The sequence below is a fragment of the Aspergillus brasiliensis genome (genome assembly GCF_001889945.1).
Source record: "Aspergillus brasiliensis CBS 101740 unplaced genomic scaffold ASPBRscaffold_25, whole genome shotgun sequence".
Taxonomy (NCBI): domain Eukaryota; kingdom Fungi; phylum Ascomycota; class Eurotiomycetes; order Eurotiales; family Aspergillaceae; genus Aspergillus; species Aspergillus brasiliensis.
Genome location: NW_027137466.1, coordinates 1 through 55,635, shown reverse-complemented (window position 1 = coordinate 55,635; position 55,635 = coordinate 1). Strand labels below are relative to the sequence as shown.

Below are 55,635 nucleotides of genomic sequence, written 5' to 3'. Positions count from 1 at the left end.
CTTAATTGCTCTCTTTGATGGAGTGCAGTTATCCCTCAAATATAGCAAGTAGTGTGGAAGTTCTTCCTATCTATGGTTGAGGATGTTTGATAGGGTGCGGATTAGTAGGTAAGTGGATTTTTATTTCATTGACTGATAGGAAGTGAACTACATAATGTAGTTCGATGGGATATATGATGAGTTGTATGGAAAGATCTTCGGGGTGGTACCATAATGTACACTAATTCATTTGAATATTCATCTGTTGGGTGTTGAATCATCATATGTCTCATTGGGTCATCAGGAGTCAATGCTACCTCGCGTGGGTGATATCTGGAGTAATAAAAAAAATAAGATGCAGGAAATTAAAGCCGTCGTTACAGCCACATCGCAGAACGCCCTCAGGCAAATGAAACCCAAAACCAAACAAGAACTACGCCAAAACATGGTCCGGAGATTCCGGCTTCCTCCAGGCACATACAGCCCCGCGGAAGGTGGAAGAAAGAAATGAACAGTCCCTCCTTTAACCCCTTTTATCCTCGACCAGCAGCCAGCAACATTGATTGGTGAAAGCTCAGAACGCCACAACCTGTCTTCCTGGTCGTTTATTGTATGAGAAAAATGCATGAGAAGTTGATGGTTAGTAAATTAAGTGCGTTAAAGTCGTAAAGCCCGCTCTGCGACCTGGTGGAGGCTCCAAGGAGAGGTAATCACCGCCGCCAGCCGACGTTCCATATCACATGCGCAATATCCTTGGCCGTGTTTACGGTGTCCGCCACACGGTCAAAGATGCTTGCACTCAAGGGTTCGTCTTCTTCAGTGGGTGTCGTTCCTCCCGGAGACATCGAATGGAAGTAGTAATCGAGCTCTTCATCATCTTCCGGGTTCACAAACCAAGGACGGCTTAGACTTCCTAAGCCATATGAGTTGCGGCTCGGTTCCCAGTCAAATTCCACGTCATTCTCTTCTTCATCAAGGAGGAAATTAGCAGATGGCGCAGTGTCCCTGCGAGATCGCCCATTGGTCGGCGTCGACTTCTCGGCTCCGGACGAAGTAGGCGGCGTGGAGTTTGAGAAATAGCTGGACCACCGGCCCATTATCGAGGATGCTGGCGAGTCTGACGTGACTTGTCTGTTCCCATGAGCATCGCCGTGGGAGTCTTGCACATCATCTGGATGGTCTGACGCATCCCATCGGTACTTGAGTGTGGTAGAAGGTAGCGGAGCAATGGTTTTGTTTTCGCCAGCAAGGCTCGCACGAGGGGTGCCTTTGTCGCTAAGCGACGAGTCGGAATGGATATGTTTCATCATGACGAGACCGTCCTCTGACGAGTCGTCACCAAGATTGACAGGCCATCCATCCTCCTCCTCTTTTACCTCGACGGCAATACACTGCACCACCTCGTTGTTGAAGTGAATGTGTCGTCTTTCGCTAGGTGTGACCGACGTTGACGTGTTGGTAGCGGTGCCCTTGGTAGAGCCCCCCACGGGAGTAGTGGACGACTTGCTAAGCATATGTCCAAACTCCGAGGGGCCCCGCTGTAATGGGGGGCGGTTACGGTTGATTTCAGCCTCCTGTGCTTTTAAGATAGCTCCCGCATGTTGCAGGAGCGTATGCTGGGACAGAGAACGCTGCAAGATGGTCTCGGATGCCGTCCTCTTTTTCAAGATCGGTTTCCTATCCGGATATAAGGTAGGTGTCTCCAGACGGCTGGGAGGTGGGGAACCATTGAATGCCTTCTCCCGCTTAGTGCATGTTTTTAAGGGTCCATACAACCACGTCACATCACAGTCCTTCAGCCTGTAAGGTTTTGTGTGTGTTAGCAAAGAACCGATCCTTGAGGGACTCTGTCCAAGAACTGACCAGTTGAGAGCTTCTGGTGACACTGTACCCAGATTGAGTTTAAGCTTGGCCCATGTCCTCCACGAGGCATTCTCTAACCTTATCCCATTTTCATAAACATTTCTCCGAGCGACGACATAACGCCACGATGCCCAGATATCCTCCTGTCTCCATTCATGAGAAAGATAATCCACGTGCCTCGATGGCTCATACTCGATTGTACTATCATCAGCGGCTGGTGCCTGTGTCAAGCGTGAAAAGTCCGCCGAGGAGTCCACAGACACATCACTGAGGGCTTCAGGCTCCTTCTGAGCGAATTGACTGGAATCGTACGACGGCAAGACCAACTCATCATCATCAGGTTCATCGCTCATAAGAGATAAACTGCTCAGAGTCGCCGGCGTGGGAGGTAAATTGTCCCCGGCTGTAATGGTGAAATCTGGGGATGGAGACGCAGACCGCGGCGGGGAGGACACCACGGCATCAGGACGATCCTTGCGATGATATGCGGGCAGATTGAACTTGGCCGTAGCAACATTGGGCTCTTCGAGAAAGTAGGTTTGAGCGATTGGACTTCGCAGAGGGTCCGGAGAGAAGCGTGCGCGCCCCTCGTTCGAGGCGGGAAGTATGGCCGTCATCCTAGCAGCTCAATAAGGTACATAAGGGCAAGCTGCGAAGGGGATGGTTGTTGCAAAAGGCTGGCGTTGAAGAAGATGAAGTGGTGAGAGATTGATTGGGATAGGATGTTTTTTTCGTGTTCCAATAGAAAGGCAAGAGAGGCGTCGAGGAAGTGCCCGCTATCTAAGAATGGCGACAAAGTACTGAGGTCATGGTACAAGATGGAGAAGGCTTGAGTAGGATCTGGTCTTGATGGGAAGCATATATGAAGGGGCAGCTAAGGCACCTCGGAGCTGTTATAGGACAAAAGAGCTAGCACGATGTATCTTGCGGAGCCATCAAGTGTCAGGAAGTCAGTGATATGCAAGAGTGATTAACGGCCCCAGGCAAGCCCCTCGGAGGGGGGTGGAGAAGGCCTTTTGCTCGGTCGCACGAAAGGATCGGAAACTTGGACGGGGTCGAAGCTAGATTAAGATGAAAGGTCGGGAATAGCCCAGCGTGTATGAAAGTCGCAGGGTGAAAGGCAAGAGACGTAAAGTAACGTTGACGGGAAGCGGCGGGAAACCGGAAATACCTGTGTCTGTGTCTGTGTGTCTCTCTCTTTTCTGTCCTCTCTTCTCGAGCTCGAGTTTAGTGATAGTGGCGAGTGGAGATGCGATAATGCGTGGGGGGGGGCTCGACCGTTGTTTCTGCCTTTTTATTTTTTTCTTAATATTATTTTTATCTTTATTTGTGATTTAACAATGAAAAATAAATCTTCAAATCATCCCAGGCACTAGACTAGGATTAGGATGTTGGAGGTTCTAGAGAGAGTCTAGATACCCGACGATAGGGGGGGCGAAGGGGGGGAAAAGAAGCGTTGATGTCGCGCGGATCAAGTGAGGTTTGGTAGATAAACCAACGAGAGGAATTAGAGACGCAGGGTACCGCGTCGATGGCTTGGCGAAGGAGGATTGTTGGAGAGTTGATTACGATTGACGTACGCGTGGGTTAAGAAAGAAGTACGAGGATATCCCCCTTCTTTCTCTCCCACCCCCCCTCCTTCGTTCTTCGTATCAAGCAGCGCACCGTACCTAGGAACCAGTACCTCTCAAGGAGGGCATCAAACCAGGTTGAACCAACACAGAATCTGTTCGGTGCTTTTGCTTTTTTTTTTTTTTCGATCTGGTTTGCCACCAGAGAACCAAAACCTCACAAGGTGATCATGACGACGGTACCTCGAATGGAAAACCGGCCGGGTGGGGATGGAGCAGTTGCGCTAAGACGTGTCGGACTAGTCTCCAGCTGGATTTTACTCTTTCCTGCCTAGTGCAAATAGCCTGGCTCATTGGTGATTGGCTGGCACTGGAATGGTGTAACTCTCGTGGTGCATAACAGTGGGCCCAATCCAGCAATTCACAAACGGTCATTGGCTGCAGTCAAAGTGGGGTCAGACCAGTCTTGACACCCGAACTTCGACGATCCAGATGCCAGCCTCATGAAGCAATGTCCCTCGGGCTGTACTTACTGAAGGTTTGACCTATCGGCCATACACACCTCCCTCGTATCTACTACTACACTAGCTAATTACTACCTTACTATCAGGAACCAAGCTATCTGTTTGGATACAACCTCCAATCTATATCTAGCTGCATACCAATTAAACATTGATGGACATTTACGTACAGAGTACTGCGACCGGAGTCTAGAAGGACTCCGAAAACCTTTACAAGACACGCTAGTTATGCACTGTAGAGACTAGGGAGGGTCTCTTCCTAACATCCGGTTTGAAGCTGTCCAGGAGGGACGTGCGATAATTACTACCAGCCTACCATATCCACTAGTAGACTAGACTGGACTAAACTAGATGAGACCTGACAGCTAAGGTGAACATCATCATAATCTCATTCCCATGCCGTACACGGAGCAGAGTTGTGCATTATCAGACCCACTCGGCTTTTCATTCCCGCAGCATCCCTTGGGAAAAGGGATGATGTGATATTGATAAGAAGAAGCAGAACAAAGAACCCGAAACTTTGTCGGTCACTCTCCTCCTGCCTGTTTGGATTTCTGGGGAAACCTCCGCACGGTCTGTTGAAGTCCAGATCCCAGATCCTCGGCAAGCCAATGCGCGACCGTTGCTCGTCCGTCCATTCCGGGGCACCCGCAAAACATGAGAGCAGATCGATTTCCCCTTCCCAATGACCGATCCACCTGGCATTGTTATCTCCTATCATCTAATTAGTATCGACTGTACATACTAATCATAGCATATCTTTACATTAAGAACTAATTAGTCTTTAGCTGTGCCTCCTCTTGACTAAGCATCGATGAATGTATATAACTACACTTCAGTTTGCAAGTCGAGATCCTCCGGGATGTAATCTAGTAGTCGTCGAATGTTTTAAGTTCCCAGCCGACAACATGTTCTCGGGATAACACGGGATCCTGGAAGCTTCCGGTTATTCGTGGCATGTTGCCAATTACTACCTTCCTCCCATGTCTTAACGGAATGCACGGATGTTTTGGTGCGGTTGCGTTGCATACGCTTTGAACCAAGACTGCGCACCTACCACGCTGACAGTAATGTTTGTTCTCAGGAATATGGCTCTGTCTTCTGTTCCAAGCTAGTCCTCCGTCTACAGAATAGTGCCACCATCTTTGTCTCTTTAAAAGACAAATTGCATGCCCCATAGCTCTCTAGTCTCTAGATAGCCATCTCGACGACTTGAGCCAAATTCGTTAGTTCCCCCCTCTGTCATTTGTTTGTTTGCTCTTCAAGTACCAGTAGGGCACGGACTGATGTGTAGACCAAACTAGATAGCTATTAGCTAGACTGCTAAGAAGAGGGCTGGACAGAACACTAAGCACGCAGGTCTCTCCTGTCTGCGGCGGAGCACGTGGATCCGAGCGTCTGGCATAAACGCTCACCGGAGCTACTTTGTACAGTAATACGAGTTTGTTTCTAGCAATCTATGCCTTCTTCAGTTCCTCATCGTGGATCGAAATTCTCTTGAGGGAATAGGAATATTCTAGATCCAGTGAATCATATTGTCATGATGTTGCTCTCCTGAAAGGCCCTTTCTAAAACAAATCTACGAGAAGCTTCAGATCTATGTACTAGTTAATGCTGAATGCTGATGCTGACGGATGAAACTCCGGAACTAATTAACTAGTAAATTGTTGGCCAAAGTACTTACTGCCTTCTGGGGGCCAATCCTTCTGGACAACACCCACTTGGATCCGTTGATCCGCGCTTAGTGCCCGTTTCCGGACACTCGAATGAGCGCTAGGTAAGTAGTCATATCTACAACATCTATCGAGCTACCGTCTCAATTCCAGACGCCCGTCCGCATCCTTCTCCTGACTAGCGTCCCAGCCATGTCCGTCCCTATCGGTGCATCTCCCCTGTGGCGTGCTCAACATGCAACCGAGCAGCCCCTCATCTCCCTCGAAAACAAGTGGGGTGGTGAAACAATCTTGTAATTAAGATTGGCGTCAAAAAGAAACCAAGAAACCCGTAAGGCGGCTCGATGCATGTCAGACAACTGATGGCAAGGATGACAGATCGTGATACGTACGCCGTGAACGCAAGGACCTTCCCACGAGGGGTGTTCTGGCGATGCTCTTTGGTCAACCGCCGCATGCGGTACTCAGCGATCAAGCAACAACCAGCCACGCTTGCATATGGGACCGTGTTGGACCCCCTACTAGGTACTAGTCCTGCGTAAACTGTCCCCCATTGTCCGCATCCCATCATCTACCTCCATTACGATTGGTTAGATATCCTTGTCCTACTCATCATGGACCTCTGTGTACCATCTTCCCCTTATCAATACTTACGTCGCTTAAGAACCTAAAGAGCTGACAGGCCCAATCTAGATGATCACGATTGGCTTGGACCCAGGGAACCGAACCAGAGGTATGAAATCGCCTATCAGGACCTATCACGGCCTATCAGAGCAGCTATATTTAGGCCCATACTCGCAGAAGGCGCCACGGACAACCCCGACTAGACTATCCAACACCAACCGGAAAGAAACGTTCAGGCCAGGCCACCGTCGATCAGTCTAGCCCGCTTTCAAACGCGGGGTGCTATAGAGAGGCGAAACCCAGCGATCCCTCTCTCCCTCCCTCCTGGCCTTTCCCCCGGGTCCCCTTACCGTATGTCTTCGCTACCTTTTGCTTTAACAGTCATTGTCAACTTTGCAGCAGGGATGTTCTAACGTGGCATTTAGCTCGTACGGTACGCTTCGCCAGGACTCGCTCGGACGCGAGCTTGCCGTAAACGAAGCAATATACCTGTTCTGCCAAAGTGCCAACAAAATTTGTGCGAGGCAATTTCACTGACGTGTCTCTTAAGCAGCCCGCGCCCGTGCACTCGCATGGCCTTGTTATGACCGTCGGGTCTTTCGTAGGCTCCGAGGCTACTGGAATGGACGCAACTGCTCATTGGAAGAGGATATGAGATGCGGCGGGTCAAACCGATTGGGCCCGTTAGCTCATTACTGACAGACGGTCTGATCTAGTCCTGCGCAAAACCTCACTAAGTCTTCTCCAGGTCGCAGAGACAGCGACTACGGATGGAGTGACTTTTACTCGTGCGGACTTCATCCTGCTGGGTGGATAGTCAACCACGCTAGTGACTGTCAGGTTTAGGTTCAAATAAGTGTGGCTTCCCAGTGGTCTAGAACGGGGAGCAACGGAGCAAATGAATGATCATACTAACGAGCACGACACGCCCACGCTAACCTTCGCTCAGTGTGCGCGCACAATAGCTACTGCGCACTGTATGTAGGCTGTCACCGTTATCAGCTTTCGACACTGCTTCTTCCTGGGACGCTACCCACCAATGCCATGCAGTCGCTCATTGCTGATATGCCGTTCCCTCTCTCGGTCTCGCATCTAGAATACCTGACTCAAATACATCCTGCCTCGCACATATGCTTCTCTGTCCCTCCCCTTCTTTGCTACTTCAGTTCAGGCTGCCATGCTGAAAAGATGTTTGAGGTGGCGCCTGCAATTACATGTTCATCATATTAAAATGGGCTTGCCGCGGAAAAAGCGTAAACACTACTACGGGTTTGCTCACGGCTAGCTTGCCAGATTTGCCTTTCGAAGCCTGGTCTATGCAGGCCCACACTATAAGACGCGGCAGACGCAGCCACTCTAATCGCCCATTCCAACAACTGACGGAGATGCGGCCATGCCAAGTCACTCATGCATAAACTATACTGGCCAGTCCGGGCTCACGGAGCTCTTCGATCACCAATCGCCGTCCAGACATACGGGCATGTCTTCAGATCCAGACCCTGCTTTGTTATCTGCATGCGTATGCGTCAACAATGCATTTCTTTTGCCCTCGAGGTATTCCGAATACACATTGTTTGCCTCTCTCTCTTTGAGGATATTTGCGTCGGGCCTCGCATGGTCGAAGGCTGAAATAAATCGTTCTCGAACGTCCATTCTGTTTTCGACTGCCAAACTGCTGTATGCAGCTACTTCAGTGGCGTCAACATCGAGCGTCATGACAGGGGGACATGTTTGCTTGACGGCTCTTGATCGCCACTGTCAGTTCCCAATCCGTAACGAATTGGTGCACGATAGAGTGCGCGGGACGGACAACTTCAGTCCGTGTGGCAATCCAAGATGCAGAGAATGCCAGGTTCAACTGATTGCAGCTTCTAGACTGGTTCAACATGAGCAAGCTCAAGAGGTATTCCAACCTAGACCTACCCTCTGCTACAGCGCGTGAACTTGAATACCTGAAGAATAGCTTGTCAGCCGATCCTTCCTACAGTCTTTCAAATAAGCCTGGCAACCTATGGACAGTTACATCAGACATGACCACAAGCTTCAAACCAAGCGGATAATGCATCATATTCAAGCTTCTATCGGAGCACAGCATACTGTCGCCCCACCTATCCATGACACCCAATTCTACCCACAACCCAATTCTGTCTCCTAATAAACAAAGCAAGATCCTATTTTTCCATGATCAATCCTACCAGAAACAAAGCATCTCCCTTCCCCATCATAATCTACAGCAGCGTAGTATCGATAAATCAAATGTAAGATAGATAAAAGGTACCTACCCAAAACAGCCTAGCCCCAAAAGCCAAGCCGCAACCCACCAGGAAATACGTACATCCAGACCCGACCCCGCGCTCATTCCGAGGCGGTCGAAACAGCGGCGGGAGGGGCCCTACCTGAGATTTTGTGTCCAAGCTTGATCGATTCCCTAATATCTTGAATCTCTACAAACTTCATACCTTTCATACTCGAAACGAAACTACAAAAGAGGGTCAACTTTTATATATTTTTCTTTGGGATATCATCACAATGGCCGACGTCGCCCAACCGGTTCCTGCTGAGTCGCAGGCTAAGCATGTTGTTTACTGTGGAGGTATGTTCGTCTCTGCTATCGCTTTAAAGGAATAATGTTTTGGGTATTGTTAGCTAACTGAATTCTTTACTATGGATAGTTTGCACATTGCCGCCGGAGGTACGCATACATACATACATACACCCTACAAGACTCAATCCCATCTCTGAGAATGAAACCCCTTCTGCTCGTTTCAGCAATATATCTACTATTCACGAACAGGGCGCCGGTGGTAGAGCTACCGCGAGGGATGTGTGTCAGTAAGCTAACAATGAATTCGATAGTACTGTGAATTCGGCGGCACGGCCAAGAAATGCGAGGACTGGTTGAAGGACGCTCATCCGGACATGTACCAGTCGCTATATTCAGAGGGTTCGTTCTCATCTTTCCTTATCCTCTCCCTTCACGTTTCAGAATGAATGAAATTGGTGTTCAGTTCAGCTCGCTAACTTCCCATCTATTTGTTCAATGCAGAGGCCCTCAACTCTAATCTCGCCACATTGTCGGTATCGGCTCGGGAGCGCGCAGCTAAGGATGCCGCGAAGAAGGAAGCCAAGGCTGCTGCGGCCGAGGCGCGCGATGCTGAGCGGAAGGCGGCGTCCAAGGTACAGATTAAGCGGGTTGAGCGGAACAAGCGGAAACATGTTACTGTGATCACGGGGTTGGATATATATGGGCTGGAGAATAAGAAGATCGCTAAGGATCTGGGCAAGAAGTTTGCTACTGGCTCTTCGATGACTAGGTCTGCGGGTGGCACTGAGGAGATTACCGTGCAGGGTGATGTGAGTGATGATGTCAAGGAATGGCTGCTCGAGGTGTACGGGAAGGAGATCCCGGAGGCCAATATTGAGCTCATCGAGGATAAGAAGAAGAAGAAGGCGGCTGAAGCGCCCTGAGGTATTATTGAGGGGCTGATGGATGCATAATGTACAAAAAAAAATGCTATGCTTGGGGGACACTCTGGGTATCATGACATTATTTATGGTTCACATATTAGATTAACAGAGACACGACAGTCTCAAGGCTGGCCTTGAAAGTTGTCCTGGGTCTCACAGATAGGAAGTCCAGCGCGCTCATAGCTCATCGAATATTGTCAGTGGGTCTGAATCAGTAGTCCTGACGTTAGTATCACCTCTGGTAGCCGTGGCTACGACGGGTACTGAAACCCCAGAGGGCCGTTTATTATGACGATAAGGGAGATTCCGCAGAGATCGTGACCATGCTTCCCTCGGGCTATCTGAGACTGCCTCGCGGTCATTCTCCGGAGGTAGAGCATGGGACGAGTTTGTCAGGGACAACGCTTGCGAAGATAATCCGGAAGAATCTGGACCCGTAACAGTCGGCCAATTTTGAACCGCAGTGGCGAGCAGAACTGCGAGCATGCCAGCTACCACCACAGTCCAGAAGATCCGAAGACGCCGATTAACTCGTGACTGCCATTCTTGTTCTTTCTTATCCCAGCGATCGATTTCATGGCGCATTGCCTCGAGCCGGTTGTTGAGACCCTCGGCCCTCTGTCGCCCCGTCTTCATGCGATCTTCCAACGTCTTAATCCTCTCTAACTGGGGCTGAAACTCTTTCAGTTCCCCCATCTGTTTCCGGATGTCCTTGTCCAAGCCTGATGTCTCCCGCTGGAAGTCGTCAAAGAGGGCAGAGGTGGAACTAGAAAGCTCCTGGAATGACGCGATGGTGGAATTCAATGCGGCAAGCTTCTCCAGGAGGTTGTAATACGTATAATCCAATCTACGGGTGATATCCGTTGCAAGGGTCCCGATCATCGACAGGGCAGACCGTAGATATCTATCATGAAACCAGTCAAAACCAACCCAAAGCTGAACAGACATCAGTTGACTTACTCCTCCCCTTGTTTACGCTTACTCTTCACCTGCTCCAAATCTTCCATCGAGCGTATCTCTTGACGCCTGATGGGACCAAGCTTGTTGCTCGGGTCAATGACATCAAGCAAACTGCCCTTTCGGCTCCCACTACCCAAGGCAGCGGTAGAATCCGAGCTCCAGCGCGACCAGGTGGTCTCCTGCGTTATGGGTCTAAGCAAGCCATCGTCGGCATCATTATCCTTTTCCTTACTACCAGACCATGTTGGCAGAAGACCTCGGGAACCAGCGGACGAGGCGAGGTTGTTCATTCTTCGGTGAAACCGAAAGTCGCCGGATTTACTGTGCTTGTGCTTGTGCTTCGAGCGGGATTTAGACTTGACGCGATCTGGGTGGGGGGCGTCGAAGGTCAGATGGTGGTGGTGGTGGTGGTTGTGGTGATGCTTCTCTCCAGTAAGACCGGGAGGTTGAGACAGTTCGCGACCATGATGATGCTGGCCGAGTTGGAGACTCCCGGTGTAGTCGCTGGTGGCACTGGAGGGCTGCGCGCTGGGTGGTGCTGGTTTCTGGCTTCCGACGGCTCCAGAGCCATGGGCCGGTGGGTAAGGAGCGGACAGCTGTTTGGACGGTTGGGAGACCATGGCGGGCAGGAAGGATCCAGGTCAATGAACCCTCTCCACTTTCCTTGCACGCCCTGAACCCCGTTAACGCTGCTCAACGCGTTGGTCAACTTGGGCGGTCGGGTTTCTGAAGATGTTTTCCACATCGGTCGTACGACTCGCTAGCAGAAGTGAAACATAACGTGGTTGAACGTGATGCCAAGCGCTGATCCATGCGCTGGCCGATCGAAGGCATCGGCCCCTGATCCCGCAAAGGATCAGCAGGCCTCGGAATCTATACTTTGTGATTTGAGTGAAGCATCTAGATACATCCGGCCATACTGATGTCTACTAGAAAAGAACAGCCTGTGAATTCCCCTTCCACGTGTTACATCCTGTCTTTTCTATCGACTGACTACGATGTTATGATGGATAGGTCAGAAACCGCGTACTTAGTCCGGGATATTCATTGTAGTATGTACTATTCTGAGAGGTTGATTTCTAACTCCACGATCGCCAGCGAACTCCGATAGTCATGAAACAGTAGCCATCAATCGGCCGTAATTCCCAAATCCGGTAAGAAAGGAAATATGATGTGAAGGTGGATGATACAGAAGGTTTACGGCGTGGGGGTACATCAGCCACCACTCGAACGAGATGTTAGAACGGGTTAGTGATCAACAGCAAAGGCGAAAAAGGTGGAAGAGGAAAGAAGATGTGACAATAATGGAGAGAAGAGGCACCAGAGCTGACTGTACTTAAGAGTTCAGCAACTTGTTGCGCTTTTCGCGGCGCTTCAGGCGCTCGACTCGCTTGCGGTGCATCTTCTCTGCCATCTTCTCATAGCGTTCCTTCTCCTCCTTAGCGGCTCGACGATCCTTGATTCTTTGAATATGCGCCTAGGTAATTGTCAGCAAGATTGACATGTTCTTCCTTGAGACATGTCACAGGTCGAATCCCACCTGTCTCTCTGCCTCCTTTTCTTCCTTCAACTCCTTCTCGTGTTCCTTCACGGCTTCGTGGTGCTTGCGTGCTTCAAGTCGCTTAGCGTAGGAGGTCATGCCCGCAGTAGGGCGGAACGGCTTCTTGGTATCATGCCAGTTTTTTCCTGCGGGTCCGAGAAGCGAAAAGCATTAGCAACAGTTATTTTCGAAGGCCAGGGTAAAAAAAAGTGGGGTAGCTAATTTCATACCATTTTTCCGCATGCCCTTGATGGGGGCAGCAGCTGAAGGCGCGGAAGACATGATCGGTCCGAGGGTAGGCAGAGCCAAACGAGCCGATCGACCAAGATGGGGGTGTGTTGGGAAGTGTAAGGAAGAGAGGAAAAAAGAAGAAGAGAGATTCCAGACGGGATGATGATGGAATTCTCTTAGCTCTCCGCTGCCCTCTTTTTTTTTTTTCGGGGCCTCCGAGTTTTGAGGAAAAAGTTATCTTAGACCGATCAGATAACCGGATCTCGGCAGAAGTGGTGCGCCGGGCCCCGTCTGGCCTTGAATTGTGACTGTGAGGGATTTGTCGGCGAGAAGTCTGACGGATCACAACTCGACTAGTTGCAGCACTCACCGCAATCAGCCAACCGCCGCGAGGTCTACCCACCCCACCCATCGCTCATATCCCGATTTCCCCTGCCTCCTTGGCCTTTTGGGCTCGTGTTCCGTTTTACTGGCAAGCGATGTTCGCTCTCTCTTAATTTCATCGCGCGTGTTTCGGGCACACCTCCCAAGCAAAACCCCTCGTCGAGTCACCACACCGCCCCATCTCCCTGAAAGTCTTTAAATACTCGTTAGATCGTTCTCTCCCTCGAACAGCTTGCGAAATTACAATGCTCTCTCGATAAGACTTGTCTATTCTTTTCCCATCCCCCCACTACTGTCTCTCTCCTCGCAACTCCCCCGTCATAGTCGTCTCGTGTAACCCGAGCTCGACTGCTCATCCCACCTTTCCCTGATGGCGGCCGCCGAACATGCGATAGCAATCAATGATGATATTTCAATGGAGCTGCCTACACTCCCGCCCAACCAGGGCCTCGAGGCCTTCAAAGATATCGTGTTTGGGTCGGTAAGTTCATAACCGTTATGCCCAACCATGTGGTCGTTGACTAGACTAACAGTCGACCCCACTAGGCTGCAGGAATGGCAGGCAAAGTGATCGAGTACCCTTTCGATACCGTTAAAGTGCGGCTCCAATCTCAACCAGATCATCTTCCTCTCAGATACAAAGGTCCCTTGGATTGTTTCCGTCAATCCTTTCAAGCAGATGGCCTACGTGGGCTCTACCGGGGCATTAGCGCCCCCATGGCCGGCGCTGCCATTGAGAACAGCTGCTTGTTCTTTAGCTACCGTCTGATACAAGATATATTGAAGGCCACTGTCTATACTTCCGTCGATGATCTCCCTTTCTCGGCACTGGTGTTCAGCGGCGCGGCGTCTGGGTCTATTACTTCCCTTGCCCTTACCCCCGTTGAGCTCATCAAGTGCAAGATGCAAGTTCCCCTTGCGGCGTCTGGTGGAAATGCCCCTGGTCCATTGACTCTGATAGCGACTATTTTCCGTCAAGACGGTATTTTGGGCTTCTGGCGTGGACAAACGGGAACACTTATTCGCGAGACCGGTGGCGGCGCTGCATGGTTCGGTGGCTATGAGGGAGTATCTGCACTGTTCCGCGCATACCGTGCCCCATCTGCAGAGCTCAAGGAGGATGGAACATCTTCTGAGTCCATTCCACTTTACCAGAAGATGATTGCAGGTGCCGCAGCAGGCGTCAGCTACAATTTTCTCTTCTACCCTGCCGATACGATTAAATCGCGCATGCAAACAGAAGATGTTACGCGAGGAGCATACAACGGCGAACGGCAGACATTCTGGGGGGTTGCCAAAGCCTTGTGGAGACAGCAAGGACTAAGGGCCCTGTACCGAGGCTGTGGCATCACCTGCGCTCGGTCTGCCCCCAGCTCCGCCTTCATCTTCACCGTCTACGAGGGACTACGGAATCATTTTGCCTGATTTTCAGCTTCCCTTTACGTCACGTTCCCTTTACCTTCCAGCCCGATCGCCTTTTTCTCTTATACTCTCAGATCCTGGTTCCCTTTCCATTTCTCTCGACATCTTTGTCAGATGCTTCTTGTTTATAAGCTTTCCGGTTGAGGCGCTTTCGTATGATACCTCCAGTTATGTTCCGAGTTAGATTTCAACACCCTTTCTTTTTGAGACCATCAATCTGGTATTGGTGCAAAGGAGAAGAGGATGTTCATCTGTTTAAAATCTTTTGCTGTCCATTATAATTTCATGTTTATGAATTTTATCTATCTTCAGTTTGTTGAAGTTTTCCCCTATGTCTTTTTTGTTGATATATAGACGTGGGTGCGGGGGATCCCGAAAAGGCATTTGGACGATTTCTTTAGTGATGACATCATGGATATTATCGGGTTGGAGAGTCGATACAACCTTGAAACACAGGCAGCCGAGGTTACAGAAAAGCACTTAGATTAGATAGATCAATATTGAAGATTTAATCAAGATTTTGGTTATCCGTGTTATCATCATTATCGTGAGTCAGTGAGACAAGTCAATTTCTTGCGATAAGCGAAGGGGTTGTGGAAACATGAACAACCACAGCGGGCATTTCTTCCGGTCCAGATGACCCCTTTCCCCGCGCAATAACAACGACTATATCTATCGAATCCCGCTACCTGTCAAACCTCGTTTGACTTTCATCCCTGACTATAGACCCATCTAGCCATCCAGCTAGACAAGTGTAAAAAAAAGAGAAACATGGTACACGCCGCCGATCATCTCTCTGCCCAAGAGCTCGAAACGCTCTCAACCCAGGCCATCGCCGCCAAGGATACCGCATACTGTAAGTCAACCCAGTCCCCTTAGAAAGCCACCATATCTCTAGGATTAACCAATACGACACTAACAACGACAACAGGCCCCTACTCAAAGTTCCGTGTCGGCGCATGCATTCTGACTGAGTCGGGCGAATTCGTCCAAGGCGCCAATGTGGAAAATGCCTCTTATCCTGTTGGAACCTGTGCGGAGAGAGTAGCTTTTGGAAACGCGATTGTAAGCTATCAACTCTACACCTCTCTTCCCCTTTCGTTAAGTGTGTACTACTTTCTGGACCTTGCACATGTCAGAAACGAACGGTAACAAAATTCTCTCACGTATTTGCTTACTCGTCGGACTGCTTTGCAGGTGGCCGGGCATCGCAACTTCAAAGCCATTGCTGTCGCGACTGACATCAAACCTCCCGCTTCACCATGTGGCATGTGTAGACAGTTGTACGTATCTCCCTCTCTCTCTCTCTCTCTCTCTCTCTATACCCCCTGATCATGGATTTTTCTCCTTTTCTCTTCCTGGTTTTTCAAATGTTTCGAGCTGTACCCGCGAATAGCCTGCAAAAAGAGAAGAGGAAGAGAAGTGATCACTCATCCCCCTACATCGATAATTGATTGGCTGTCCGGGAATTTCTATAATTCCCTCACCCCAAAAACGCGTCGACAAATCGCGCACCTACTTACTTACTTACTTAACTTGCTAACAATGATGATGATGATGTGTGTGTCTCAGTATGAGTGAATTTACCACCCCGGAATTCCCCATTTTTATGTACGACGGTGAGGGGAATTATACTCTTACTACAATGGGCGAGGTATTTTATCTAACCAATCCATCCATCCGTTCTATTTTGAACCAATGGCTGACTGCTGGGTTTGTTCGCATGCAGCTCCTGCCGAACTCGTTCGGCCCGAGTGATTTCACTCATTGATTGTTGAATCATGTCACTATGTTTTGGTGATTTCATTGATTAGTTGGTCATCATTGTGGAGTAAAGCAGGGTGAATGGCAAATGTAACTTGGTGGGTGATTCTTGCTCTTAAAGTCTTGCATGTTGTTGATGTTGTTGTTGTTGCTGTTGGTACCGTTGTGTTTGGTGTGTTCGTTGGGAGTCACCGCAGGGGGGGGGTTGTTTGGTTGGTGGTAGGTTTTCAGGGAGAGATGATGAGATGATGATCATGATGATGAGGTACGCTCTCTTTTTGCTTTGGTTGAGCATTCAGAATGAATGATGCTCCCTATGTGAGATGAATGTACGCGTAGTACAAGGAGATATGTTATGTTCATATGGGTTTAGGGCGCGCTATCCAGGCTTCCTTCACATCCGTAACTATCGGCTTCTAATTCAAAAGCGGTCGTCAATCAGCGCCTCTTGTATGAAGAAGAGGAGCAAATGCTTACTAGACATACCGAATTCTCTGCGGTGTCAATCTCTCTATTTGTACCATGGCATGCTATTCTTCGAACATGCCGCCCGGCTTCACGGGACAATAGCTGCCTCACTAGATCGTTATATTGCTACTACATCCTAAAATGTAATGACTCGAGTTGCTTGGGTTAGTCCCCGAACTGGTATGGTTTCGTAAAACTCCCGAAAATTGCAAGATACCCATTAGCACAGGTTCTACTTCACCTCTATGGCACGCACATTATATAGGCGATCGAAATAAGAAAAGAAAAGATGTGAGACGCGAACAACGCATACATAGAGAGACACATTTCAATACATGACGTTCTCATAATATAACATAACCTCATGGGCCTGACATGGTTGGCGGACAGGTGTCAGGACGAGCCATACATAGTATTACAGCTCTTCCTCTTCATCTGCTTCGAGATCTTCCACACCAAGAAGCTCATCCTCGTCGTCAACAACACCAGTGTAGTCGCCGCGCCTGGCGGCAAATGATCCGCGAGACGCATAAGGCCTTGAGTAGCCCCGGTTGCGTCCTAGGCGCACATATCCACTCGCGCTCCGCCAGAGACTTGTAGCTAGTAGTGGGAGCGCCTTTATGACGGCCACCGCACCCGCAATTATGGTAACCGGGACGGTGATGAGCAAAGAATCTCGCGACAGCAGACCCTGGGAGGTACCAACATTCTCTCCGAGCCGAATCTGGCCAAACTTGCCGTCCCATCTGGTATAGCCATAATAACCGACAGCGCTTGCTACAGCAATAGGGATGACGATTGCGAAGAAAAGGCCAACACCGCTGATTCCATGTTTCTTCCTGTACTCTTCCTCTCTGTTGGGGCAGGGCTTGGAAATGATATGATCCATTTCAAGTCCACCTTGACAGGTGGATTGAGGGAGACGCCGATATCCCGAGGGTTCCCAATATTGATATGCGTCCGGGTCTTCCCTGCATACAGCCATGGCATCAGGAGGAGCGAGTCCTTCAACGAGGGCACAGCTGCCATCACTCTGAGGCTCGTAATTATAATCACTGCCTTTAAATCAGTAATTGCACCAATTGCATGCATAGAGTAGCACTCAATGAGAATAAGAGGGAGGTTGACGAAAAATTACTTACCATTCGAAGTCAGCCCTCGTGCAGGTGCAGTTCTTTCCGATGCTGTGGACATGAGGTTCACGCCAGTTGTTCCAACACTGAGCTGAAGGTTTCTTCCGATGATACTGCTCAACATGGCCAAACAGGCAATTATCGCTCTGGAACGGATGTTTGGGTTCCCAGAGGTAATAGTCATGGCTCTCAGCTCTATTTTCGTCCAATTTGCACGAGGAGGAACGGAGCCCACTGAAGTCAACGCTTACGGTCGCGAGCTTATCTCGGTAATCCGATTTCAGCTCTTTGCCCCAGAGAAGAAAGCTCTTGGAAGTATCAGACGGTACAGTGGAAATATCATCAATCTGCATCTCCACGTCCGAGAAGACAAAGTCTGTCCACGTGTCTCCCTCGTCAACGCTGTAGTATAGGGTTTTGGTCGGCTTAGACTCAGGCACAATTACAATCAGGGAACCGGCATCACCAAATTCCCAGATGAATCTGCCCTTCTTGACCGACTTCCATGTGAAGCCAGCATCTCGGGTTATGAACGTATCGGCCTCGTCTTCGCCACCGAGATGATCACCAACGTTGCCGACACCGAGCATCAAGCCAATTGCTGAACTGGATGAAAACGTGTCCCGCTCATCCCTGCGTTCCGTATAGCCGTGAAGGTGGAGCGAACAGCCAGGAACGCCTTCTGCTTCGACAGAACACCTGAAATCCTTGCCCTCTGCATCCTTACTGGGGGGAGAAAGCAAGGTCCATTGCCCTCCATCATTGTGGGTAATCATTGTCCTTAACTTTTTCGGCTCCCCATCTGACAGTTTATTCACATTACTGACAACATTTGCAACTGCCACGCCTTCGATGCCTTGCATCTTTTCGAAGTCGACATACCCCCGGAAGTTTCGATTCACCGCACCAAGGCTGAGCACATAGGAAGTTCCGTTGCTATTACTCTTGATAATCGATCCGTATTCGGCCCCTTCCGAGTTACTTACTGTAACATGCAGGAAAACGGCGTGAGTAGAACTTTCAAGCACAGTATATGCCGTTTGAACAGGGACGTTGACATTCGGAGGAAATTTTGCCTCTGCAAATGTCTCACCATCGACACTGCTGCTCGCCACCAAAGAGTCTGGCTTTTCTGTGTCTCTAGAGGCCACAACAATGAACTCGGACATAGTGGCATAGTTGATGACATCTCTGAAATGGACAGTCCAGTCTGAGAACCAATTTTTACTCGACATCAGTTGTAGGCGGTTGTTCCTGTTCTCATTCTCGAACTGCTCGCAAAATATGAGGTCCGTGCTATCTTTGCGGCCTTCCCTGCTTTCGAATTCACACTTTTGAACATAGCGCCGCAGCAGCTCCCAGTTGTCCCCGCGGTTTTTACTGATGTAGGCATTGGAGTGACAGTCACCAGATCCGCAGTCAACGGCCCCTGTCCAGATCAACCAGTCTTTGTACTGAGGATGGAACGTGAGGGTTGGAAGACGTTCCTCAGTTGGGGGCGCTGGTGCATCAAAAGGCTTGAATGACTGGGCACGGTCAACAGTCCAAAAGCCTGCTGCATCCTCCGTCAAGAGGAAAGCACCATCACTGTTATACGGGTGAGGAACGATTCTGCTGATTGCTTCGCCTTTCAATGGCTGTGTCCATGTCTTCCCATGATCGTGTGATACATAGAGGGCACGTTCACTAGTGAGCATAACAATCGTCTCGTCATTTCCAGAACTGCTTGACTGACGTTCCAGATAGTAGTAGGCACTGAATTGCCTTGCATCGAAATATTGTTTTTCCACGCTGATTTCGCCAGATGTGGGCACATTCCCTGCATCCTTGCAACGCCACTCGACATCATGGTCCAGGTTCTTGCCGCCATCACGGATGCAGGTGTCACCTGGTATAAGTCTCCAACCAGACGGTCCCATGAAGGTATCATCGGGATTTTTGCACCCTTCTGGAGGCGTCGGCAGTAAGGCCGGGATACAACTCTTTCCATCCTCGCTGCCTTTATATTCACATTCGAAGTCTTCTGCCGTACATTTGCATGACTCCATAATCGGCAGGGGATCCTTGAACTCCTCATCCACAAAGCAGTCAGCATTCGCCTTTCTGCGACGGAAAAATTGCTTGTGACCCATCAAGCAGTCTGGCTCGCCGTTTTCGTCTAGTCTAGCTGGCCACGTCTCAAAATCATCTTCTTCGCATTTCCGCTCATGCAATCCCTTGAAGTCGATGGAATAGACAATGTATCCGCTTTCCTCGTTTTGCTTGCCGACTAGTAAGAATCTTAGGCTCGTGGAGTCTGGTGTCGTTGTGACCATAGTGGGATATATCTTATGTTCGATCTCGACCGAGTCCCATTCTTTGCCATGGTCAAGAGAAAAGCTGATCTTGTTGGATTTGCCCTTATCGCTGATTGCCATTACCACAGCTCCTTGGTCCCCAAATTCGTACTTGTGCGGCCCATCAAGAGCATGACGCCAAGTCACACCAGCATCATCTGAAATATAAAGATCGCCATCGGTGTACTTTTGAAGGTGATCACCTGTATTGCCGATTCCCATGACTAACCCTGGTGCTGGACTTGAGAATACCCGGCCGATATTGGCGAACGTAGTCACGGAATGTAGATGTAAATTCTTGTCGCCAACCTTGAGAGGCTGGAAGCTTCTCCCATCGTCGAAACTTATTCTACTGATGACCTTTTTCGCTTGCCCGGACTCAACCTCTTTCGGGTTTTTCACCGTATTGACCATAACTATGCCCTGAATGCCAGCAATCTTCTCGAAATCGACCGTCCCTTCCATATCGCGATTGGTGTGCTCAATATTGCGGCTGAAGAATGTGCCGTTCGAATTCGAAGTAAAAAGGACACCCATGTTGCTAGCTGGGCTAGTCAAGACGTCTACCTGCAGGCTGTAGTTGGTGCTCTCCAACATTGTATACGCGTCCTGTTCTATCCGATGCCCATCGAATTCGGCTCGATGCCAGGTATTCGTATCCGTTGTCACAAACAAGGCAAGCTCTTCTGTTCCCTTGGATTTGACAGCGGCCACTATGAACTTCTTGACAGCGGCTGTGCTAATGACACCAGAGACAGGCCGGCCCTCATGTAAGTTCACCTCCGTGCCTTCGATGTTACTAACGAAGTAATCATCCGAGTATACCAAGCGGTTGGCGTGTCCAAAGGGCACCTTCAACCCAGGAACGACACACAGTGATCTGTCCTTCAACTCTTGGTTCAAATCCAAATCTTCGGCGAAGTGAGGGTGCCCAACTGCCCACGAGCACCCCGCTGCACTCTCCCGCAACAGCCTAACGGTCTTGAAATCATCAGTTGTGTAGTGCGACCTCACGATGCAGAAAAATCCGGCACACTCTTCGCTTTGGTATATGACTTTACTCGAGTCCCATCCGTGGAAAACAAGGGGCGGGTGCTGTAAGGCCGGCTGGTCGACTATATCGAACGATCTCCACGTCTTGGCCTGATCCGTGGTGACCAAGTGATGTCCATCAACACCAAGAGCATAGGCCTTATTCTTGTCGAACGGGTGCTGCCGTATGAAGATTACCGGCTGTTTCACACTACCATCCTCGCTGCTAACCACGTCTTCCCATTCCTCGCCCCCGTCGAAAGACTGTTTGAAGTCCCCATTCTTCAGGCTCATAAGAACAGTTTCCGAGTCCTCGAAGTAGAAGAGGGAAAAGGGTTCGTGTGTAAGCTCGGTTGCCGTGATCTTCGGTTGATCAGATTTCTTCGCGGAGCTTTGCTGGGGTATAAGAGCCACCAAAAGGCAGCTCACCAGCAGGAGCCATCGAAAGATCATGGCCGTAAAGTACGACACATTTGAAGGGAGTAAGAGCTGATAACCGGCAAATGCGGCCGGGGTATTGCTTCGAGGTAGAGAGTCTGCTGAGAACACAGATTATGCAAGTCAATTAAATGATGTATCCTTTGTGAATAGGAAGTCTGAAGCAAAGGACGTTCCGGTTGATGAACGAGCAGGGAAGAATGTCTCAATGATCACTGCAGCTGCGTGGCCGCAGGGAAGCTCCACGGTCACGTGGGAAGCATGCTTATCGAAGCACGTCTAGACCTCGGTTTCAGCCGGGGGCTTGACGTATGTAGATGAACCCTGACCCAGAGTTGGCCGGATCCGGGGGCCTTTGGAAATGTTACATAGTTCATTACCTGGAACCATGCGACATTGGCGACCCTTGTTGTTGCAGTGTAAACACACAATAAAACAGTATAAATTTGACTCGAGCCGCTCAGTGGCCTCCCTAATGTCACGGGGTATTGGTATTTCTTCTCAAAAGTGATCAAATTGATCTACACATTATGAGGTCTTGGCTACTAGTGATGCTCATTCTCACTTTATTGGGCAGATCAGAGTTGCAATAACCTGAGCAAGGAATAGCGAAGGTTGTCGTCGCAGCGATAATCTCCGAATTCCTTAGTACAACCAGGAACAGGCCTACTGCCACATTTCGGTCATATCTGGAGACCAAAGCATAAGTAGCCAGTATGTTCTCATGGGAAGAGCTTAGTATGATAGGGAACACAGTAAGACAAGTACTAGTGGCTCAAGTTTCGAAGATAAAACCGTTCGCCTAATGGCATATAGCTCTTCAGCCCTTTGACCATGGACAAGCGCATATAGTGAGTCATTAAACAGCTCCTAGTTACTATTAGCCAACACTATGTTAGGATGCGAAACATTCCGCGCAAGTTTCATACGAGCAAAGATACAGGTATGCCAAATCAAAATGAAGTGCTCTGGTACAAGGGGGGTAGGGCTCGTATAATGAGTAGCATGGATTTTAAATACTCGAACGAACTTAGAGAAGGAAGTATGCGGCCAGGAATAATAGTGACAATGTCTTATACTACGCTTGCCTGTGTAGGCGATGAGTGGCTCGCAATACGGGCAAAAGCCACAGGCAGCAATGTCCTGCACGCTAATGCTAGAGGTACCCTCAAAAGGCGGCAGTAGTAGCTCAACAAGCAAACTGGATGAGGGATGAAATATCATAGAGCACAGTAAGAGGGAAGACTACAATACTTAAACCATGATAAGGTACCGATATAACATAATGAGTCATAACACACAATTCATCTGCAGCTTGGGCCCTATTTCCATATCCTAAGCTTGCACCATACAGTTTTCATTTTGTGTCGCATATTCTCATCAGCAGTGCAAGTTTGTAGGTCTCCTTCTGCTGAAAGTGACCCGGTAGACACGGGAGTATCTGGTGAAACAGCCTCCCAAGAATTTGTTCGAAGATCAGGCCGTGTCAACGTCATCTTCAGTGTCATTTCACGGTTATTTGGATCTAGCAGCTTGCCGCTCCCCTTATCGACGGCACAAGGTTTTTGCGTATCACGCAGTGACATAGCTTTGTCTGAGATGGGGTTTTCCAAGGGCCGGGACGGCTGTACGGGGTCTGATATAGCACCATCGGTCTCTGTGCAGAGGTCTGCAATGTGAGCCACAGCTGGATGTATCTTCCTCCTGTTATTCTGAGGCTTTGAGCTCTGTTTTGGTGAGCTGGCCGGACTTGATGTCGTGTCTCCGTCCGCCGGAGTCGGAAAGCCGAACTCAATGGCTTCGTCAAAATTATGTGGGGATGCTAGGTAGAGTCGCAATTTGAGGCGCGCTTCTGGATCTTGATAATATTGAGCACCCGGATCAATGCTGCACGAAGATGATTGAGGAGCATGATGGCCTTGTGCTTGGCTGGATAGCGGACGAGGTTTGGATTCCCGAATGAGAAAATTGGTCAAGAAGGACGGCGTGACGGGAGATTGACTAGAATAGCGGTGGTTCTTATGCGAGGCAGTAAATGATGGTTGTCGAATGAAGGTGGCAGAATTTAAAGACAATGTCCTCCTAATGCAAGGCCTTTTCAGTTTTCGGTGTGGTATCTTCATTGGGGAGTTGACAGAGTGAGTGGGATCCTTATCAAGAGCAAGATCAAGGTCATGCTCCTCACCGAACCACCGCAAGACATCACCAGGAAATTTATCCATGTTGGGCGGGGGTTATTTGTAGATGGAACAGGTGAAAAATAAGACTGTGTTCTGAAGGAGACGTCGCAGTATCTATATCACCTAATTCTTGACTGATCTCTAGCGTCTGAAACGGCCGAGTGTCCACGAGATAGGCTTAATGATATAGGAGGTGGTTTGTGAGTTACAAAGAATTTGGAAAGAGTATCCTTTTCTATCGAAAATTCCTATGGGGTGTAATGCATGCACACATGTGCTCCGGGTGACCTTTAAAGTTCTAATCTTGCCTCTAAGTGTAACTAGTGTTACTTAGGCTTAAATGCATCTATCAGGCGAACTGAGGAAGGTAAGTCTTTTCAAAGCTAGATTCAATAGTGAGAGACATCATCGAGTCATTGCGATCTATACCCTACAGAGAAACAAATGAAATAAGAGTAAGTATAAAGGATCGCAGACACTATATACGAACCCGTACGAGGCGCTCTGCCTTGTCAAGCTTCTGATCACGAATATCACCCATCAGCTCAAACGGGGAGTTGTAATCAATATGAATGAGCCGGGGCAGCGCTGCGTAACTAGAGAAAATCAATTGATAAACGCGGTGCCAGTGTTTTCTAAATTTCGAGCGAAGTGTTCTACCGGATGGGCCCTGCTACAAGTACTGGCTTCATTTATCAAAGAGCCTGGCAGTGTAATTTGTCTCCAATAGTATCGAAATAGCGTCGGAAATAGTGGGGATCCCTTAGCAGATCAAGGGGTTCACCATGTTCATGGCATGGACAACACTATCTACTTCAATTACATGGACTAGCTTTTGCTAATCACGGAGCGGGGCTCATGGGAGAAGTAATTATACACTATGCTGCAGTAAGTACGGAGTACTTACGGAATATATAAGAGAGGAAGTTGTATTTACGATTTATCGTAGCTATAACTAAGAACTTACAAAGAAGCAGTGCTTGGACTTCTCATTGGATCACCAAGAGAGACTAGTAGTCTACACGGTGGTGGGAAAGAGAAAAAAGGATCACAACAAATATCAGCTCAATCGGTTAAAGCGGAATGAAACCTAACACCATTGAACCTGCCAAGTTAGCGCTCTCATTGCATTATGTCAATATAAACTAGTCAATCCTGCCACTAGCTGGTTAGTTTACAGACTAGTAAAGGGGTAAGGTCGCCGGGCATGCCCGCCCCTTTTCCTTTTTTAGCAAAAAAAAGAGGGAAAAGGGGGGAGGAACAATAAAAAGAAAATGGGAAAGAAGGAAACGGCAGATCGAAAAGAGGGAGGGTAAAGGAAATGGGTACTAACTAGGTAAACTAGCCTTGCTACATCAAACAACGGTCTATAACTACGGAATACTGTGTAAGGAATCTAACACGACCAAGACTTCATTAGCCATAGTAACGGGCAAAGGCAACACTGTTTCCTATCACAGAACATTGAGAACACTCTGCAGTGCAGCTGTATTGGAATCTTCTCTCCGAGAAACATAGGCCCGGACCTCCTGTACACTAAGGCCTGTTTCCGTTTGGCCAGAAGCCCCGAGGCTTCGCCCAGGGTTAGTTCCAGTATTATTTCCAGCGCTTCCGCCACCACTCCCAGTACCACCACGAATCCTTTCGCGCAAAGCTTCAGAGCCAATAACAAAGAGGTTGCCCACTTCCAGCAGCACGTCCAGCGTACCGCTTGGTCCTTTGACCTGTTCCTCGATGTCCCAGGACTTGAGGAGGTTCGTATATTGCGTCATATCCTTGGTAACCATAAGCCCACCAGGTCCATTCACAACGAACCGTTTGAAATGATCTAGCAGGAGAGTGCGCGTTCCAATAGCGATTTCTGTCAGCAGCTGGCGAATATTAGAGCCACTGGGCGGCAAGGATGTCTTCACCACGTTTTGCACGCGAGTCAAGAAAGTGCAGATTGCAGCACAGGTCTAAGATAGATTAGCATGGCCTTCCAGAGGTTGAAAGTAGGCCTATTCATCATGACTCACTGGTGTTTGTAACTTTTCCAACCAAGCTGTACTATCCCCCTCTTTGGGTCGGAAATCATTTTTCTTTTGGCCAGACAAGAGCTTGCCAGTCCATGTTAATGTAGTGTCAATGACCTTCTGCTCGAGTATGTTGATCTTCTCTTCTATGCGCATAGTGATGAGATTTGTTTTCTTCTCCATCTCCCGCCGAATTGTGATACTACCCGCCGCAAGAGGGATGAGCAAAGTATTTATGCACATTACCATCAAGTTCGCAATACCAATAGCATTTCGAATAGCTGGTAAATATGCGAAATCTGGCTCTACTCTCCCAGACTCTTGCGATGTTGCTGCTTCCAGTGCGGCATCTAGAGACACTTCGATGAACCCTTCTCCCATTACTGAAAGAAGGAGAGTCAACAGTGCAAGCATATCCTTTGGTGTTTCACTATTCACGCTAAGCTCTAAGCCTCTGCCAACTGCTTCGGCAAGCCACTTAAGCATCCGCTTTGCAGAAGATATGCTTGGGATGCCGTCTTCCTCGGTCAGTTTGATATCAGTAGGCTTTGTGAGGTCGCTGGACTCTCTCAGCCCTGCCACTTGGAGTAGCATTCTTCTTTGGGTTGGAGGAAACTCCGAGGACTCCAGGCGACTCAAATACGCGTCACGAGCCGAAGAAAGCATTTCAGTACCGGATTTGGAAAGTGATGCCATGAAAGTCGTTGCCGCCTTTTTCCTGCGCGCATGGAAAGTGGTGAATTTGAAAAGCAAGGACGTATAGAGCTCTTCCAGTGTCCTCTTCTCCCTCTCTATATATGATGACCCAACAAAATAAGGTACGAACAAATCTTCCAGCTGCTGGTCAAGAACCAAAGCCGTTTGGGAAGAGATTGGATCCGGGTGTTCGGTCAGACCGTGACTTTTTAAATCATCAACAAGAGCGCTGATGTAACTTCGAGAGCTCTGTAAAGATCGTAAAAATGCTAGTGACGAGACGCTGTTTGCTTTTTCCAGGACCATTTCTAATCTTTGTTGAATAGACTGTTGAAACACGCGTTGCAAAAACTTCCCCAGGACCTGTTCATAGTACGGAAAGGCCCGCCGGATAATGGCCGATTCCTCTTGCACTACGACCTTGACTTCGTCGACCAAAGACTGAAGGCTAGGTTCCACTTTCAGAGGTTCAGCATCGGGGTCTGCGAGCATCTCCCAGGTCTCTAGATCACCTCCTACTTCTTCTGTAACTAGCTGGCTTCGATCGATGAAGAACTGGTGCTGGTTGACGAACAAAGCAATGACGCTTGCACCACCGTTGAAATCCTGAAGTACAGTTGCGCAGTCCTTCATGCCTTCGAAATTTGCCTTGCGGTAGAAGTCGTCAAATTGCTTTAACAAATCGTTCTCCAAGGTTTCAGAAAACTTCTCGATAATCTCACGAGTGTTTCGTCTGGTCCCATTCCCTTTTCCACTTATGTTGTCGTCTGCAGATATGACTCCGTTTCCGGTGAGCCCGGCGTTCCTTCCACTCGAATCGTTCCAGCTCTCGGTATCTAGTCTCTGACTTATTCGAAGCAGTTGCCGCGCGATCTGTGCCGACCGGACTTTAGCCTCACCAGTTCCGGAACGTCTCAGATTCTCTAGAAGCGTTAGCTCGCCTCTATTGCTCACACCATCCCAACACTCGAGCAGAAAGCGGGCATCAAGCGCCCGGCGTCTTTGGCGGTCTAGTTCTTCTAATTTCTTTCCTGTCTCGACTGCCATATTTCCGGTGGCCCCGGAAAGCTCTACACCTGATAGCCCAGCACCATTGAGCGAGGTGTCGAGCTGCTGAAAAGACTCGATTGTGTGTTTTAGCTTTTTGCCCAGTGTATTGAGGTTCTGCGAATGCTGTGCCTCAGCCCGGCGAACTGCTGCAGACAGTTCATTTTCTCTGATTTCTAGATCGCCGGAGATTTCACCGAGTCGCCGCTGTGCATGCTCGAGAGTTCTGATAAGTGGCTTCGGGTCAAACGGCTGGTTTCCGATTGTGGGCGTGATGGTAGAGCGACGATTCGAAATAGCGGAGTCCGAAAGCGCCTCGATAAACTCCTTGACAATGAAGTCGCGACTTGAGAAGTCCTCAAGAGTGAAGCTGGGACCTGTTGGGAACACTGATCGAGATGCAGCGTTGAGTGGGGTAATCGTGGACGCATCGTCCGGCATTTTTGTAACTGTAAGCTGAATCTACTGCATTGATATCAGCATGTATTGTTGGGCGGTATGGACTTCAGCATGAGCGTCAACGGATGGCCTTGAATGCACCGTGAATGCGGAGAGGGCAATGAGAATTACGGGGCAGCCCAAGTACGGAGTACTAGATATGTGGTCCATTATCGGGACGGGATAAGATAGCTTTCTGTCCTAGCTGATTACATAACTGCATAGCTTCGGAGGCAACTGAACGACGAAACAAGCATTGCCGCATTACTGCTGACCCCATCTTGTAAACGCGTCATAATCTGCTATTTCCTCATCGAATTGACCGTGTAAGTCCCTTGTCCTAGTGGTGGTATCCTGGAGGCAGTAGGACTATCAAATACTCTGCTCTGACTATCATTGTTCGGAACGTGGAGGTAACAACATAGGTCGAATGATTCAAAGGGATTTGATAGTATCTATATTTGTTTGCGCCTAGTATCTCTGACGACGCAGCGTCCATACGGTTCTGCTTATTGACTAGAAGTTACCAGTTCTACAACGGCCTGTGGTACTGATATCACAAAAGATATATATATGTTTATATATAGATCCGTCTAGGATAACCCGTCTCTCTGTGCATATATATACAAGCACCGCCAATCTAGCTAGTATAATGTGCACTAATATAATATCTACCTTCAGGGCTTTTTCCAAATGGTCCGCAGTCCATCTGTTCACAGATCATGTACGGAGCACTGGGGATTGCCCAAGATTGAATTCCATCCGGTCCTTCGGAGGTGAGGACCCACCACTACCACGGCCGCTTGGACCCCCGAACTGTACTATTCTGCTACCAATAGTACACATACGCATTACACCCCCTCAACCATCTTCTAACACCTGGGAGTCAACCTGCAGTAACGCCCACAGCTATTAGAACATGGTTTCGCAGCGTGATAGAGAATTGTTTAGGGATGATATTCGCTCGCGAGGAACGAAGCTCAATGCTGCCGAGCGCGAGAGTCTGCTAAGGCCATATCTGCCAGATCCGTCTGACCTTCCACGCAGGCCACTTCAGCGGCGCAAGAAGGTTCCTCGAAAGACGCCCATACGGACATTTATTAAGTCGCAGCTGCACCTACTTACATACACCGTTGTTCATATTTTCTTTGGGATCATTTCTCGACTCATTCTCAGCTACCATGCTGTTGTGGATCGAATCTTTGCCATCGTCTATTACCACCACCGCACACCAGAGTTAATACGAAAGGATGTGAAAGGCCTGAAGCGCTTACCCGAACACCTGAGCGTCATCTTATCATTACGCAAAGAAGACGATGCCCTAGCAATTCTGATGGATGAAGTGGCGGAACTTTCAGCCTGGAGCGTGAGTTCTGGGATACCTGTCCTAAGTATTTATGAGAAAACCGGTAAGTGATGCTTCCAGGCCCTCAGCCTCTACGCACAATATGAAAGCAAAAATAGGAGGAAGGGTCGTGGCTAATAACAGTTGCATTTGTATAGGTGTCTTGAAGTCCTGCATTCCCGTCCTTCACCAAGCCATCACGAGCAAGTTGTCATCTTATTATGGGTCTCCGGCGCAACAACCTACACTGCGACTGTTTGCTCCCCACCACCCTATCTATGATACACAGCAAGGTGTTTCGCCGTCTGATAAGCACAATGCTAGTTCTCTCACAGTGCTTCTCCTGTCTGCTACTGATGGCAGGGAAACGTTTGTCGACTTGACTAAGACATTGGCGGAGATGTCCCAAAGTGGTAAATTGTCTCCGGAGGACATCACTATGGAACTGGTCGATGCAGAAATCAGTGAGATCACCACTCAGCCAACCCAAACGACAGCACCTGTCTCTCAAGGCGGCGCAAGAATGGGCCTCAGTCGCAATGTTTCCCTAGTGAAGCCTGAGCCCGATCTTCTCCTTGTTTTTGGTCCATTCTTGAAGTTGGATGGGTACCCCCCTTGGCATATCCGTCTTACTGAAATGTACTGCACCGGTGGTAGGAACAGTGGAATAGCGAATCCCGACGAGGCTGTTGAGTACCACGGATTTCTCAGGGGCCTCTGGCACTACGCCGGCGCTCAAATGAGGTTTGGCCGTTGAAGGCAACTTTTGTCACCGTCCAAAGCGACTCTGTTACATACTGGAGTTTTATGCTAGGATCTAGAAATTGAAAAATACTAGGCACTTGCCTCGATATACATACACAATCGGACGGTCGTATCATACCTTCTCCGAAATAATATCAGCTGGATGAGAAGATTGGAAAGATATGGCAATCACTGGGAGAAGCCCAAGGAGGTCCAGCATTGGCTATGATTCAAATGCAACCAGTCTTCTGGTGTGCTTCGTGGCTGTATGCCTGCTTCATCAATCATTGCCATTGTAAGTGCCTAGAAGTGTGGGGATGCCTCGTAAATCATTAATCTGCTAAGCTGGGTATCAAAACTTCTATCTTCTATAATTACATATTAAGGTTCGGACAGAGTGTCTTTTATATATATATATATATAAAACCTCAATGAGTCAGCCACCCATATTAGGCCATACTGTCTCACATTGTCCCTGAAGGCTCTGTTCCAAGGCCACATGCAGCTCTCTTAGTCTAGATGGAGAGCTCGCCATTGGGATTGGAGGCCTCGTACACATTCGAGGCATCTTATTACTTCTTTGCCCGAATCGGCGATACCTTCGATCGCACAGGCAGAGCAAACCTTGCGTGCTCGCTCTGTCTGCCATTCGTCATCGTCAGGCCTTTCTTGAAGGCTGCTTGTAGGGGTCCTGAGTAACCCACTGCAATCTATAGAGTCACAATGCCGTAAACAGATGTAGCAGCTTCTCCCACCACAGAGGTCACAATCTGCATAGGCGTCAACATACTCTCGAGTGGTCGGTTTCCGGTGACAAATATGACATGGGCGAAGACAAGACGCAGATGCACAGAATGTTTGCGGTTGCTGATATTGGCTTGGGGTTATTGTTTTAGGAGATACTGGCGGGGAGCTGTCTCCAGATATACGAGTGTTCTGCGACGAATCCGACTGTGTAATGTGAGAAATACCATCTGCGAATGGTGATTTATGGTAAGCAGGTGGCTGCTGGAAGAGCCGTCGTTTCCTGTGAATACATCGCTGACGAGTGAAAACTTCTGCGCTGCCGCTTGAGCGTCCTGTATTGTCTAAGCAGAATTGCGGGTTGTCATGAACGGACGATGAGACAAGCCTAGTTAATCAAGAATAATAATTAGTCACTTCCACTGGTTGCATTGAGCGATACTGGCCGCTCGAAGGATTCAATTGCGGACCTGTTTGATAGATCTGGGGAAATTTCTGCCAAAGCAAGTTCTCTTTTTCGCTTCCTTATGTTTTGGGCTGTGATAGAGGCATCGCATTGAATTATCGGGAGGTGTGGCATGGGATCATAAACCGTCGTCGCTGTACAATATTCAGACTGGTTTGTCGGCGGGGAAAGATAGAATGTCATGAAGCAAGTATGGAAAGTAATCACAACATGAGAAATAGAGTATGTATGTGAGCTGTTATAGGGCACGAGAAGAAGAAGCCACCACAATGTAAAGGGCAAGTGTGGTCTTTGATGAAAGAAATAACAAGGACGCTTGATACCTATCTCTAATCAGGTGAAACATTCCTTGTGGTTCTGAAAGATCAAGGTGCGTGGCAATTGTTGCTATTCTCCACTCAAACCAATAGGTTTGTGAACAACAGTTGAACGATGCCGGTAAGAGTGCCTACTCCGGAGTAAAGCAAGCAAGAAATGGCTGCCTAGTGATCCTTTGGCGTTATAATTGGAGCAAGACCAATCCTATTCATGCATCCTAGCTGTACTCCATACTCCGTGGAGCACTGCACACTAACCGTAGGCTAGAACGACTATGTCCGAAGTGGTCGACTGAAAAGTGATAGTTGTGTCATAAATCATCATGCAATAATCATAGGGCGTGAATGTCTTCTCTCTATTCGCCTAACCAAGTAGCCTTACGGTACAAGTGAGTATAACTTACAGAGTAATAGATGATAAAATATGGTATTGATATGATACCCTGTCCATATGACATGGCTGAACGGCCAAATACCCAGCATCGTATACCTAGCATTCTTATAAATTGAATATGTATCACTAATTTTAGCAAGTCTCGCATAGCCGGTCTCGGTGGCGCAATTGGTAAGCGTTGACCCTCGCCGCATTCCCAATGAATTGGTTACTAATAATCACCTGAAGGTTAGCGCGTACGACTGTTAATCGTGAGGTTGAGAGTTCGATCCTCTCCCGGGACGTTGCCTTCTCAAGGCATTTCTTTTTCTTTATTTTCTTTTTTTTGGGCATATCTAAATGAGTCAGCCTTTTACTCTGTAGTTAACTGCTCGGTCGCATCTAGACCATAGTGGCACCGAAAGACTCCTTCCCCCGTGAACATAGTAGTAGAACTACATATATTCTTTGAGACTAGCCTGCAATGGCCGAGCGTGCTGAAATCCAAGATATCTACTCCGTAATTGCCTCACCAAGTGCCTGGCAAAGCTCTAAACCTATGAAGGGATGATGTCTGAATGATCTTGCAGTGAAGCGTAGTTGCATATTGAGATGTTAAATGAGCACAGTCCAAGATTGCTATGTAATCTACGGAGTATCCCGTATACAGTTGTCCAATGCTTGAGGTGTTTACCCCTGCAGATCTTAGCCTGCCATATCATCCTGCATGAAATTATGAAATAGCAATTGGCAAGCGTTGTTCACTCAAACCTGTCGCTCACGCATACGCAGGTGGACCAATGAATTAATCGAATATATTGAGACTGTTCCTCCTATCGAATCGCCGACATTGTCTAGTAAGCAGCCCTTTATGATGACCGAAGATTCATCTGCGTAGGGTAATTAGCCGACAGATATTAGGGGTACTATCTTCGGGAGATTATTAGTTAGTATCCGTACTTGAGTTTTGTGACACACAATATCCCCTGTGTGCACATTACACCCAAATACGAGGCCAGGTAATAATGATCATTTCGCCAAAGCTCCTTTGATCACCATCTGATTCACTTGACAGAGTAGAGCAGAGCAATTGGGCCTTCAGTTCTGGCCGTTGGCCCCCCTAACACGTAGATACAAGTAGTAAATTTAGAATTATAGTGTAATCCAGCTAAGTACCCTGGAGTCCATTAATGGGTCGACTTGCCCGATTCCGATCTAGTCCAGGTACGGAGTCCCGTCATTGGGACCTCTTGGCAACCCACCTCCCTTATTCTCTCTCAACCGATAGAAGGTGCTGATTCCCTTAAGCCTCGTTCTCTGAAGACCTTGAAGGGCCATGTTACTCGGAATTTATTGCTTGTATTAAAATCTGTCAGAGAACGGGCACGGCTACTGATTGGCATACCCCCGCTTTGACCATTGCCCGTGCTCTATTGCGACCAGAGGGGCCATAGTACTACTACTTTCCATCATGGAAACCAGCATTTCCGAGCTAGTTGAGAGGCTAGGAAGTGACGAAGATGCCGTGCGCAAAATGGCAGTTTTCAAGCTCCAGGGGAGCATTGGGGATCCCTCTTTTGCGGATAACTTCATCGCAGAGGGCGGACTCACTAGGTTACGCTACTTGACTCTACATGCAAGTGGTAATACCTTGGCATATAGCCTCACAAGCTTCGCCAGATTACTAGAAGTTGACAAAGGCTGGGATCTAGTAGATCAAGACATGGTTGAAAGAGTAGGTAATATGAACAAGCTCTCTGTCCTTTCTATATATTACTCCTGCAAACCACCTTATATAGTAACATACTGATATATCGTACTGTCTTCTCTTTCCAGGTTGTTGAACTTATAGTGACGCACCCATTGGTTAATATCCTAAGGGGTGCAATGTCCATATTAGTCTCCATAGTGTCACATCCTTACTCAGGTAATCACTTATCACAAGATGGAAATTTTGGCTTTCGTGCATTGAAACCTGCAATTGCCATTTATCCGCAATTCCTGGAAATGCTTGTCAATAGACTTTCGTCTGCAGACCATGCACTCTGCGCAAATGCACTTCAATTGATCAATTCACTCATGCGCGACTCGATCACGAACGAGGCAGATACGGAGTGGCCAAAGTTTATTCAAAAACTGCAAGATCTCGGTGTGATTAGAGCAGTCTACTCCCTCATGCAAGGTACTGCCTTGCAGGATCACGTGCACCCATTGATTGAATTCCAATCTCTTACCAAAGTTCTTCTCAGGAAATGGAGAGAGATATCTCTGGACCTGGAGAGGCCGGAGCACAGGAGAGCATTGAAAGGGATCTATTTGGCTAGCTCACATGAGCGGAGTCATGAAAAAGGAGTCGAGAATGGTGATGAGATGCGACAATCCAAGAAGCATAGCTCTGAGAAGTGGAGGCGTCTTGGTTTCGAGACAGAGAGTCCTTCGACGCAGTTCGAGGATACAGGATTCCTGGGAATGATGGATTTGGCAGACTATGTCAGAAATCATCAAGATGAGTTCCAGAAAATGCTCCTGGAGCAGTCCACGAAGCCTCCTCAGCAGCGATGTCCCATTGCTCGTGCCTCACTGTCTGTCACTTCGATCTTGTACCAACATTTTGAGGTGGACAAATCGGAGATGGATGATTCTAAAGGATATCTTCTACTAGAGTCTCGCTCTAATCTTGATAAGTTATTTGAGCCGTTACTGTTGCATTGGACCAGATTGCATGTAGCAGGATTACATGCTTTCTTTCGTCTGTGGAAGGCTACCGGAGCGGAAGTCGAAGACTACGGGAAGATCGTTGAGCTTATCCGAATCCTGATCGAGTCTGTCGTTGGTGGGGCTCCTCGGACAAAGGATGTGCAAGAAGTGGAAGAAGAGCTGGGAAATTTTGAATATGGTCGGCTCCGTGAACTGCAAATGGAGTTGTTGGAGCTTACGTATGAAGACGCCTGGGGCCAACACCTGCAACAGATGCGCGAAGAACTGTATCACGAAGCACTTCAATTTGTCAAAGAACAAAGAATCCGCTGCCTGTTGCATGGTGCTTGGTTTCTCAACGAGGATCCTAACAGTTCAGATGCGGGAACCGAGCAACGCTCGTGGAAATACGCACAGCTTTCGCACAACAGGAGGTTCTTACATTTTGGTGATTTCGATTCCATTCTTGAAAGTTGTCCAGAGCTCGATACTTTGCCCGAGAAGAGTAAGTCTATTTCGTTGGTGTCGCGCGTGGTCTGTTATGTTTTTGATATCAAGCTGACTGCATTTTACACCTTCAGTCGACCTTTCATCGATATCTTCAGTGGTCTCTAATATCTCTGCTTCATCCAAAGATCAGTCAGCGGCGCCTGCAAAGGACAAGCCTCATGCTGTTTCCTATACTAAGATCACCGTGCACGGTTACTTGCAGCCTGTACACGGGACTGGGGACACTCAAAAAAGTAATGGCCATCGTCGAACCTCGAGCAGGTCAGCGCAAGGAGAATCAGCGCTGTTGAGCTTTTGTCCACAATCCACTAGTGTTGCGTCTGAATGGCTTGATGGATTACTCATGCTTCTCAACCAGCAGCCTATAACCGCGGAGACAAACAAGCTTATAAGTTTGATCAGCGATTACGGGCTCAAGATTCGTTTGTTGAATGTTCGTTTCGACGATGTGGCCTTCGCAGGTGAAGCACCCCAAGTTCCCGGGAGAGATGGCCTTGATGACGATTACTACTATGACGTCTTTGGTGGCTCATAGAAACAACTCCGTCTTGGACGGTGACTTTGTTACCTATCAACACATACTTGCGAGGCACCTCCGTCTTACGCGGGGTTTGTGTTGATTGACGATAATGCGAATGTATGGGCAAGCACCGCAGGGACTAACTGCTGGCTCGGTTGGATTATTAATATTAATCAACGGCGAATCCAGCTAACTAGTGGGACAATCGTACCTTATAAATTCACTAATTATATGCTCTGTAGATAGGGTTATATGCGGTATCTTTTCTGTTTTCGAAGCGTGTACATGGTCCTTTTCCCCATTCACCTTCTCCATTAATTCAAGCAGGCTCGGTTTAATCTTTACTCCCTACAAACGAGCTAGATGGGAAACAGCGGCATGTAACCATCGCTCGAAGATTCTACCGGGCTCTATGTAGCTATGAGCGGGGAAAGTCATGCAGAGCATTTTGTTAGTTTTGCTGTAAACTACCCATCTGTGCCAGATACTAAGCACAAAGGCGGCCGACGCGTCTGCGTCCGTCACTCTGGCTTCGGTCCACCAAGTCATACCAAATGAAGGCTAATGCGGCGGGCGGAGAGGCTCGTGCGGGCAGGAAGTGCGGTAATACTTCAGTTTCGTGTAGGCGGTAACGAGTAGCAGGAGTTTGATACCGCATTGCAATATTCCACCTACGTAGTACAGCTTCCCTGTTCAAACTTCTATATCAGCCTCTGGACATATCAATGCCAAAAATGCATTTTACTCAGTGAATCTCACGCTTTCTCGCTTCTATCACATCAAATGGTCATGAAAATCTTGGCCCATCGCGAAAGGTTGGCGGTTTTAGCTAGCTTGTCGATTAATCGGGAGGCGCAGGATTCAAAATAAGACGTTGCTTACCCATTCTCCTCGATTGTTTGGAGCATTACAGCCGGCTTCAGACTCTTCGTTGGCCTTGGGCTATTTACCTTACAAACCGCAAATAATCAGGGAAAATGAAACGCAAGCATCCGGCGGATGCAACGACGACGAACAATTCCCTACATAGCTTCTTTGGCCCCGCAACCACCAAACAGCAATTACTTGCGCGAGACATTGGTGATCGGCAAGATATAGAATCTACGGATGGGAAAGAAAGCAGCAACGAAATAATTGAAGATGATTATGATTCGTTTGATGAGATATTCACCCGCCACATCACATTTGATACAGATACTCTGGCGGACGACAGAGCGATTCCCTCGGACCAAGATGATTCGACTAAGACTTCGCAACCTAGACAACTGTCTGCTGGGATAGCAAATCGATTCATCATTTCGCCCGAGCAACCTGTATCCGGATCGCGTATTTTACAACCCGGTCATAGAACCTTGCCATGGGCACAGCAATTCGCGCCATCCAGTATAGAAGAATTGGCGGTCCACCAGAGGAAGGTTTCTGATGTGAAAAGCTGGTTAATCAGTGCATTCGCTAGAAGGGAGCGACAGGTAAGCTATCGGCCCTTCCTGCCCCCCAACTTTGTATTTTTTTTTTTCTGTCCTATTTGTTCTCTTTCCCTTCTCCTTCTCAGTCCAACGTAAATTGTCTAGTACCATTCCTCGTTACATTGGCTCCTTGCTAACAGAAGGCAAGCTACTTGTCCTTCGAGGTCCTGCAGGAAGCGGTAAGACGGCTACAGTTTCATTATTATCAGCTGCGCTGGGTTTTGACATCCTCGAATGGAAAAACCCTTCTTCGTCAGAGTCTGCCACCAAAGCGCATATATCAATTGCTTCACGTTTTGATGAGTTCCTGGAGCGCGGGGATGAGTTTAAGGGTCTCGACCTTAATGAGGTGGCTAGCTCTCCCGGACCCGGAGATATTGGCAACAATGCCAATGATTCTCAACGTATAATTCTCATAGAAGAATTTCCAGCGCTTACAGGTTCTGCGTCTGGCCTAAATCCCTTCAGACTAGCTCTTCTGCGGTATCTTGACAAATTATCACAACATAACATTACTCTTCCAACTGATGTGCAGCGAAATCCCCCAATTATCTTGATCGTGTCAGAGACGCTTCTTAACTCACGATCTTTCCCGTCAGATAGCCTAACAGCTCATCGGTTGCTAGGGCCGGTGCTCTGCAACCACCCGAAAACAAGCATCATTGATTTTAATAGCATAGCCCCGACATTCATGTACAAGGCTCTGCGTCTCGTTCTAGAAAAGGAGGCTCGGCTTTCCAAACGTGAGAGATATCCAGGCCCTGCCGTACTCCATAATATCTCTACCATCGGGGACATTCGAAGTGCAATTTCGTCCTTAGAATTTCTTTGCATGAACTCTGGAGGATTCAAGAAATCTGCGCCCTCCAAAAACAAGAATTCCAAGGGATCTAACATACCTCTCACGCCCCTTGAAAGGGAGGCATTAAATTTTATCACACAAAGAGAAGCAAGTCTTGGGCTATTTCACGCTGTTGGCAAGGTTATGTATAACAAACGTGTCGATGCTGATTCAGCTGAAGGCGCCCAAGCTGTGTTGCCCCCAGACCACTTGAGTCATCATAAGCGGCTACAGTTATCCCAAGTACGTGTCGACGAACTTGTGGATGAAGCTGGGACCGATAACCAAACTTTCATTAGCGCTCTTCACGAGAATTATGTTCCGTCATGCAATGGTCTATCATTTACAGACTACCTGGACGGTTGCATAGGTGCGTTATCCGACAGCGATATGCTGTCTTTCGACACAAGGGGACGAAGCAGGTTCGGGTTAGCTGGCGTCAGTAGATATAACTCCGGGGCAGACTCGTTGCGCCAGGAAGACCTCAGTTATCAGGTTGCTACCCGAGGTATATTATTTGCTCTTCCAAGTCCTGTGAAGAGATCCGCATGCTCTAATGGTGGCCCGAACCATACAAGAAGCGCCCATAAAATGTTTTTCCCGGCTTCATTGCGATTGCTTCGAGATATGGAAGAGATACAGGATCTCATAGATATATGGTCGGCCAAACTCTTGGACCCGTCAATCTCAGGCCCCAGAACTGTGGAGGCCACTAGCTTGAGTGACAGCCGCAGTAAACCAACTATAGCTGTTACCATGATACCACGCAGTGATCTCATCCTTCACCAACTGCCGTATCTGGCTTTAATAGCTGGCGATATGGAACGATCCCAAGGACTCCATAAGCTTACCCATCTCAGCGGGACACAAAATCAAAGTGATGCCACTGACCTTGAATTGCTTGACAATCCAGTTGAACTACCTTTGGTCACATCTACGGCACAATGGAAGGACCCTCCTACAGAAAGCCCATCGCGAATCAGTCCCCGATCCCACAACAATGCTTTTGGGCCCCGGCTGCCGCCGCCTCTGGAAGAGGAAAGACTTTTTTTGGATGATGATGATATTGTAGACGACTTCTGATAGTATTCTGATCTTGATTTGGACATAATGCTCTCAACATTCTCTTCTGCAATAATGAATTTCCAGCGACACAATAGCCTAAGCGTAGGAAGCCGAATGCCGTGAATGAGGACGCCTTTCTGAGTTGATTGCTCCCATGGGAGAGAAATCAGGAACGGGATGTCCCGTGGTTTATGATAGATAGTTTTTGATTGGAATAATGGGTTGTTTCCTACTTATGCACTTGTTTCAACCCTAACGGCCGAGTGGCGGATAGCATGCCTTGTCGCGGAGTGGCAAGCATCAAGGGTTACGCAACTCAGCATATAGACAACAAGAAACTCCTCACTCTACTTGTTTCGTCTTCAATTTCCCGTCCGTAGATCATGCGGGGGCGTCCAATTCGCGTTAGAATACGCCTGAGGTGCTTATCATTAGATATACATATACCGTCTGAAGCCTGTTTGATAAAGCTCCGAAGTAGCCCAATGTCTGTGCCACCAAAGTATATCACTACTTGAGTATACTGTGCTAATAGGTCTACCCGAAAAAAAGCCTGCGACTCTCTGTTGGTTGCCTGAATAGAATCACCATGCCTGCATGTTGCGCGTAAAGAGAGAGTATATTGAACAGAATGAATATCTATTCCATAGCGTCATCTAATCATGTCTATTCATCATCAACTTCTTCCTGGACAATCTTATGAAACCAGTCGTTCTGGTTTGTGTGTATGCGAAGGAGCTGAAATCCAGTTTGAGTATTTTCTTCACCTCCTATGGCGTGCAGAGAGATGGCTTGAGGTACTGTTAAATGCCGAGGCAGTGGAAATAAGGTCACTTCCCCGAAGCATACACGCTATACCGCTTATAGTAAGTCATACTGCTACTGTTAGGTAAACCTAAGAACACGTATAACATAATCACAGCTCAACCAGAGCCCAAGCCTCACGTCACTCTCGTTCAGTCCTGCCTTTTTCTTGTCTCTCTCTTGGCCACAATTTGTTCTTTCTCTCTTTTACAGAACGTGGCCAGCAAATGTCCGCTCGAAAGGATACGGTTCATAACCGTAACCCCGTTTCGACACAGACAGAGAGTAAACCGGATGCTGACTACAGACTCGAAACTGCTTTAGCTTCAGGTGATGGGATAAACAATGTGGGTTCTGAACAGGTCCCGAAGCTGGCTAAAAGGAATAATGGGGTTATGGGACCTACAGGTGCCACTTATGGGCACTTAACAAGTGTAATAAGTGCTACCACTCAGACAGTATTGCCTCAATGGACAAATATAATTTTGATGTTTTCCTTGATCTTTGGTGGCTGTTGCGCCAATGTGAGTATGTGCCCAAGTATGGCTACCTTCCGCTACTGACGCCAGATGGTAGGTTTTTGCACTCGAAGCAATCATCAAGTGAGTGCTTCCGCGGCTCACAAGATTTTGAACGAGACTGACCACAGTCCAGAGACCAGCCAAGCTCTGGTATTTAATCTCCATCAATCAAGCATTGCCATCCCAGGTTTCTCTGACGTCTTCACTTCAAGGTCCTCTGATAACATTTGCACAGTTCCTTCTAACTGCAGTTTTAACGGTTCCAGGCTTTCTCTCTGTGTCAGCAGGACCCCAATCACTATATCTTAGTCCACGTGCCATTCCACTAAGGTCATGGCTAGCCTACACGGCGTTTTTCGTTACAGTCAATCTTCTCAACAACTGGGCTTTTGCCTACAAGATCTCAGTCCCATTGCACATCATCTTAAGGTCTGGGGGCCCAGTAGCGTCTATGGTCATCGGCTACATGTTCAATGCAAAGAGATATTCGCGAGGGCAAATACTTGCAGTTCTAATGCTTACTTTGGGTGTTGTCACTGCTGCTTTGGCAGATGCCAAGGCTAAAGGCCAAGCTATGAATGTCGAGAGCACTTCTGCAACCACGACATTGGTTGGATTCACCATCCTTGCTCTGGCGATGATACTCTCGGCTTTTCAAGGGATATATGCTGACAGGCTCTACGAAAAGTACGGCCGAGACCACTGGAAAGAAGCTCTGTTCTACTCTCATACTTTATCACTACCACTGTTTTTACCTGCTTATGCACAACTTGTGAGCCAGTGGCGAACGCTTTATTCCACATTTCCTCTAACCTCCGGGCTCGAAGTTTTGGGCACGACTGGAATCGGTCCTTCGGGCCATGCATCATCCGCCGGTCTTGAAGGCATTAGTCTCTCGGAAGAGTCGTGCGAGGGATGGCATTTCCCGTCAATACTCGGTGGTCTCTCAGGGCAGATCCCGATCTTGAAGAATATTCTCCAGTTACACCCAATCTTCACATGTGTCCCAACACGTGTGATCTACCTTTTGGTTAATGCACTGACGCAGTACTTGTGCATTCGAGGAGTCCACCTCCTCTCCGCAAAATCTTCCTCTTTAACTGTCACCGTTGTTCTAAATGTTCGGAAGCTTGTTTCCCTTCTGCTCTCCATCTATCTGTTTGGGAATGCCCTTTCACCGGGTGTACTCATGGGCGCATTGTTTGTTTTTATAGGCGGCGCCTTGTATGGCTTTGAGGGTGCGCGCCCCAGGATGAAATCTGCCAAAAAAGACTAAAGCAGTCATGTTTCGCTAGAGTTACCTTCGTCATTCATCCGGAAAGGTGTTCCAGACGCTAGATAGAAAGGTGCATATATGTACGCATGTGTGTGTTTTGATGCGTTGTTCCCAGAGGACTGGCTTGAGCTTCATGGATATAAGGATATTTCGATTCTATCGCCACGTAGACCTGGCATCCAGTAGCCTCAATGCATCGAGGCCGTTTAATAGACAAGACCCAGTGTCTTTTGTTTGAACTACTAGCCACTGCTTTTCTATTGTTTCGCATGGTGTTAATGTGGATCACTGCAGGCGATGGTAATATGTCAAACTATAACTACAGAAACGCACAACATCACCCGGGCCTCAGGCTTTCAGAAGCCAGCAGCTGGACAATGTCTTGAGTGAGAACGCAAGCTAATGCTCCCCAGTTTTTCCTTCCCCAATAATCTTACAGGACTTCCCCGACAATCTTCGCTGCCTCCTTATACGTATCCAGCAACCTTTCGCACTTCTCCCTCTCCGCTTTGATGCCGTCATCCTCGTAAAGAAGCTCTGCAAATAGATCTTCCTTATAAAGTTCGCTCACAAGTCTATTTTGCACGACATCCTTGCTGTGGTTGACAAGGAGATGCATGATAGCCTTAGGAACTTGATCTGCGATGGTTTCTCTGACGATGTTAAAGTAAGAGGATATAAGTCGACTAATCAGCTCCGTTTCTAATAATTCACGGTCGGAGAGGATAGCTTCGGGGTCTTCCTTCGGCTAGAACAATGAGTCAGCACATAACTTTCATGTAAACAAGGGTGGGATAATCTTACAGCAGCTCCGACATCACCGGTAAATTCCATAGGAGGCGGGTAATCATCAGCTGACATGATAGGGGAGCGTATATCAGAGCGCATATCAGACCGGCGAGTGCTGTGACTAATGCTTGCTTCATTGACGTTGGTGTATGGACGGCTCTGACTCGACAGCTGAGGCAATGAGCTGACAGGCTGCGCGCCGTCCTTACCGAAGAAGTAGTTGAGGAACGAGTCACGAGTGGTATTGGATGTCCCAAAAGCTGTTTGAGAATTTGCATGAGCACCATTCAAGGTTGCGGTCACGCCACCTTCTTGTCCTTTACCAAAGTGAGGAGACATGCTTCTGGTATTTCTCGTGGGTTGACTCCTGATAGGAATAGTCTGTGTCTTCGATTCGGCATGCTGTTCGTCCTCATCCTCAGGGGATACTGGTGGGTTCCCATTCACCGCTCCAAGTTCTTTCAACCGTCTTTTCTCGCGCTTTTTCCGGTCATCGGCTAACGCTTGCCGTCTTTCCTGCTCTTGCCTGTTCTGCATGACAGACGACATAGCCGCTGCTGCACCGAGAAAGTTAGGATGGTTGGTATTTATATAAGCCCTCTGTATGGAAATGAGCGATTCAACATATGCTGAGCACGGCCCCAAGCGCTCACGAAGAAGATCAGACACCACCTCTATCAGTTTCGCTTGAAGCCGTGGGAAGCGAAGCAATTCCTGGGAGCCGCACGTATGACAAATCTTTATGAGCTCCTCATAGACCAGTTCAACACACCTCTGGCTAGGAGCTTCTAGCATTTTTATTTGAGGCTTGACAAGCAAGTCAAAAGCGAGTTCCGGAACAAAAAGACTCGGACGTGGTCCAGTCGAGTTCCGAATAGCAGTTCTAATATCAGTGACAGTTAAGTTATGGGTAGGATCAATTGTTTCGAGAGAGTTGCCGAAAACCGAGTTGAAGATATAGTAGATCCTCGCCCCTCCACAGAGTTCTTTGGTTGATATTTCCGAGGACGTTCCATCGATGGAAGATATGAAAGACGAAGCAAAACGCGTCATAAGCTGTAGAATAAGGGATCCTCGATGTTCCTTGCCGCTGAATTGTTTGTTGCCGTAGCTTGCGAGTTCTTGCTGAGTTTGTCCCATGAGAGTATTAAGACGCGCTTTGATGTCGGGCAGCCGATCCCGAATATGGGACATTAAGGTAGTATTCAAGGTTTTCGCAAGAAACTGAGTACCGCAACGGTTCGCCATATTCCGATAAGCTGGGTGATGTCGGAAGAAATCGACTTCAGCATGCAATGCGTCGGATAATGACTTGCCAGACTGGATATCTTGTTGCGATCGATTGACAACTCCAATGAATCCGAGTTTCAGAGGATAGACACGGCCAGAAAGAATATCCATGGCGTTTGTGCCATGATCCATGAGGTCCAGCTTCGTCAAAACTCCAATCGTCCTTCTACCCATGGCATCCACTTGACGAGCAAGTTTCAGGGCTTCAGAATTGACAAGATCAACGTTAGCAGGCGAAACGGCTAAAATGATACTGTTCGGCTTCGCTATGTATTCAAGTATTAGGGCCCGTGTTTGCTTTTCAATATCGGATGGTTGGTCCCCGATAGGCACTTTTGTCAACCCCGGCAAGTCAACCATGGTAAGATTGAGTACATGTGGTGAGAATATCTTGAGATTGATAGGCTGTCTGTTAATTCCTTTGTTGCTCCCAGCTATCCTTGCGGTCTCAGCTTCAATCTCCTGCTTAACCAAGGCAAAGTCATCGAATTTTCGGCCAGGGAGATGATGAAACTCCGCCCACTCATACTGTCCCGCCACACTTGCCGCTGTATGGGGTATATGGACCTCATCGCTTTCTGGCTTGTCGTGTCGTTCACTGGGGATATTTATGAGTTGGAGGATCAATGGACGCCTTGTGACTATACCGCTTCCTCGCGGTAAGAAGTCTCTACCAACAATGTTCTCAAGTACGGACGATTTGCCGGATGACTGAGAACCCACGACAACCTGCACAGATTATTAGCACCGTAACATCGGTGGCCCCGTGCCGGGTGAACATTGAAGGGGCTTACAATCTGCGGCAAGTCAAGGGAGTCATTTCCGATCGTATTGAAGACGAGGTCTTGGAGCTTGTTCACAGTTACAAGCAAGTCTTCGCTGAGAGCTGTCATCCTTATAATAGTGTCCAATGATACAGGCTCCAATGTCCTTATCAAATGTGAACGATCTTTCTGTCAATGGTAGGGAAAAAAATTACTGGGAAGTATATTTTCATGTCAGATGATGAATGCTAACAATATCTCTGCCAACAATCAAAGCAAATGGGGCTAACCTTTCTTTTAATGCTTCAAATATCAAAGAAGAAATAACGAAGTATGCAACCCGGGCAGCGCCCTTAATCCTCTTTCGTAGTACCCTCGGTGGTTCACTGCTCCGGGCTTCATGCGTAGTAGTAGAGTTAGACCAAGATGTCATGTGATGATTACTAATTTAACGTGGCGCCGCTTTCTCAACTTCCGATTCGTTTACTTTGGCAGACCGCCTGTCGGCTTCCAGGCATCTATCTACGTACTACTAGTAAGTAGTATGCATCAAGGTAATTCACCTTCAGCCACTTGCTGCTTTGGTAGAGTCGTGCTTAGACCAGCAAGATTCCTCCTCGACTCTAGCAATTTTTAAACCCCCGCTAAACAAACAGTACGAGCCTCGGAAGTATACACCATGGAATGATGAAAAAAAAAGAAGAAGAAGAAAAGAAAAAGAAAAAGAAAAAAAAAATCGCATACTAAGTACATTTACAACAAAGCACGAAAGGCATGAGACAAGTCCACAAACAACATGCTAAGGAAAGCGATGCCTTCGCGGGCATACTTCTGATTTTCCCCCTCGCCAGTGGATCCCTTTATGCTCAACTCGTCCACGTACTGGACAGCACATCGTAGAAAGAAGCAGGCAAGGAGTGCACGACTTATTTCGCAATTTGCACGTAGTTAGCTGGGAAGAGTCCCTTTTTACCAAGGTATTCTCCAAACCACCAATCATCATCGGGAAACTCCTGGAGAACATAGGCAATGGCCAAAATGGTTAGTTTCCAAGGATTGGAGGCCTCCGCACATGCTGGGAAGGAAAGGGGCACCAAGAATTTTAGACTCGAATTTATGACTTACAATGTTCGTTATCTCAGCGCCCTCTGGAAAGCTGAGTTCGTTGTCTTCAGCAGCTTCATAGTCATACAGTGCTGTCGCAGTAGATTCATTGATTAGCCCGGGAGCCGGAGCTGGAGATTCAGTGACCTTCGTAACAGGCACTGGAGAGGCCGTTTCGACAGTATCTTCCTGGCGGTCTGAAGCCACCCGGGGCTGTTCATCATCTTCAACTACCTCGACATAGTTGCTGGGGAAAAGACCCCTATCTCCCTGGGCGTTCGATCCTAACCACCAGTCCTGATCGACCATTTCAATATTAGTCACGTATTCGCCTTCCTTCAGTTCGATCTCGTTATCTTCTGCTTTCTCGTAATCATACTGCACGAGAGCTTTGATTCCGCCTTCTTGGTCTTCATCACCAACAGTAGCTTGGGCTGTCGCCCGTCCAATGTCATGCTCATCATCTTCCAGCTCCTCGTCTTTCGGCACTGCCGCTTGGAGGCTTTCGGTAGGTATTACAGGTGGTGAGCGTTGCTCGTCGTGGACATCAGTAACCCCTTTACCCACGGGTAGGGCAACGCGTATTGGGGAAGTTTCGCGCTCCGGACTCGGTGGGGTTGGAGATCGAGGCTGTTGGGGCGGGGTGGGAAGCTCTTGATGAGTTACAGCCTCTTGAGGAGTCTCCGAATCCTGAGAATCGACCTCCAGGCCAGGTAGAGGGATAGTATAGCTGTTGTTCACGGCATTGTCCCGTACCAGAGGGGAGCCTGGCGAAGCGCCTTGAGAGAATTGATCCCTGATAGCACTGACACTTGGTTGGGGAATTTGGCTATCAGTTTGGGCCGACTCAGTAGGAGCGGAATCTGACGCCTGGTACGGCTGGAGAACGTCACTATCGAAGGACTTGCCGGTGTTTGTGGTCTGAACCGGAGCCCAAGTTTTGCCGCTATAAGAACTCTTCCATTCCCCCTTTTCACTTTCCTGATTGATAGCAGAGGCGTCGATAGCTGGCGGCGGGACCGACACAGGCTCTTGTCCACGCTCTTTGGCTTTTCTCTCTGCCCAGATCTGTGCCGGCGTCTTCCCACCCTCATCGGCAAATGTACGGCTTGCACTGCCAATTTGTGCGGCAGAAGAGCCGGGCTTCGGAGTAGGGCCAACAGGCAGAGGAGGTTTTGTACCCACGAACGCCGAATTAACACCAAATTTGTTCGCCACTTTCGGCTTCGGTAAGCTTCTCAGACGCTCGGAGTTGCTGGACGGCGCTGCATGATCAGCTAGCTCGCGCTCGTTGTTCACTGGAGTAATGTTTGGATTCTGCGCTTTGGAACGAATTGCAGCGATGTCGACTTTTCCGACAGGCTCATATGTACCCCTCACAGGCTCTGGCTTGTCATCACTTAAGTTGCCTGCTTCACGTGCTTGCTTCCGTATTGCGGCAATATCTACCTTCCCAACAGGCTGATAACCGCCTTTGACAATATCGCCACGATCTTCAGAACGGTACCCATCGCTCGCGTTGGTGGCATCCTTTGACTCTGATCTCAGTTTATGAATATCAACCTTCGTCGGCTTATAGGCTGGTTGGACCTTTTCAAGCTCGGTCCTGGTAACAGGTGGCGCGTCAGGGCCCCAGCCATCATTGTCATCATTTCTCTGGACTAGCCGCTCCGGACCCGACATCCCTGCTCTCAGATCAATGCCGGCAGTGCGGCTAGGGGTGAAAACGGGCTTCGTCGATACCGGCGGCTTAGGTGTCAAAGACGGTGGAGCTGTACCTGGAGTGTACTTTGCGCCAGATGCATCGCCAACTTTCTGTATAATACCCTCGGCGGTTAGGTCTCCCTCCGAGCGAGCAGTTATCTGAACATGATATCCCTGATGGAGCTTTTGTGTCAGATATTAAATACTAATCCCGGAGCAAGTGTGAACTAACATGTAAGAACTTCGAAACGGCGGACAAGTGGCTGGTAAAATATCCTTTTGTCCGTTCAGGGACACCTTCGCCGCACCAGGCAATGAGAACATTCTTGGGAAGACCCGTGTTCGGATCTACAACCTTGACATAAGCGAACTGTATCTTCCCTTCCGAAAATTCATCAATAAGATCCGCCAATTCCCCGGCTTGTGGAATGTAGTCAGTTAAAGTTTCAGTTAGCTGGAGAGAGAGAGGCTCACCTCCGGTATCTTGAACTTTCAAGACACTTTCTTTGTTGGAACTCTCTTTTTGGAATGCATTGACGAGTGGTGTAGAGACAGAGAAGATCGCCCATTGTGCACAAGTAGGGGAACTCGTGTCAGAGCTCGCAAAAGAAGAGTTCACAACACTCTGATAGCTCTTTGATATCGAAGGCCCATTTGCTGATAAGTTCAGAGTCGCCATATTTACCAGTTTGTTCACCACAAGAGCTTCAGATAACTGTGGTATAATAACCTAACACAATTGTCGTTGTCAGACGTGGCAAAAGAATGTCGGGCAATGCTCTAAGCCTGTATAATATAAGGGAAAACGACTTGTGATACCTTTATCAGTTAGTAATGATTGTATGTACGGAAGAACAGCAGAGGATAGCAGCGGAAATAGGAGTAGTTGTGTCTGCCTAGGGGTCATGTCCAGACTAGCAGGATACGTCACACTCTACGGAGTATGGGGGGGACCGAAATCCGGAACAATAGTCGGGTGAGGCGGTGCATCCCTTTCAGTATTAGTGCGAATAACCCAGGCACTTGAACACCGAGTACTCGGATAACTCTCCTAAAATCACAATGCTACGGAGACATGCATTTGCACATGAGTATTCAGGCAGTTACTGTGGGTATGGCTTTAATCGGAATGGATGGAGCTCTAAGTGGACATAATTTGGCGATTGGATGGTTCTGGCTGTAGACGATGTCCATTAGTAGAGACTAAGAATTGGGGGGGCGCGATGGCCAAGGGGGGAAATATGTCTACGTACATACATAATGTGCAATTGTGCATGCCAAAGATCAGTTGATCTAGTCCGTAATTGGTATAAGTTACGTATTGAAGGTGAAGTGCTATCGTGCACTTATTGTCCACTCCGAGCCACAAAACAGTTAAGGACCAGGGTTGATTCCAGCAAAGCTCAGAATTAAACTTGAGGGTTACCTTCAAAGTTGGGCTTTCGATATATTGTTAGACAGTCACACCACAAAATCCTCTATATATTCTGACAATATAAGTTAAGTGCCCTTTACTAGGCGACTTGAGGTTGTTACACATTTAGGCCCAGCTTGTTCGAGGTACTGGGGCGCTGGCTTTCTATCCTGCAGCCAATTGGCAGGCACGAATAAGCCATGCATGAAAACTTACAGTACCTATGATGGTATCGACATCTATACTATCTATACTTGCCTTAACTATAACAGCATAGCAGTATAGATATAAGAAATTACATTGTGTAGCTAGGCTTACCAGTCAGCATTAATAGGTAGATGAGTAAATTTCGGTTGGTTTCCGAATTACGTTACATGTATGAGAACATACTATATACTGTGTTCCCTCCCCTCCTTGTAACTTCAACTTACATCATAACTAGACAACTAGTACATTGTAGTAAGTGTGATCATGTGACAGGTTTTAGGGCCGACACATAGTGCGCAAGAAACGCCAAGTAATGAGGCAGGTACTCTGTCTTAGCTAAGGTATTAGATACAAATACGTATGTATATATCTTATCAATGAAAGAATTTCCCCGCGAAACTCTTGTTCTATCTTACCAGCTGTACAAATCGATTAGAATAAAAAAAATTTGATGTACCAATACATACTGGGCCGCAATAGCAGCGGGTATTGCTTTCAATTACATAAACTTACGTTTACGATCAGCGGTGAAGCCTTCCGTCTATTCATACTAAATTTCGTCCAGCAGCTTGGACCTAACCAGTGTCACAATATTGGACGGAAGCACCTGTTCGTGTAAACTGCCGTGGCAGGTGGTAAGGGATGACCTCTTCACACTCTGGTCATGCTCTCAGGCTGGATGCCAATGCCAGCACGTCTCAAGATATATCAAAAAAAGGTGTTAATCTACAAAGTAACAACAATGTCAACGACCCATTGCTTGTTCCTGGTGACGAAAGGGTAGAAGAGGTTGAACCGAACAACTGCGACGTTGATTCAGCCGAAACGGATTCCGGGAATATCCTTCCAAGGGATATACAACTGAAGACGCCCACTTACGATTATGCCTTTGAAAAGTCAATGAGCCACACTGAAGCAAAACTCTTTTACCAGCATCATCAAATCGCATCTCGGAATCTTGATGGGGATCATCACAACGAAGCATCGGCCATGGCAACTTCAGTAGGCGAATCTGATCCTAGAGACATGGCAGGGTCACCTCCAGCGATTGAAGTCACTGCGATCTCGCCGGCCAACAAACCAGATATGTCTTCCCCACATGGACATATAACTGACTATTCTGCATCCCAACAACCCCCCGAGCCACATGATGCGCATTTCCTAAGTCCCCAAGAGGATGAAAAGTTTCCGCACAACGCGGAGAATACTAGCGACTCCTTGGGGGCAGTTCAGGGTATGATGAACATCTCAGCAGATAGCGGCGCGGTCACTTCTGAGTTGAGTGTTATCTGTCGCAAGATGAAAAGCTTGCTTGACCGCCGTACAAAGTATATACAGCTATCTCTGCAGGGGCCTGAGGATAACCCGAAAGACTACCCCGACTGGGAAATATACCCCCCTCCCCCGGAACCAGCCTGGGATAATGAGAGAGACATTGGTAGAAGTGCCGATAGCCCCCGTACCGATCCAAAAAGGAGGAAAATGGGCCAAGATATTGGAGAAGATTTTGACATGGCCCATTGCTTGCCACTTCCTGGAGAGTCCCGCTGGGTGTTCAGACTGGATGAAAATAGTGTATATCAAGTCTATGAGAACGATACAGCGGCTGATTTGCGACAGCCTATGGTCAAGATCCCATCATTACGGGATTTTTATATGGACCTTGATGCGGTCACAGACGTGTCAACAGACGGACCAGCTAAAAGCTTTGCGTTCAAGCGGCTTTCCTACTTGGAAGGGAAATTCCAGCTCTATGCTCTCCTAAATGAATACCAAGAGATTGCCGACAGCAAGAAAGTACCCCATAGAGATTTCTACAATGTCCGAAAAGTCGATACCCATGTTCATCACTCTGCGTGTATGAATCAAAAACACCTTCTTCGTTTCATCAAGAGCAAGATGAAGAAATCCCCGGATGAAGTAGTATTGTTTCGTGACGGCAAGCATTTGACACTAAGAGAAGTCTTTGAGAGTATCAATCTGACGGCTTATGACTTGAGTATCGATACGCTTGATATGCATGTATGTCTCAAAGCATTACCCTAAACAGTTCTACTGCTAAGTTCGGTACAGGCACACACCGATTCCTTTCACCGTTTTGACAAGTTTAACCTCAAGTACAACCCCGTGGGTGAATCAAGGCTGCGTGAAATTTTCCTGAAAACAGATAATTTCATCAAAGGACGCTACCTGGCCGAGATAACCAAGGAAGTAATTTCTGACTTGGAATCAAGCAAATACCAAATGGTGGAGTGGCGTATCTCCATATATGGAAGATCCATTCAAGAGTGGGACAAGCTTGCAGCCTGGGTTGTTGACAATAAGCTCTTTTCTCCTAATGTCCGTTGGCTGATCCAGGTTCCTCGGCTGTATGATGTGTACAAATCGAGTGGCATGATGGAGAATTACGAGCAGGTGATTACAAACGTTTTCCAGCCATTATTCGAAGTGACAAAGGATCCGAATAGCCACCCTAAGCTCCATATTTTTTTGCAACGTGTGGTTGGATTTGACAGTGTTGACGACGAGAGCAAGGCGGAGCGGCGACTATACAGGAAATATCCGATCCCAAGAGAATGGAATACGAAGCAGAACCCTCCGTATAGCTATTGGATTTATTTCATGTTTGCCAACATTGCGTCTCTCAATACCTGGCGCAAGCGACGCGGCTTTAATACATTCGTCTTGAGGCCACACTGTGGCGAGGCTGGGGATCCCGATCATCTTGCTGTGGGATTTCTGTGCTGCCATAGTATCAGTCATGGAATCCTTCTGAGAAAGGTTCCCCTGCTGCAGTACCTATATTATCTCGACCAGATAGGCATTGCTATGTCGCCCCTCAGTAACAATGCACTGTTTCTAACCTACGACAAGAACCCCTGTGCTAACTTCTTTAAGAGAGGCCTCAATGTTTCCTTGTCTACTGATGATCCCTTGCAGTTTGCTTTTACCAAAGAGCCCCTTATTGAGGAATATTCGGTTGCTGCGCAGATCTATAAGTTTAGTGCGGTAGATATGTGTGAGCTCGCAAAGCATTCAGTCGAACAGAGTGGATTTGAACTATCATTGAAGAAAAGATGGCTAGGCAACAACTGCTGCCTACAGGGAGTTGCAGGAAATAGTGTTGCTAAAAGCAATGTCCCCGACATTCGGGAGCAGTTTAGGCATGAAACCCTGATTGGGGAATTGGCACTGTAGGTTTCAATCCCCTGACATGCGCGGAATGATGCTGTGCTATTAAACAGAAAGAAGGATATAAGCTAACTGTAGGTCACTTAGAATCGAACGGTATGCAAATACGGGGGAGGATACAACAGCTCGGTTGAAAGGTTCCACTGTTGCTGCTATCAATCACTGGGGATCCTCGGGGCCAGTACTTCCTCAGGTACAAGGTGATTCGAGTTCAGGTATGCTTTTACATATCTAAGTATCGAGTGAATATGGTCCTTATGCTGTCATAGTCTCATTGAGATGTACCGATGACTCTTCAACTTCTCAGCATCAAAAAGCACGTGTGGGAGATGACTGCACAGTCACGCAGCCTGTGAGCCTAAACGTCAGAAAAAGTGCATCTGTTGGCGGCTTCACAGCACAAGACCCTGAAACAAGCATTCTTACTACTCCTGGAGAGTTCAGCACATCATTTAGCAGTACTAGCACCGCTGGCAAATCTGCGCACAATGCGGACAGTATACCAGAACAAAAGATCTTCCCGGGCATTGTGCATGAAAGAGCTCACCGGAGTAACATGCCGATTGAGGGCATAACTACGGAGGACAGAGAGGAGTGATTGCTAGAATGAGACTACATTTGACTTCATAAGTTTAGCATAGGCACCAGGTTTCAAGGTGGCATCTGGTCTGGATAGAGCGTAAGCAAATCATGTGTCAGCGGTGGATTCCATCGCTTCTGACCCTGCAAAAGGAAACCACGTCTGATTTCGACAATCAAACCCGTTATGAATACGAGACATACCCAGGCTCACAGTAAATTCCAGAACTGGTCTTGCATCTTGAGTTCACACAGTTGGCTATATTCCATGTCTTAGGACACTGCTTCCAGAATATAGCTGTATCAGATGGCCCAGCTGCCCTTTCTTTCACATACTCCCCATGTTCCATGATTGCCGTCGTCCTCGGCCACTTTGGGCCGTTTCCTAGCCCACTCTTGTATATATAAGCGCAGTGCCATCCATCGCATACACAAGCCTTTCTCTACCCTCCAATCCGTTGGACCTCCGTCCATAACGCTGACGTAACCCTTCGCATCTGTCTTTAAGTCATCACGTCTAAGATCCGCTACAGAAATTCCAGAAATGGTACTGAGTTCATGGTCGTAGTAGCGAGCAACACACGGATAACCCAGGGACAGATAATTGTAGATCTGAGTCACAAAACTATCGGTCAACTCAAGGTCAAGATCCTCTTCGCTAGCATGATTTCTCGTACGCCTCGGGTTCAAGCTTTCAGCAACTCTTGAGGAATCCGAGGATGACTGTTTCGCATAACCTGTCAAGGTTTCGATTGAGCATTGAGTGTGTCCACCAGCATTACCGCCTGAATGTGTGCTTGATGACTGCGAATCTCCCAACCGACAAAGGCGCTTGTTGGATTTACAAGTCCCCATCCAAAGACCGCCACCATCAGTGTCATCAAAAAGGCAACGATTCGCATACCAAAGCCCAGCATTGTGATACTGTTTGTCTTGGGTGACATAATGTTCAACGTTGCTACCCTCGCAAATAGTCGTTTCGGGGGAAACACTTTGTGGGAATACAAGGTCTTCCCCAAGCATGGGCGGGCTTCTACCTGGCCTTGTTTGTGTCAAACTAAACCCACCGGACCAATTCCCACAAGAGCGGCTAGCTCCGTCGAAAAGTCGGCGATCAGAGGGTGAGAAATGCAATCCTTTTGTTCCAGCCATAGCACGATCACACATCTCGGCTTCCTCCTTATGCCTGCGCAAGTACTCAAGTTCCCATGGCAGATCTGCAGATGAGGCCCGCCGATGTATGCCTGATGTAAACATTTTTGTGCGGATTTGTAGCTCATGATCCTTCAGAGAGTCATCGTCTTCTCTATCAACTGCGAAATGATCCACAGGCTGATAGACTTGTTCGTTCGGAAAAGCCGCAAGGGCCTGCTCCTTTAGCTGGTTTTCTGCCGATTGGGCTGCTAGAGCTAGCACATACTCCGATAAGTGACTTGCACGGCGCTCATGTAATCGGGTCTCCTGTTTCACAGAAGGTCCATGATTAGCAGCAGAGGGTGACGCGGGCCCTGGCGAAGCTTCGGATTCATCAGAAACCTCACTACAACTAGACGGAATCGCAGGGAGATCAGGGATTCGAAAAGAATGTCTTCTGGTTTCCTGGCGTCGTTGCAAACTCGCATATGAAAACCGAGATTCTTCTATACCGGTGACATCATCTGCAAATTGGTCCCTGGTATTTAGGTGCTTTGGAATTCGAGGCAATGTTTCCAAAACGCTTTCACTGTGATGAATATGCCGTATCTGCTGTCGCCGGAACGAACGTTTCCCAGTCTCCACGAGCTGTGGTGCGAATTTTCTCGGAAACAGGAGTACGGGGTTTTTCTGGTCTACAGGACGTGGTTCTTCCCTGGATTGCTGGTCTTCCCGGGCCACCTCAGATTGAGTCGCTAAGGACGCTTTGTTGACCGCTTGCCCTGAACTTGTGTCATTCGTTCCAGGACTATTGCTCGTAGGCTGCTGAAGCTTTTCTGACACAATCCGATGCGAGTTATTTGAATGCTGAGGTGACTGTTCGATGGAGGCTCGCGAGCGCTTCTGTGTCAACGGGCTGGTTTCTTGGGAGGATGAGGTAGCCTTTGAATCCCTAGAACTGCGTGAAGAAGTCTCGACAGGCTCGGGCAGAAAACGCCTGACCCTTTTATCTGATGTGAGACCCCGATGAGACATCGCTCGTCTTTGCTAAAGACAGTGATCACAGAGGCCCCTTTGTTCCCTTCGGCCTTTGGCTTCTTCCAAACCCGGCGCCCCAGTGAATACAGCGCCTCATTCCAAGACCACTCACTATGTTAGCAGCACTTTTATGTGATAGATTCAGCATTCCTATACTTTATGTGATAACCACCTATAGTGGGTGCAGTAAACCCGAAGTGTTATATCTGTGACTTGTTTCACTGCAAAGAAAGGTGCTTTAGCCGGCTCAACCCCACCTGGTGTGGTTGAGAGGTGGCTGCCGCATACAGTGTTCCAGCGTAAGTATCATGTGACAGTAGTACTTACATAGGCCTGTCTTGTCACATGACATTGATTGTGTTACAGTTATGGCAATTACTATTGGGATGGCATTTACACTGCATAGACTGCATACTTTACAAGGGCCTCGGAGCGCAGCGTCCGCTCTTTAGATTTATAAATATTTTAATCACGTGAATTTCCTTAAAGATTCTTATGATACGAATAATTGTCAGACCGAATTGGCTAGTTGGCTGATGGATCATATATATCTGTCAAAAGCTCATAAATGGCTATTTTACATGTTTTATACATTTTCACCAGTTCTGATTAGTCAGATAAATCTCACTAACGTAATCCATGGTCGCGCGGCCTGTACAATCGCGCGGCCTACCCCCTAGTAGGATTACCTGATATGATTAAAATAAAGTCTTTAAATCAAATAAAAAATTATATATAAATACTATATCACTAATTACTAGGTGGTTTAGAATACTGTATATATCTATAGCTAATAATAAAGTAATTACTATAATATGGAGATGCACGTGAAAGGGACTTTATAAGCTAAAATAATTACTTAATATTAATTTTAATTTCTATGTCTTGATTATTTTAAACCTTTTTTATTTATTATATAATTTACTAAGTACTTTTAATAGTAGTATT

General features: G+C 47.9%; 20 protein-coding genes and 1 non-coding gene across 21 annotated transcripts; 10 read left to right on the top strand and 11 right to left on the bottom strand.

The window, feature by feature from the left end:
• Nucleotides 1-689: 689 nt before the first annotated feature.
• ASPBRDRAFT_138944 (protein phosphatase regulator REG1) lies at nucleotides 690-2,459 on the bottom strand (the record flags this gene model as incomplete). Its single annotated transcript, XM_067619044.1, has 2 exons — nucleotides 690-1,779; nucleotides 1,843-2,459. 2 exons carry the CDS (start codon nucleotides 2,457-2,459, stop codon nucleotides 690-692), a joined length of 1,707 nt encoding a protein of 568 aa, XP_067473212.1.
• A 1,820-nt stretch (nucleotides 2,460-4,279) lies between these two features.
• On the bottom strand, nucleotides 4,280-4,759 carry ASPBRDRAFT_49300 (uncharacterized protein). Its single transcript, XM_067626305.1, has one exon. It carries the CDS (start codon nucleotides 4,653-4,655, stop codon nucleotides 4,323-4,325), a length of 333 nt encoding a protein of 110 aa, XP_067473211.1. The 5' UTR covers nucleotides 4,656-4,759; the 3' UTR covers nucleotides 4,280-4,322.
• A 1,541-nt stretch (nucleotides 4,760-6,300) lies between these two features.
• Nucleotides 6,301-6,768, top strand: ASPBRDRAFT_60100 (uncharacterized protein; the record flags this gene model as incomplete). The annotated part of the gene is given in 4 exon segments (XM_067628169.1): nucleotides 6,301-6,461; nucleotides 6,520-6,611; nucleotides 6,634-6,637; nucleotides 6,657-6,768. The coding sequence occupies 4 exon segments, from the start codon at nucleotides 6,301-6,303 to the stop codon at nucleotides 6,766-6,768; spliced, it is 369 nt and encodes a 122-aa protein (XP_067473210.1).
• Nucleotides 6,769-8,433: 1,665 nt separating this feature from the next.
• Nucleotides 8,434-9,743, top strand: tma22 (putative RNA binding protein Tma22). The gene is made up of 4 exons (XM_067626304.1): nucleotides 8,434-8,824; nucleotides 8,904-8,923; nucleotides 9,088-9,175; nucleotides 9,278-9,743. Exons 1-4 carry the CDS (start codon nucleotides 8,761-8,763, stop codon nucleotides 9,697-9,699), a joined length of 594 nt encoding a protein of 197 aa, XP_067473209.1. The 5' UTR covers nucleotides 8,434-8,760; the 3' UTR covers nucleotides 9,700-9,743.
• ASPBRDRAFT_211798 (uncharacterized protein) lies at nucleotides 9,735-11,426 on the bottom strand. The gene is made up of 2 exons (XM_067621939.1): nucleotides 10,660-11,426; nucleotides 9,735-10,603 (listed from the first exon to the last, which is right to left on the bottom strand). Exons 1-2 carry the CDS (start codon nucleotides 11,277-11,279, stop codon nucleotides 9,877-9,879), a joined length of 1,347 nt encoding a protein of 448 aa, XP_067473208.1. The 5' UTR covers nucleotides 11,280-11,426; the 3' UTR covers nucleotides 9,735-9,876.
• A 247-nt stretch (nucleotides 11,427-11,673) lies between these two features.
• ASPBRDRAFT_49295 (CGR1 family protein) lies at nucleotides 11,674-12,545 on the bottom strand. Its single transcript, XM_067626303.1, has 3 exons — nucleotides 12,430-12,545; nucleotides 12,200-12,345; nucleotides 11,674-12,136 (listed from the first exon to the last, which is right to left on the bottom strand). Exons 1-3 carry the CDS (start codon nucleotides 12,479-12,481, stop codon nucleotides 11,996-11,998), a joined length of 339 nt encoding a protein of 112 aa, XP_067473207.1. The 5' UTR covers nucleotides 12,482-12,545; the 3' UTR covers nucleotides 11,674-11,995.
• A 639-nt stretch (nucleotides 12,546-13,184) lies between these two features.
• amcA (putative mitochondrial ornithine carrier protein AmcA/Ort1) lies at nucleotides 13,185-14,239 on the top strand (the record flags this gene model as incomplete). Its single annotated transcript, XM_067619058.1, has 2 exons — nucleotides 13,185-13,295; nucleotides 13,361-14,239. The coding sequence occupies 2 exons, from the start codon at nucleotides 13,185-13,187 to the stop codon at nucleotides 14,237-14,239; spliced, it is 990 nt and encodes a 329-aa protein (XP_067473206.1).
• A 684-nt stretch (nucleotides 14,240-14,923) lies between these two features.
• ASPBRDRAFT_189377 (cytidine deaminase) lies at nucleotides 14,924-16,277 on the top strand. The gene is made up of 5 exons (XM_067620161.1): nucleotides 14,924-15,092; nucleotides 15,168-15,301; nucleotides 15,434-15,519; nucleotides 15,809-15,890; nucleotides 15,966-16,277. The coding sequence occupies exons 1-5, from the start codon at nucleotides 15,008-15,010 to the stop codon at nucleotides 16,005-16,007; spliced, it is 429 nt and encodes a 142-aa protein (XP_067473205.1). The 5' UTR covers nucleotides 14,924-15,007; the 3' UTR covers nucleotides 16,008-16,277.
• A 606-nt stretch (nucleotides 16,278-16,883) lies between these two features.
• On the bottom strand, nucleotides 16,884-21,422 carry ASPBRDRAFT_35482 (vacuolar protein sorting/targeting protein 10; the record flags this gene model as incomplete). The annotated part of the gene is made up of 2 exons (XM_067623354.1): nucleotides 16,884-17,523; nucleotides 17,611-21,422. 2 exons carry the CDS (start codon nucleotides 21,420-21,422, stop codon nucleotides 16,884-16,886), a joined length of 4,452 nt encoding a protein of 1,483 aa, XP_067473204.1.
• Nucleotides 21,423-22,458: 1,036 nt separating this feature from the next.
• On the bottom strand, nucleotides 22,459-23,821 carry ASPBRDRAFT_49292 (uncharacterized protein). The gene has a single exon (XM_067626302.1). The coding sequence runs from the start codon at nucleotides 23,627-23,629 to the stop codon at nucleotides 22,730-22,732; it is 900 nt and encodes a 299-aa protein (XP_067473203.1). The 5' UTR covers nucleotides 23,630-23,821; the 3' UTR covers nucleotides 22,459-22,729.
• A 1,220-nt stretch (nucleotides 23,822-25,041) lies between these two features.
• On the bottom strand, nucleotides 25,042-27,786 carry ASPBRDRAFT_139059 (exocyst subunit SEC10; the record flags this gene model as incomplete). Its single annotated transcript, XM_067619057.1, has 2 exons — nucleotides 25,042-25,545; nucleotides 25,606-27,786. The coding sequence occupies 2 exons, from the start codon at nucleotides 27,784-27,786 to the stop codon at nucleotides 25,042-25,044; spliced, it is 2,685 nt and encodes an 894-aa protein (XP_067473202.1).
• Nucleotides 27,787-28,702: 916 nt separating this feature from the next.
• Nucleotides 28,703-29,885, top strand: ASPBRDRAFT_138974 (ditrans,polycis-polyprenyl diphosphate synthase; the record flags this gene model as incomplete). Its single annotated transcript, XM_067619047.1, has 2 exons — nucleotides 28,703-29,192; nucleotides 29,287-29,885. The coding sequence occupies 2 exons, from the start codon at nucleotides 28,703-28,705 to the stop codon at nucleotides 29,883-29,885; spliced, it is 1,089 nt and encodes a 362-aa protein (XP_067473201.1).
• Nucleotides 29,886-30,131: 246 nt separating this feature from the next.
• ASPBRDRAFT_164326 (uncharacterized protein) lies at nucleotides 30,132-31,741 on the bottom strand. The gene is made up of 2 exons (XM_067619530.1): nucleotides 31,087-31,741; nucleotides 30,132-31,004 (listed from the first exon to the last, which is right to left on the bottom strand). Exons 1-2 carry the CDS (start codon nucleotides 31,263-31,265, stop codon nucleotides 30,383-30,385), a joined length of 801 nt encoding a protein of 266 aa, XP_067473200.1. The 5' UTR covers nucleotides 31,266-31,741; the 3' UTR covers nucleotides 30,132-30,382.
• A 205-nt stretch (nucleotides 31,742-31,946) lies between these two features.
• On the top strand, nucleotides 31,947-32,077 carry ASPBRDRAFT_t270. Its single transcript has one exon. It is a non-coding gene; the product is annotated as a tRNA-Glu (tRNA).
• Nucleotides 32,078-33,243: 1,166 nt separating this feature from the next.
• Nucleotides 33,244-35,514, top strand: ASPBRDRAFT_139057 (ELMO/CED-12 family protein; the record flags this gene model as incomplete). The annotated part of the gene is made up of 3 exons (XM_067619056.1): nucleotides 33,244-33,507; nucleotides 33,609-34,974; nucleotides 35,051-35,514. The coding sequence occupies 3 exons, from the start codon at nucleotides 33,244-33,246 to the stop codon at nucleotides 35,512-35,514; spliced, it is 2,094 nt and encodes a 697-aa protein (XP_067473199.1).
• A 962-nt stretch (nucleotides 35,515-36,476) lies between these two features.
• ASPBRDRAFT_138918 (putative cell cycle checkpoint protein Rad17) lies at nucleotides 36,477-38,889 on the top strand (the record flags this gene model as incomplete). The annotated part of the gene is made up of 2 exons (XM_067619040.1): nucleotides 36,477-36,968; nucleotides 37,114-38,889. The coding sequence occupies 2 exons, from the start codon at nucleotides 36,477-36,479 to the stop codon at nucleotides 38,887-38,889; spliced, it is 2,268 nt and encodes a 755-aa protein (XP_067473198.1).
• Nucleotides 38,890-39,902: 1,013 nt separating this feature from the next.
• On the top strand, nucleotides 39,903-41,472 carry ASPBRDRAFT_79479 (putative UPD-GlcNAc transporter (Mnn2-2); the record flags this gene model as incomplete). Its single annotated transcript, XM_067629454.1, has 5 exons — nucleotides 39,903-40,083; nucleotides 40,135-40,199; nucleotides 40,252-40,277; nucleotides 40,330-40,346; nucleotides 40,409-41,472. 5 exons carry the CDS (start codon nucleotides 39,903-39,905, stop codon nucleotides 41,470-41,472), a joined length of 1,353 nt encoding a protein of 450 aa, XP_067473197.1.
• Nucleotides 41,473-41,824: 352 nt separating this feature from the next.
• On the bottom strand, nucleotides 41,825-44,708 carry ASPBRDRAFT_432024 (dynamin-related GTPase DNM1). Its single transcript, XM_067624948.1, has 4 exons — nucleotides 44,606-44,708; nucleotides 44,346-44,529; nucleotides 42,277-44,280; nucleotides 41,825-42,220 (listed from the first exon to the last, which is right to left on the bottom strand). The coding sequence occupies exons 2-4, from the start codon at nucleotides 44,442-44,444 to the stop codon at nucleotides 41,906-41,908; spliced, it is 2,418 nt and encodes an 805-aa protein (XP_067473196.1). The 5' UTR covers nucleotides 44,445-44,529; nucleotides 44,606-44,708; the 3' UTR covers nucleotides 41,825-41,905.
• A 538-nt stretch (nucleotides 44,709-45,246) lies between these two features.
• Nucleotides 45,247-48,016, bottom strand: ASPBRDRAFT_49283 (putative actin binding protein). The gene is made up of 3 exons (XM_067626301.1): nucleotides 47,598-48,016; nucleotides 47,356-47,543; nucleotides 45,247-47,297 (listed from the first exon to the last, which is right to left on the bottom strand). Exons 1-3 carry the CDS (start codon nucleotides 47,800-47,802, stop codon nucleotides 45,315-45,317), a joined length of 2,376 nt encoding a protein of 791 aa, XP_067473195.1. The 5' UTR covers nucleotides 47,803-48,016; the 3' UTR covers nucleotides 45,247-45,314.
• Nucleotides 48,017-49,386: 1,370 nt separating this feature from the next.
• On the top strand, nucleotides 49,387-52,534 carry ASPBRDRAFT_138949 (AMP deaminase; the record flags this gene model as incomplete). The annotated part of the gene is made up of 4 exons (XM_067619046.1): nucleotides 49,387-50,766; nucleotides 50,818-51,938; nucleotides 52,024-52,151; nucleotides 52,206-52,534. 4 exons carry the CDS (start codon nucleotides 49,387-49,389, stop codon nucleotides 52,532-52,534), a joined length of 2,958 nt encoding a protein of 985 aa, XP_067473194.1.
• Nucleotides 52,535-52,818: 284 nt separating this feature from the next.
• Nucleotides 52,819-54,684, bottom strand: ASPBRDRAFT_60084 (uncharacterized protein; the record flags this gene model as incomplete). Its single annotated transcript, XM_067628168.1, has 2 exons — nucleotides 52,819-54,436; nucleotides 54,491-54,684. The coding sequence occupies 2 exons, from the start codon at nucleotides 54,682-54,684 to the stop codon at nucleotides 52,819-52,821; spliced, it is 1,812 nt and encodes a 603-aa protein (XP_067473193.1).
• Nucleotides 54,685-55,635: the final 951 nt, after the last annotated feature.

Excerpts from the sequence above, each read along its gene's own strand:
- ASPBRDRAFT_49300 (XM_067626305.1), bottom strand. The coding sequence starts at position 4,655 with ATGATAGGAGATAACAATGCCAGGTGGATCGGTCATTGGGAAGGGGAA.
- tma22 (XM_067626304.1), top strand. The coding sequence starts at position 8,761 with ATGGCCGACGTCGCCCAACCGGTTCCTGCTGAGTCGCAGGCTAAGCAT. Across the intron at positions 8,924-9,087 it reads TTTGCACATTGCCGCCGGAG|TACTGTGAATTCGGCGGCAC; the intron begins GTACGCATACAT and ends TGAATTCGATAG. Across the intron at positions 9,176-9,277 it reads CCAGTCGCTATATTCAGAGG|AGGCCCTCAACTCTAATCTC; the intron begins GTTCGTTCTCAT and ends TGTTCAATGCAG.
- ASPBRDRAFT_211798 (XM_067621939.1), bottom strand. The coding sequence starts at position 11,279 with ATGGTCTCCCAACCGTCCAAACAGCTGTCCGCTCCTTACCCACCGGCC. Across the intron at positions 10,604-10,659 it reads AAGCGTAAACAAGGGGAGGA|ATATCTACGGTCTGCCCTGT; the intron begins GTAAGTCAACTG and ends GTTTCATGATAG.
- ASPBRDRAFT_49295 (XM_067626303.1), bottom strand. The coding sequence starts at position 12,481 with ATGTCTTCCGCGCCTTCAGCTGCTGCCCCCATCAAGGGCATGCGGAAA. Across the intron at positions 12,346-12,429 it reads CAAGGGCATGCGGAAAAATG|GAAAAAACTGGCATGATACC; the intron begins GTATGAAATTAG and ends TCGGACCCGCAG. Across the intron at positions 12,137-12,199 it reads AAAAGGAGGCAGAGAGACAG|GCGCATATTCAAAGAATCAA; the intron begins GTGGGATTCGAC and ends ACAATTACCTAG.
- ASPBRDRAFT_189377 (XM_067620161.1), top strand. The coding sequence starts at position 15,008 with ATGGTACACGCCGCCGATCATCTCTCTGCCCAAGAGCTCGAAACGCTC. Across the intron at positions 15,302-15,433 it reads TAGCTTTTGGAAACGCGATT|GTGGCCGGGCATCGCAACTT; the intron begins GTAAGCTATCAA and ends ACTGCTTTGCAG. Across the intron at positions 15,520-15,808 it reads TGTGGCATGTGTAGACAGTT|TATGAGTGAATTTACCACCC; the intron begins GTACGTATCTCC and ends TGTGTGTCTCAG.
- ASPBRDRAFT_49292 (XM_067626302.1), bottom strand. The coding sequence starts at position 23,629 with ATGGATAAATTTCCTGGTGATGTCTTGCGGTGGTTCGGTGAGGAGCAT.
- ASPBRDRAFT_164326 (XM_067619530.1), bottom strand. The coding sequence starts at position 31,265 with ATGACATTCTATCTTTCCCCGCCGACAAACCAGTCTGAATATTGTACA. Across the intron at positions 31,005-31,086 it reads TCCCCAGATCTATCAAACAG|GCTTGTCTCATCGTCCGTTC; the intron begins GTCCGCAATTGA and ends TTGATTAACTAG.
- ASPBRDRAFT_432024 (XM_067624948.1), bottom strand. The coding sequence starts at position 44,444 with ATGACAGCTCTCAGCGAAGACTTGCTTGTAACTGTGAACAAGCTCCAA. Across the intron at positions 44,281-44,345 it reads CCCTTGACTTGCCGCAGATT|GTTGTCGTGGGTTCTCAGTC; the intron begins GTAAGCCCCTTC and ends TAATCTGTGCAG. Across the intron at positions 42,221-42,276 it reads CCGGTGATGTCGGAGCTGCT|CCGAAGGAAGACCCCGAAGC; the intron begins GTAAGATTATCC and ends TCATTGTTCTAG.
- ASPBRDRAFT_49283 (XM_067626301.1), bottom strand. The coding sequence starts at position 47,802 with ATGGCGACTCTGAACTTATCAGCAAATGGGCCTTCGATATCAAAGAGC. Across the intron at positions 47,544-47,597 it reads GAAAGTTCAAGATACCGGAG|CCGGGGAATTGGCGGATCTT; the intron begins GTGAGCCTCTCT and ends ACATTCCACAAG. Across the intron at positions 47,298-47,355 it reads CCGTTTCGAAGTTCTTACAT|GGATATCATGTTCAGATAAC; the intron begins GTTAGTTCACAC and ends AAGCTCCATCAG.